General features: G+C 29.6%; 4 protein-coding genes across 9 annotated transcripts; 2 read left to right on the top strand and 2 right to left on the bottom strand.

The window, feature by feature from the left end:
- The first annotated feature begins 9,617 nt into the window (after window positions 1-9,617).
- LOC129291476 (transcription factor MYB1-like) lies at window positions 9,618-11,037 on the top strand. The gene is made up of 2 exons (XM_054928847.1): window positions 9,618-9,873; window positions 10,218-11,037. Exons 1-2 carry the CDS (start codon window positions 9,741-9,743, stop codon window positions 10,970-10,972), a joined length of 888 nt encoding a protein of 295 aa, XP_054784822.1. The 5' UTR covers window positions 9,618-9,740; the 3' UTR covers window positions 10,973-11,037.
- Window positions 11,038-26,903: 15,866 nt separating this feature from the next.
- On the top strand, window positions 26,904-30,012 carry LOC129291416 (uncharacterized). Of its 4 annotated transcripts, none has more exons than XM_054928741.1 (3): window positions 26,904-27,168; window positions 28,167-29,110; window positions 29,257-30,012. In XM_054928741.1, the coding sequence occupies exons 2-3, from the start codon at window positions 28,194-28,196 to the stop codon at window positions 29,783-29,785; spliced, it is 1,446 nt and encodes a 481-aa protein (XP_054784716.1). In that variant the 5' UTR covers window positions 26,904-27,168; window positions 28,167-28,193; the 3' UTR covers window positions 29,786-30,012. The 4 variants fall into 4 exon arrangements, with proteins under 4 accessions (XP_054784716.1, XP_054784715.1, XP_054784714.1 ...); XM_054928740.1 differs by having other exon boundaries at window positions 28,163-29,110; XM_054928739.1 differs by having other exon boundaries at window positions 26,904-29,110.
- Window positions 30,013-31,802: 1,790 nt separating this feature from the next.
- LOC129291302 (uncharacterized protein At4g00950-like) lies at window positions 31,803-33,554 on the bottom strand. The gene is made up of 2 exons (XM_054928588.1): window positions 32,759-33,554; window positions 31,803-32,286 (listed from the first exon to the last, which is right to left on the bottom strand). Exons 1-2 carry the CDS (start codon window positions 33,371-33,373, stop codon window positions 32,197-32,199), a joined length of 705 nt encoding a protein of 234 aa, XP_054784563.1. The 5' UTR covers window positions 33,374-33,554; the 3' UTR covers window positions 31,803-32,196.
- A 13,966-nt stretch (window positions 33,555-47,520) lies between these two features.
- On the bottom strand, window positions 47,521-52,865 carry LOC129291168 (auxin response factor 18-like). 3 transcript variants are annotated; one of them, XM_054928388.1, is made up of 15 exons: window positions 52,500-52,865; window positions 52,121-52,269; window positions 51,601-51,716; window positions 51,369-51,464; window positions 51,219-51,275; window positions 50,806-50,958; window positions 50,514-50,598; window positions 50,250-50,340; window positions 49,985-50,149; window positions 49,779-49,892; window positions 49,622-49,694; window positions 49,400-49,547; window positions 48,500-49,092; window positions 48,053-48,240; window positions 47,521-47,943 (listed from the first exon to the last, which is right to left on the bottom strand). In XM_054928388.1, exons 2-15 carry the CDS (start codon window positions 52,173-52,175, stop codon window positions 47,793-47,795), a joined length of 2,085 nt encoding a protein of 694 aa, XP_054784363.1. In that variant the 5' UTR covers window positions 52,176-52,269; window positions 52,500-52,865; the 3' UTR covers window positions 47,521-47,792. The 3 variants fall into 3 exon arrangements, with proteins under 3 accessions (XP_054784363.1, XP_054784364.1, XP_054784365.1); XM_054928389.1 differs by having other exon boundaries at window positions 52,121-52,266; XM_054928390.1 differs by having other exon boundaries at window positions 52,121-52,149; window positions 52,323-52,863.
- Window positions 52,866-72,089: the final 19,224 nt, after the last annotated feature.

The raw sequence follows: 72,089 nt of genomic DNA, 5'->3' as shown, positions 1-72,089 counted from the left end.
GAGAAAGAAAAAAGTTCTAATCCGTTTCGTTCCATTTATTTTATGATAACTCCCAAACATTAATTGTAAAACTATTCCTTCCCATCATAAAACTTTTAAACAATAAAATTTTTTTTATCCTGCTTTATTCTATTAATGATCATTTCTTTTCATTTAATCTCTCCTAATATAAGGAAAAAATTAATTTGTGGTTAAAATACTACTTAAAAAAAAAGTTGAATCAGCTTTAGGGATTAGGCCAAAAAAATCAGCTTTAGGAACTCAATTACAAATTATTACTTTTACAATTAGTAAATTACTATAGGCATTATGGAATGCAAAAATTTCTTATCTAACCATTAATTAATTAAAGTATATTATTATAAGTGATTTCATTGCTTGAGATACGAAAAGGTGCAGGTTGGCCAAAAGAAGATACGAAAAGGTGATTATCATAAAAAAGAAAAGAAAAGAAAAGAAGATACGAAAAATTATCAATAATCTTGTTTTTTATCATTTTTATTGAAGAATATATAAAAGATAGTCCTTATTCGTGATTTTTTTCCTTCCCTTTTTTATGTGCCGGATGGATCCATGTGCGTTTTGTATATAATAATAAATCAAAATAAATAATTTAAGAGTTCTGTTACTAATGAAATTTAGAAGTATAATTTATATAATTGACTTCTTATTTGTATATACTAACAAAATATTTTTGTAATTGGAGTTAGCTCATTTGGAAATGGTGAGTGAGCATGAGTAAATATTAATTTCAGAAGAGCTAGCCCAAAGAGGGAAGGGACGGGGATTTTTAATAAAATCTACTCAAAAAATAAATATAAATAGCTAGAATTATGAAATTTTAATGGATAGAATATATATATATGTACATAAGAAAATGGAAAAAAAATTAGATCAAAACTTTCAACCCCACCTTATGCTTTTTTTAAAAAATATAATCAAAACAATTAAGATTTTCCTCTGCTCCCTTGTCCCATTCCCCTCAAACCAATCAGTGGTTAAAAATTCAAATCCTTCTCATATTATGAAAGTTGTTACACTTTTAGTCATGATAGAGTTTTTCTTGTGGGTGCAAATGTGGAATAAGTGTTTTAGATGTTAAGGGAAAAAAAAAAAGAAAGGAAAAAAAGTAAGAGTTTCTTCGTAGAACCCTCTCGTATGGTACCTGAAAGCTAATAGCTTCAACTAATCTGAATCAAGCCAATTCAAAACCCGTTGGAGTAGAAGCTCTTCCACCAATCACTGCTCATGAGGATCTAATTAAGTTGTGTTAAAATTGACACTAACCTAATGTTAAATAGGCTCTTCTTGAATAACTTGGGAACAGAACTACAGAAGGCAAAATATTGCAACCCAGAAATTAAAGAAGAGATAAGCAAAATAATATTATCGAAAGCTACCTTGTATATATATACGTATGTATGTACCTATAAAAAAGTTTTCCAACACTACATATATACATATATATATATATGAAATCCGAACGTTGGCTTTTAAATGCAGCAACCATAAGATCTTAATTCTTAATAATAATCAGAGGTTACAAAGTCAATGGGCTTAAATACGTAGCTAGGTTACAAAAGTAAAAGATTTAAGGAGGAAGGTTACAATTTTGCTCAAAAAATTAGTAGGGAGGTTATAATGATTAATATTATTATTTAATGATAATTTCTTTTAGAATAATGATTAATTTTCAAAATACCTAAAATTTTCAATAGCTACTCTTGGATTCAATAAATGACTTAAGTTTACTCATTTAATAAGTAACTCAATTATCACTATTAGATTTCATTAATAATTAAAAATTATCAAAATAAATTTCTCTTCATAAATTCAAAACAATCATTACGATCAACAAAATCTATTCCCTCCAAAAAAGAAAGTTGAGATTTACTACTTCTTGAATATCACATGACAACATTATTTGATAAATATTCAATTAAATTGAATTATATACATGTTATTGTCCCACATAAGATATTTACTGAATGAATAAACTTAAGCCACTTCTGCAATCCAAATCCATAACTACTCTAGCCGATAGATCCAACTTTCCCAAATGAATTGTCTTATTATAGAAGTCAAATATCAAAATCCACGTACGTAGAGACAGATTTATAAAGGTGAGACCGTGAGAGTCGAAAGTTCATACTATACCAGTAGTCTTGATCTCAACAATCGAAGTGTAAGATATTTTCAAAACAAATCAGTTGCTTTACTGTCAAATTCAATTACTTTACACACTTACCTGCACAGATGCTTTTCCCACTTGATTCTATAACATCTCATACCCCCTTAAAATGGGAAGGTTGTAAACCCCAATAGTTTGGGAGAATATTATTAAGTGTGATTGTGCGTGTGCGTGTGCCCCCATAGGGAAAGGATAATTAGGATAGTAAGAAAAAAGAAAAGAAAAGGAAAAAAATGCTAGATAGATGCTTTATTACTTAAATTTGAGATAGTTGGCAAAAATGTGAGATATTCATGTTGTTTATAACTTCTATATACAATAACAATCACACAGCTTGTTATAAATTTAAGTTTCATATGATTAATTATTCTTTTTTAATTTATTTTTATCTGTAAAATAAACTTTCTGTGTACGTACCGTGCATTCATTTTCAAAATAAAATTAGTTTTTTTCATGGAAAAATATGCATTGTCAAGTCCGAGTTTAACAACTCAAAATTTAGCCATCTATATACATCATCTTGAGAATACATATCAAAATATCAAGGGTCTCAGATGTGATGTTTAAAAGATAATATTATACGTATAATTTTATTCAAAACTCAAAGTAAAAGTGATGTAATTTATGATAAGAAATAGCATGATATTCTGATCAAATGATCCATATTGGTTGCTACCAACCAAAAGAAAATTGAGAAAGAATGCCTAATTTGGTCTATGTCAATAATATATTACTATTCAATAATAACTTTTCCTGCCTTTGAATAACTTTGTATCTGAAGCTAAAAAGCAGTATCTTCTTTCCATTCAAGCATTGCGTCTGCATGTGACGTTGAAGCCAAAAACATCGCTTTTGTGTTATCAAAGGTGGAAAAAAACCATCGCTCTTGTCTGTCTTTTGAATAGTATCTGGATTATTTCATTCACAAAAATAAATATATACAAGAATCATAACAATAAAATATATAATAACTATAGAAATAAAATGTGAGTCATAATTCAAACGTATAATTATATTATTTTATATGAGAATTTTCAAATCTATGAGATATGCCTTATTTGATGTACAAAAATATCCCAATTTAATTAGGAATTAGATGCAATACAAATAGTCAAAGTTGGCGGTGAATGATGTTCTGTTTTCATTTTTATTTTTTTGACCAGGACGATGATGTTCAATTGTTCCTTAAAAGCATATAATAAAATGGGCAAAACCAGCGACTTTTAAGCCTTCCAAAGAATCTGGCTGAAAAATAAGTCATTCTGAAAAATCTAGTTCTTTTCAAATAATATAACATATGATTGAGGGCAGACTGTGGACTGTGGAGGCTTAATTAATGAAAAATATTAATTAAATTAGTTAATTAATTACTGGGCAAGACCTACAATAATTTTTATTTATGATCAAGTTTATAAATAAAATTAAAATATATAAAACATACTTTAGAGATTAAGCCACATGCCTTAAACTGAAGAATAAAAATATTGATTGGATATTTTTTTAAAAAAAAACTTAATAAGGAAATGTCGGCATTTGTTCTCAATTAAATGGCTAATGAAACATTTCGTTGAACTTGGTCAAAATTATAGGATCATTATTCTTGACCCTTCAACCATTTTATGTTTAAGCTAAAAAAGTTGCTCTGTGATTAGAGTTGAAAATAAAGGTTGCACCTAAAAGACCACCCGTTTAAGCTCATTTTTATAAGGGTTCAGGTTTAAAAAAATAATATTTTTTAAAAAATTAGGCTTTCAAGCCTAGCCCTAATAAGCCTTAAAAAAATAGGCTCAGGTTCGGGTGGCTCTTTAAGGCCCTTTTTGTTTTTTCCTTAAAAAATAAAATATTTTTAATTTTTAAATTGAATTTAAACTTTAAAATATATGTTTATACTTTAAAATTATAATTTTTATTATTTATTTTTAATTTTTAAACATTATAATTTATATTTTTAAAAAATATATGAAATATTAAAATTAAAAATTTTAAAAAATAAAATAATAATAATAATAATAATAATAATAAGAACTTACAAGCCTAATCCTGAGCCCTTTATAAAAGGGTCAACTTTAAAAAATGACGTATTTTAAGAAAATTGGGCTTAAGGGCTGGGCCTATAAGGGCCGAGCCTGCCCGTTTTCTAACTCTATCTGTGATGTAGTTCCACTTTTTAAATTTTAAATTATTTAAATTAAATTATTAAAATATAATATTTTTGAATTTTGATATTGTTTCTTTCGAATCATCATAGAACTTCGGGAAAAAAAAAAGGGCAAAAGCACTAATGATCAAAAATGTTATTCAATGATCAAAATACAACATGATAATTATGAAAATTAAAAATATTTAATTTCAAATTTTGACCTTAATTAATGTCTCGGCAATGGAAAAATATAGAATGAATATATATATATATATATATATAATTTAAGGACAAAATACATTAATTTTAAATAATGAAATTATTATAGCACGTGTTTTATTGATTTATCTACAAGCTGTTAAATATTTAATTGATAAATTAATGTAGACCTAAGCCATTTATAAATTTAAGAGTAAAATATATTGGCCTCCTTTCTAGTTTATTTTAATTACATATGCCTCTTTTCTATTTTTAAAATATATATGAACCACCCTTATAATTAATAGTTTTAAAACACAAGCCTCCTTTCTATTTTCAAAAATTCACTTTCATTCGCCCAACCATTAGTTGGCCATTAAGTCATATATATTAGAACAAAATGCCCCTTTGAAGTATTATATAAAAATAATTTAAAATATAAAAAAATGAATGCATATGTTTTTAAAATTTTATTCATATTTTAAAATTTTAATTAATTTTATTAGAAATTTTTATTTAATATTTTTAAAAAATTTAATACCAAAGTTTTCTAAAATAACATTTCAAACAAATAGTGATGTAATATATAAAAATATAAATTAGTCAATTAGTCAATATAATTTATATTTATTTTTTAAAAAATTTGTTTAACTTAAACACAATGTTTCTACATTATTTATTTAACTATTTTAATAATTATTTAAAGTTTCTTAAATTGAGGGGGAGAGAATATATAAAAAATTAGATTATAAGGGCAAATTAATAATTTTAATTTGTTTAGCATAATTAAAAATAAAAATTAAAATATTTTATAATATTTAACAAAATATTCTTAATGATGTTAGAAATTAAACTAAAGTATTGGTTTGAAAATAGAGGAAATGTCTCTATAATTTTAGCAAAACAGAGGAGAGGTGATTGTAAGTTACTGTAAACTTAATTGATTATTATTTGTGTGTGTCCGTGTGAGAAGGACTGAAGGAGGGAGTATCAAGTATGTAGCCTATATTATTGGTAGAACAAAACATTATAAAGATAATTGTGATCATAACACTCCGATATTATATTCAATGTAAGAAAGAATAGACTGAATATGAGAGTTTAAATTTAATAATTCCATTACGTATAACGTTATAAAAATATTAATTAATTTTTATCATTTTAAAAATAATAAAAGTCAATCTGTTCATAAACGATAATACAGCTTATTTTGAACTTGTACAGAATACAATGAAATCACTCTAATTATTAACCGTGCATTACAAGTAACAAGAAGATTTTTCTTTTTTCAATAACAACTTGTGATATTGATTTGTAGAAACATTCCCTGCTCACCAAGGAATGTTTATTGTCATGTTTTGTTTTTCCTTTTGTCATGTTGAAGGAAAATAAATAAAAATATATTACATATGACTACTGAGTCAATAAAGTTGATCATTTTTCCTAATTATACATTTATATGATTAATTAAAGATAAAAACCTTGGGCTGCGACTCAGTTAAATTGTCGAGCATCGTTGAGTGAGTATGAGGTAGTTTACTCAGTCACTGAGAAAGGTATGAATTAATTATTAGCTTGTATTAAAAAAAACTACGATTTATTGTCTAAATTTGAAAATTAGCTATATTTAACATTGCAGGCCATTCAACGCTCGGACCACAATTGTGTGTTTGACTTGATCGTGTTCACTCAAACACCTTCCGCGTAATTTACTTTTTTATTATTTCTCAGTTGGTTAATTTTTTGTAATTAATTTTTTTTACCAGTAAATTTTTGTAACTATTTTATGTTAATGTACATTGGAAGATCATATCTAAAGGTTCCCATTTTATAAATTTTAATTAAGTTAAGCAATCTTCAAATTAAGAAAGTTGTAAGCTACTAAGCTTAGGAACTTTTTTTTAATAACGACCTTCTGTAGATTATTTTGAGTAATAATTTAATTAAAATGAAGGAGTAATTCTTTAAATCAATTAATAATTTTTGCCTTTAAAATATATAAGCCATGTGGGTTTCATTTATTGCACTAAATAAGAAAAATGAGCAAACACAGTTTACGAATAGCAATATCCTCGACTTAAAATTTTTAAAATGAGAAGGGCCTCACTTACACCACACCATAGTTTAAAAATAAATAATATTTTTCACGACAGTTTATTTTATATTTTAATATCAATTAACTAATATTGATATTGAATCATTTGGATCCAGAAATATAATTTACCCCATATCGTCCCATTGAATTAAAATCCTAAGTCCGAATAACTGTGTTATTAGATACTTGGATATTATTGTGATGGGGAGAAAGCTTGTGTAGTGGGAAAAGAGTAGTGAGGGTGCGTAGTCAAATTACTGTTTAGTTCTAGTGTTACAGTAATAATAAAAGTGAAATCACTTAACTAAGATGCATTGATTTTTGTGAAAGAGAAACCTTAAATTTGAGTATGTGTAAATGTCAAAAGTATCTTTAAGAGAGTATATCATATCATTCATGCCAACTTAAGTTGATAAACATCCTAGTTATTTAATCTAATGTGTGACTTATTGGATTCTTATAGTTTTCATATTATATATATATATATATATATATATATTAATTTAATTCTTATACTTTATTTTCAATAAAAATGATTAATCATTTTGAAAAATTATATAAATTTGTATTCAATGAATTATTTTAAAACAGGTTTTTCTGAGTTTAAAATTTTGATTATTTTCAATTAGGAATGCTTGTAAATCATTGTCTAAGTCTTTCAACCTTCTTTGTAAATGGTTAGTGTGTTTGTGTGTGTGTGTGAATAATACAACTAATTTTTTGCCCAAAAACAAAAGTGCTTACACGAACACGTTTTTGTACAGAGACCTGTTCCAAACTCCAACTCGGTAAAGATATGCAAAGTGAATCCTTCCAAGCAGCAAGAAAATAATTAAAAAGATCAAACTATTTTTAAATTAATTTTCTGAAATATTCATAGTTAACTAGACCGACATAGTGAACTAAAACAAAACAGACCATGTCCAAGCATGTAATTAAATGCCTGGTAATAACTGGTTCAACGTACAAGGCAAAGTTTATTATCTGTCCTTAGTTGTTGGATTGTTATGTCAAATTTATGGCCTGAATCTGCAATTTAGGTATATAATTAATTAATTAATTATTTAATTGCATATAACTGTGGGGCATGATCTTAAAACTTAATAATAAAAAAATAACCTTTGACTAATTAGAACTTAGAAGTTAGACCGGAACCACCAACTTCCCTTTTCTCGTATTATTTTATTTGACATGTCAATTGACAAATGCAGATGTTTGGCCAAAAAAAAAATTGACAGAAGCGGAAATTATGATAAGATCAAACATTTTTAATGGCCCATTAATTAGCACTCCTACTGACTACGTCTTATGTTTTTGTACATGATTGAGTAAGTGTATTTAATTAGTCATAAAAAAGTTTGGCAAGGAGAGATATTTATTTTATTTGAAATCCAATAATTATCTTATTCTGTTTATATTATATAACTAGCTAGGTTTACTTTTGGATATTTACAGATATTTTATTTTGATTGAAAATTTCTACTTTGCTTCTCCTCCCTCTCTCATGCTTTGTAGCCCCCAAGGATACATTGCGGTGTAAAATTAAGGAATAATATAACTACTTATGTAGTCTCTGAATTATTTTTAATTATCAATTTAATTAGTTATCGAACTTTGACTCAATACAATTAATCTAATTCTTATAGTTTATTGAGTTGGGAAATTACAAAACTAAATTGTCTTGAATAAAAAAATTATAATCATTCCAAATCCATAAAACCATAAAAATTGAGTTGTTTTAATTTAAAGTTTAGGATTGAATCGATGGTTGAGAAAAAGTTCAGGGTCTAAAAGTTTATGTTTCCCATAATTAATGTTTATATTAAAACATAAACATATACATACATATATATATATATCAAAAAATTTATAGCAAATCGTGAATAATGTGACCATGTTTTCCTATTTAGCTCACAATATTAAATGAAAAGGGACCCATTTGGAAGTCAGTGCCTATGTATACGTACAAACATAAGCATGAGATAGCCAACAAGCCATATGCTGAAGAACAGATATAGAAGTTGGGCTACCGGATACGAATTGTAGAGAAACACCAATATAAAATATAACAACTCTAATGACAACCACAATATTATATTTAACTCAGAATTAATTTTGAAATTCCAATATAAATTTAAGGGCAAAGGAAAAAATTGACCTCCAAAATTCAAGAGTGTTTAAGATTCTAAACTGATTTTTAATATAATAATTATTTTTTATAATTTTTTATGTTTTTTTTATCATTTTCTAGTTAACTAATAGTTAAAGTTAACTTTTAATAACAGTATAGATTAAATAATATTTTTTTAAAAAGTAAAAAAAAAGAGCAAGCACTGTATAAAGAAATAAATTTAGGGTCCCAGATGTTTTTATAGACTTAGTTTTGAGGCTAATTTGTCATTTAACCCTAAAATTAAAATTAATTTTCAAATACCAGTATAAAATATAAAAACTCTAATGACAGCTACAATATTTAAATTTTATAGGTCGATAATACCGTAACATATTTTTAGATTCAGTCTAATACGTGGGACCCATATTTAGTTAATTAATATATCAATATAAAAAGTACAAAGAGTTATATTATCCGGCTCATCTTAGACTTTGTATAAATTTGTAGGTGGCACCACGCTCAATTTGAAACTATATGGCTTGTAAGAAGGACGATGTGTGTGAGATACAAAATATTAACATTTGACTAAATTAATAATAATGATAATAACAACAGTATAAATTATAAACTATATAGAATAATACCACAAAGTATATATAATATAATTAGGAATTAGGAATGCAGGTAGAGAAATGTTAAAAAAAAAAAAACAACAGAAGTTTGAAGGAATAAAGAATGGGTGAAAGAGAGAGGGCCTTCGAGTTCAACAACCAACAGTATTTGTCCAATTTCATGAAAAAGAAAAAAAAGGAAAAGGACAAGGAAAGGAAAGAGTCATGCGGGTTGAGGGATTTAAAAGGGCAAGAGACGTTGCGAGCGAGGATGTATCGTTTAGGTGCTCTTTGCTTCCTGAGAAGTGAGAACCACTAATCTCTCTCTCTCTCTCTCTCTCTAAGAATCATCAGATCAGTGATACATAGAAAACAAGGGAGAGAAAGGAACGATGGGGAGAGCTCCATGTTGTGAAAAAGTAGGGTTGCACAGAGGTCCATGGACTCCTAAAGAAGATGCATTGCTCACAAAGTATATTCAAGCTCATGGCGAGGGCTTGTGGAAATCTCTTCCTAAAAGAGCTGGTATTCTTCATTCATCTGCTTGTTTTTCCTTTTCTTTTTCAATCTCTCTCTTAGCTTTCTTTTCAATCCCTCACTTTATTAGGATCCATCTTACCTTTCATTTCACTTGTTTTCAACGTTTCTCCCCCCCCCCCAACCTTCTAATTCTACATCGCCCCGTACGTCAAGGAAAGTGTTGAATATGTAATAAATAGAATATGTTTGACTGAATTAGCTGGTTTGAATATATTTTACAGATCCATCATGTGGCTGCAGCTTTAAATTTCTAGCCAACTCAATCTTCTCTCTCCTCTCTATCAATTTTTTCTAATTTCAAAATTCTTTTGAATGGTTCATATATACAGGCCTTCTAAGATGTGGAAAAAGTTGCAGGCTGAGATGGATGAACTATCTGAGACCAGACATAAAGAGAGGCAACATAACCCCTGAAGAAGACGACCTCATCATTAGAATGCACTCGCTGCTCGGAAACCGATGGTCTCTCATCGCCGGAAGATTACCGGGACGAACAGATAACGAAATCAAGAACTACTGGAACACTCATCTCAGCAAAAGAGTCAAGGCACAACAACTAGGGCCTGATCACCAACCAACATCCAAACCCAGAAACAACACCAACAAGAAGAACAATAAGAAGAAGAAGAAGAAGCCCGCCACGAAAAATAATGTGGAGGGCGAAGCAGAAAAGGCCGAAGAACAAGAGAAGAAGACGCATATATATCTTCCAAAACCAATTAGAGTTAGGGCTTTACCTATAAGCATAAACGAAGAAGATTCCAAGATTTCTTCTTCAGCGAGTGGATCTTCAAGCCAAGATCCGTTAATATTACAGAAGGAAGATATGGATGTGATGAGCTATGAGCCTTGGGTTGAAAACGACGACGTGTTTGGGTTTTTCGTTGAAGGAGATCAGAATATTGACAGAGTCAACGCCTCAGTATCAGAAGAAAATAATAATATTAATAATAGTGATGATATGGAATACGAGTCACTGGAGAGGCTATACGAGGAGTATTTGCAGCTCTTGAAGGACGATAATGTTGTTGGTGATGAAAACCAAGGGGAATTGGATTCTTTTGCCCAATCTTTGTTTGTCTAAAGATTTGTTTATGTATTTAGAATACAAGATTAAGAATAAGAATTTGACCTAGCTTTGTGCATAAATATTGATCACGTCTCTCATTCGTCGTCCATCTATCGATTAACGCATTTTTAATAGGCTTAGGTGAAAACGACATGTGTTTTGGTCGCGCGCGTGTGTAGCTTTGTTTAGTGTCTCAAGCTTTCCTCCTGTTTCTCCAAGTACAAACTCCCACTGATCTTAAATTTAGAAACTAGCTAGTTGAAGAGTTTGCCTTGATTTAAATGTAAGGCCTCGATCTGGCCTTTTGGTTTTCCGCTGAGTAGTTTCCAATGTAAAAGACTAATACTATGGAGTTATTCTATGAAAATCAACATATATATTTAACAAAGAACCAATTTTCACTAATATTCTTAGTGTATATAATTTAATTATATAGCTCTTAATTATATTTAAGACCGGCAGAAGGAGTATTTCTTTTTCACTCGTCTACTTTGTAACATTTAAAACTTATTAGTACGTGGATTTACTTCTACTAGCTTCTATACACACAAACTTCATAGACAAAAAGAAGGGGCCGGGGAAATAAAAAGAGTATAAAAATAATGGTGATAAAGCTTAGGACTTGTTTGATTTTGTTCCAATTTCTTAATTTTAAAATTTGTTTATCCAAGTAAAACAAATTGGAAACTTGTTTGATTATGTTAATTTGAAAACAAAATTAAAGTTGAAATTGGCCAATATATAATAGTGGTTGCCAATAATTAATTGATAGCTTATGATAGTGATTGGTCATGAATGACAACGGTTGCTAGCCAATGGTGGCAACTAGATAATAGTACTGCTTGTTGCTAATAGTAATGGCCAGGGGTGATGGTGGTAGTCCATAGCAAGAGCTCGTGATAATTGATATTGGTTATTGGTAATATGATAGCTAACAATTGTTAACTATGGTGTCAATGATGGTTAAATAGTTGGTGATGGCAATGGTGGTTAGTTAACAATGATGGCAAATGGTAATGATAAATGGTGGTGGCTAATGATAGTCGATGAATACTAACAGCAATCGCCAATGGCAGTTGGCCAATGAAAGTTGATGTTGGTGTGCAATGACAAAGAATGGCAATTTAAGGTGGTTACAGTATGTAGTTTCCAATAGCTAAATATATTATGTTTTAAAAAGATAAAAAACAAAAACAAACCTTAGACATTTTAGTTTTTTCATTTTGAAAAATAAAAAGTGATAATAATTTTTTAAATTATATTTAAATTATTTTTTCATAAAAATTGAAAATGATTTTTATAGACAGAAACCAACATGCCCTTAATATTTCGCCACTCTCTATCTCGTTGGAAAGAAAGTCTGAATGTTTGAAGTACATAAATACTCGATCTGCGTCATTTCAAACTGGGCCATATTTATCAACTAAGCTTTATTAAGCTTATCTCTTCTTCTACTTTTTCATACTTTCAAACCCGGAGCAACACACAAGATTCTCGACTTAAATTGCTATTTAAGACAAGCCTATCTTAAAATTTAAGAAAGATACGCAAATAATTTGGTTAATTATAAACGAATATATTATACTCAATCCTCATTTATTAGATTATCAAAACAATTACTTGCGTATTATTATAAGTTTGGTTTATTTTTAAATTAAGTTTATTGTTATAGAAAATTTGATGTCAACGCTGATGAGGTATTACCCTACCTACCTTTCTTATACACACAAACGCAAGCGATTGAAAAGCCATTGTCATGAAGGCCAATGAAAAAAAAAAAAAAAAAGCGGTTGTCATAATTTCCCAATCACTCATAATTATATGTATCCAACTTGACATTTATAGAATAAAGTTAACATTTTCTAAAACATGCATAGCATAATTTTTTTAAAAAATTCTTACATATGATTCCATAAAATTAAATACCTTATATACCAAACAATTATAAATATCAACTTGGGTTCCGTAAAAAAAGAAATATTTATCTGGTATGACAGCCTGCTTTCATATAATTTTTTTTGGATGCACGTCGAACAGATGATATCATACTTAAAATTAAATAACAATATTATATACAATTACGAAGACATAAAAATTACAAATTGAGTTTCAATTAATTACCTGATCAACTATGATTGTGAATTGAAGAGGACATCAGCAGAATTGGGATCAAGATCATCAGTACAGTCTGCGATTTAGGATTAAAGTGTATAATATAGTTAATTATTAATCAGTAAAGAGATTAATAGTTTAGCTTTTACGTCGCAAAAAGATAATTAACATATATAGGTATGTGAGAACTTAATCATTCACTGGAATTTATCATTAAAATACGTTGCAATTTAATTTTTGTTAGAGTGATCGACTTACATTTTTAGCATTTTATTCCCCTCTATACGAAAGAAGGGGTAAAACAAGAAGAAATGAAAATGAAGGAGAAAGACAAGTGGAACGGGGAAAATAATTAAAAAAATCTCCACAATTATATAATTTTTATTGATTAAAGTTTTAAAAAAATATCTAAAAGTAAAGTAATATAATTTTGCAAAATTAGGGAAAGCCAATATCATTTTTCCTCTCTTTTTTTAAAATTGCGTAATAATCTTTAAAAATAAAAGAGATAACTACGTAATTTTATTACTATTTAAGTCAAACCTATATAATTTTATTTTTGTTAATCATTTTTTGTATAAATTTAAAATTTAAAGTACATGCTTAATCCCAACAAAACCATATTCGCGTCATTTATACAAATGATAATGATTGGAGGGTAGGTATGATAAGCAATACTGTATTATTGTCCAACATTAAAAATATGCAATAAGTGATAAGTTTTAGTGTTTTACATCACTTTTTATTTCTTTCACACTTCATCTAATTAATTGGTTGATTAATTTATTACTTAAGTACTTTGGCCTATCTTGTCAGTCTCAGTGGTACCAGGTTGAGTCTCAACCTTGTTAAGTAGAAAAGGTTAGATGATCAAACATAAGGAGGCTCTCCTCACACTATTTATTGCAAGAGAATAATTCCATATAGTACTGTGTAAAAGCCTTGTCTCCTGAGTCTCTTTTAGGAGGGGTCATCCCATGTGGGGCTCAGAGAAAGGTGTGTCCAGCACGGCAAAAATCTAGGAGGAAAAGCCCTTGGTGAGTTGGGGTTATTACATAAAAATGGTACCTTTCATGTAATAATTCTTACCCCACCTATTAAGGGTCTTTTAAATTGGAGCCTTAACCACTCGCATAACGAGCTCATCTTTCCCTAAGATAGTACTGAGTTATTCCTCACCTCACCAAATAGGTTTTTTAAAATCTTTTCAGACTCGAATCTCTAATCTCTATCACCTTAAGGATAAAAAGAAATGTAAAAGTGAGAGTGAGAGAGATTAATAAACAAAAAAAAAAGAAAGGGGGAGGGCGGATCTGTGCGTGCATATGTGTAGACACATATATAAATAAAAGAAGAGAAATGAAGGTAAAAAAAACTATGGGACCCACACTTTTTTTTTAATACCCCTCACCTCTCTTACCTTTTCTCATTTCTTTCCTCTAGCCTTTTCCTTTTCCTTGTGCGTGGGCAGAGACGAAAGAACGCAAGTCGCCAGCGAGAAGGGATCTAAATTTTAAAGGTTAGGGTTTCAAATGGAATATTTAGAGTGTAATTTTAAACTTTTTAATACTATTTAAGTATTTTAAAATTTTTTCTTAGCCATCCTTTCTCTTTGGTTTTTGATTTTATAGTGGTAGAAAATTTAGGATTTAAAAGAGGAATGAATTTATGTTGAATAAATGTGATTGTTGAGATTGTTAGTAGTATAATAAATATTCTAAAGTATAAATTTATTGATGAGCTTTGAATTTGAGACTTATGGATGAAACCCTAGACTAGATTTTTATTAAATCCAAAAATATATGTTAATTTATTAAAGTTTAAATGATTATTTGGGATGAGAAATGGATTATTATAATTATAGAATGATGATTCTAGACTTGAGAATCATTTTTAATTTTTGGGTATTTTTAGGTGCCAATTTATGAAATAAAAAGAAAAATTTTGATAATAGAAATTAGTTTAAATATTGATTTTAGCTTATTAATGTTTATTGATGACTAAAAGAGGAGTTAAAAATTTTACTTGATGGTACTAACTCTAGATTTCTATTAAGATTGAGATTAAAAATTATGTTATATCCTCTAATTCTATTATTAGAGTTATTTTATTAGTTTTAATAATTGAAACTAATATTTGTAAATAATATATTATTGTAGATTGTATTGTTGGTGAAGATTATGGTGGGAGAGAAATTATAAGGAATAATTTATTGAAAAAGCCACAAGGTAACCATGCTTTTAATTTTTGCTTAGAGTTGCTTCAAGTTAATTGGGTGATTATTAAGAAAATTATAAATTATTTTTGAAAAATTACCTTGTTATGTTTATGAAAAAATTGTGAAATTATGGATATGCATTTTGAAGTATTTTTGCTAAGTGAGATGTCATATTATAATATTATTAAAAATAAAAAAATTGTAAAGATTGTAATATTGTATAATTATACAATATTGTTATGAATTTATTTGATTATTGTGGGAGGTGTTGGAAGACTTATTGCTGTTGTTGTATTTATGTGCCACGTGATATGCCTTTATTGGAGCCCAATAGGTAGCTTATAAGGGTTCAAACTAATCTACTTTTGACCAAGTAGTTTAGCACCGAGTGAGGGTTACGGCTCAAGGTTAATAGAGAGAGATAATGATGATTGTTTGTTATACATTGTAATATTTCTTATATTTTTTGTTGGAATTATATGATTGTTGTTTTCCCACTTAGCAATCACACATTTAAATATTTATATACACTATCATAAATTGGCATTGGTTATTGAGACTTTTGAGTCTTATTATGTGATTAATAATTTTCAGGAGAAGAGCCATAAGTGACGCATGGAAGAGTCCTTAAGGCTTAGTGGTATAGATCCACTGTCTCTTTTGGGTATTTGATTTATGATTTTTTTAATGTGTTATATTGTCAATACTAGAGCTTTTTGTTTATTAATAATTATATGAATGTAATGATATAATCATGCCCTTCAAACTATTTCTATTTTTAATACACCTTGGATAACTGTAACCTTAATATTTGATTTACTTAAAATGGTTTGAAATGGCATGATTATGAGGCCAAATATTTGATTTGTTTTGGAAATTAATTAAGTTGTTTATTTTAGTGGTTGGTCTATGGTTTGCATTTGTTGGGAGTATATGGATGGAAAAATGTTATTTAAGCCTAATGGCATGTGGGAGGTAAAAATTTATTTGAAATGTTATATTGTGCAAGCTTAAGCCAATTATTAAATTTATTTTTATATTAAATTTATTGATATAAAATGTGTTAGGTGGCTGTAATCTAACTATGGTTATAGATGTACATTAATTGCATAAATTTTTTTTATTATTTGAAAAGGGTAATAGGTGGTTGTAAGATTTTAAAAATACATAACTACTATTTTTCTTTGTTCTATTATGTTCATCATATTCTCAATTCTAAAAGGAATCTTTTAAGCCTTTCACATTTATTTTATTTTTAATTGATTGGGATCTCAAATTTTAGAAATGACAATTTAAGGAGTTTAAATTTTACTTACCATAATTGTACTTATTTGTCTAGTTTAATCTTTTCTACCATGGTAGTTAATTTAAAAGTTGAAATATTTTATAAGTCTATATTTTATCATTTCTTACCATGATAGTGTTTTAAATTATAGAATTATTTTCAAAAAAAAAAGATAAGTTGACTTCTATTTATCATGATAGACACTTTTTTACCATGGTTGAGTTAACTTATTTTTTTTAAAAAAAATTAAGGTGTTACAATTCAGCTGCTCGTGTCTCATTGAGCCAGACGTTGTCATGTGGGCTTGAACAAAAAAGGGCCTAGCATGTAATACAAGTTGTTCCACTTGAGTAAAACGCAACTGGACCTTAGCCTCAGCTTAATATTATATATATAGAAAATTAATAAAACACAAGTTTTTGTAATTGTGTTTGGGCAAAATTTAAAGGGACTATATAAGACCACACTAAAAAAATAGCCCAACATTTATTATCTTTTGCATCATGATCGATTTATTATATTTGTCAATGATATACCATTATATATAAACTATAAATCCCTTATAATTTTTAAAATTTTTAATGATAAACTCCTTGTATATCAATAATAAATCTTTTGTATATTAATGTAAACTAACCGTACTTTTAAATTTTCAAAAATTTAGTCTATATTTGCTGGGTACAAGATTTTTTTTTTTCAGTGAATGAGCCAATTTAACCTAATTTAAATTACTCTATTTGGCCTGGAAGTTGTCAGAATTACAATGTTAGCCTAAGAAAGTTTTTGAAATTTTAATTTAGTCCAATAATTTCTAGAATTATTTTCTTAGTCCGAATCTCTTCCAGAACTATAACTTTGCCCCTAGACACTATTCAAAATTTCACTTAAGTCTTATATTTTTCTCATTAATTTCTAATAGACCACAAGGACTATTTAGTTTATCATGGAGGTCACAGAGATTATATTGTATTGATAAATAGACATATCTCATAGGTGTAACGTTAATATAATTTTTTTTAGGTTTTAGACTCTTGAGTATAGGCATACAAAACCTATAGTACATTAGATATTTGTTTTACAGAGTTTTATGTGAGCACTTATAAGTATGAAAATGTTTAATGCATTTTCAATATGGAGTTTTGTGTGAGCAAGTCTATATCATATGAGAGCCTTCTGGGTGCATAATTAATAATAATTACATGACTAAAATTTTCTTGTTGGGAATTCTATATTATAATTATTTATGTATAATTATTATTTCTCATTTTCTCTTTTACAATTTTAGTTTCTATTTTATAAACAACTGTCTTTTGTTAAGGCACTTTATGAGACTAATTATGATTATTTGTGAGAGTTCTTAAGTATGTATCTTACCATTTTGAGAATTATTTGGCTATGAGAGAACCTGAACTAGAGAATCTCTCTTTACAGTCTATTGCTTTTGACAAAGCCTATCATCAATATTTGCATAAGTCCAACCAAATATGTTTGACAGCGATTAAATTCACCATTGAGTAAAGGAATGAGGGGGTGATGTTTTTAACGATAATATTGCAATTGAATTGAAAGTTGTCAGTAATAGTATCTCAAGACTACTATTATTTGATGCTTGATAGCAATCAATTATGATGAGACATTAGATGTTATGGAGTATATCTAGAATTTGTATGGGGTTGACTTAAGAATATTTCCTGATCTATAAATTGCTACAACATAAGTATGAGTTAGTGACATCTTCTTACTTCTCATAAGAAAGGGGAGAAATTGATTTAACACCCCAAATTTTCACACTTATTTTTTGCAAATTAATGGTTTGATAAATTATTTTAATAATTTTGAACTCCTACAATAGTAAAAAAAGTTATTCTTATAATAAAAACATTTCATAAATAGTCCACCATGATAAAAAAGGTCTATCATGGTAGAAATATTTAAAATTAATAAATTTACTTGACCATGGTAATTAAAAAAAATAGTCATTAAATATTTCAAGTGTACACTCCTATTACAATTTTAAAAACATGATCTTGTGAGCAAATAGTCCACCATGATAAAAAGAGCCTATCATGGTAGAAAGATTTAAACATAATAAATTTAATTTACCATGATAATTAAAAAATAGTCATTAAATATTTCAAGTGTACACCCTTGTTTTAATTTCAAAAACATAGTCATGTGAGCAACACTTCACAAACCATACTTTTACTATAAATACCCTACTTAGGCCCAATTATACTTTTTCAAACATTGATTACCACCAAATAAAATTTTATACTTGATCAAAATTTTATTTCACAAATACCTAAGGCTATAAGGGACAGATAGAGTTCTCTTAGCATATAGAATAAAATAATTCATAAATAAAATAAAATAAGAAGGTTGAATTATAAAATGGTGTCCCATACATTGAATTACGTCTTAGGTATTTCTTCGGTCGAACTTTCTCTTGTAAAAGTTAATTACCATGAGGAATGAGACTTAAAAATCTCAATAACCAAATATTAATGTGTAATAATGCACATGAGGTAATTAATCATGATATTGCTAAATGGGCAAATTGGAAAAAAAAAACAATTATCCACTAACAATTTGAACAATTATTTAATTAGCATGATTGCATATTATATCCATGTTACACCATGCTCAAACACTAAGTCGCCCAATCAAAAGTGAGTTGGACTAAGCTACAAGCCGTACATTATTTTCAATGAGGGCTTACCACGTGGTAATTTAATCAAACAAAAATTTCTACCAAACAATTTCTATATACTCCGGCCAGTTATGCATTTATAATAACCAAAAAAATTATTTAAAATATTTTTATATCAATTAGACAATTTATCTCATGTTTTCTGCAGTATTAATATTCACAAAATTTTCATAATTATAAATTTAATCCACTTGAAAATTATTTTTGAATAAAAATATACATATATATTACTTCAACAAAAATAAAGATTTTTCAAATAACAAAACAAACACACAATTAATCACACAAACACATACACTACCACCCATTAATAATGATTATCTCATGTTTTGGATAACAAGTTTTTTTATACAGCACCTCTTTCACCACTCTCTTGGACAATACAATCTATACAACGATTTAATAATATATGTATAATATCAATTTCATATAAATATTAATTTTTACATTAAAATTAATAAATAATTCTAATTTAAAAAATTAGAAAGTTTAGGCCTAATTTTCACATTAACACTATTTCAAAGTTAGTGCCTTATTTAATTTTTTAAATTTCTTTCTAAAATTCTCACACTTTAATAGACTATACCTAAGTCTTAAATCAATCATAACATCAAAATTTTATCAATTTATTTTCTAAAAATAAATTTAAAATTTAAAAATTATCTTCAAGCCTCAAATCACCATTTCATATCCTTAGAAAATATTTATTCATACTTAAATGAATATCTAATAATAAAAAATTTATCACAACATCTCATATCTAACGTAAACTCAACCATATTGGTCTAGAGTCTAACTCAAAAATTTTTAAATTTGAGTTCCAACCTTAAAAAAAAGTTCTTCAGCACTTATTACACTCTTAACAACCTTGACATTTATTTTTAAATCATCATAACTTCATATTAACTATCCTATAGAAATATTTTAATAAAAAAATTTCTATTTATCAAAATAATGATACTGTTAAATAGATCTTGATAAGTGAAAAATATTTATGAAGGGAACTTAAAAAAATGGGAGTCATTATTAACACCTAAATAATCTGAAAAGTTAAAATCTTACCTAAATGTAATGAACAATGCTGCACAAAAGTTGAAATGAAAAGAAGAGGAAGAGGAGGAAGACTGTGTGAAAAAATGAGAAGGAAGATGTGATATTCATAATACGACGTGGATCGCTAGCCATTTATTTTATTATCATTATATATCATTATTATTTTTAAGGGAGTAAAAATCATAACCACCGAAAGTGGTTTTGACTTTTACCCTTTATTCCTTTTTTTAAATATATTTATTTTTAATTATATCATACTTTAAACTAATAAATATTTTTTATATGACTCTAAGCCTACATTTAATCCATATTTAAATATCTAAATATGTGATTAACTTCAAATAATTTTGAATATAAATTTATTTATTCTAAATCTCAAAATAATATGAATTCCTAATTTTGAATTCTCAACAAAAACTTAAATTTCACAATTTATTTATTAACTAAAGATGAGGATGTTACATTGATGGATTATATAATATTAATAGTAGCCTATAACAATAATAACCTCCAATCCGTAAGAACCTCCAATATGAGGGGTAAGGTATTTCAGGTTACAATTTTCTACAGCTCATTTAATTGGGAGTCGTTAGACTTAGAAAAATTACCTCTTATTGTCATCTCATTTGGTCTATTAGTTTCTTTGTTTTGTTTAATGGACATTAGAGAAGGAATGATATAAGGCCTTGGAAATATTGTCCTTTATGGGCTTATAAGCTTTGTCAATCTTAATATTTTGGGCATGTAAACCCTTTATATTGTAAGTCTTGTCTTGTGTATAATGTTCTATTATTAATAAGGGTATTTACAAATAAATTAGTAATATATTTCTAAGATTTAGATGTAATGATTGTGTGCTCGCCTATAGTGGATCAAATCATGACAGTATATTGCTTGGGATTATATTTGAAGATATTGTGTTAACAAAAAATTTTACCCTATAAGTATGTCATTGTTAATGTAAATTGTGTTTAAAATTTTGGAATTATTTGCAAACACTATTGGTTAAGGGTGCAACCTGTAAATAAGAGATTACTATTATTAGTAGTTGGTTGGGCATTCATTTTGACAAGTTTGCAAATAAAGGTTCTAATGTTTGGATGTTTCTTGTACCCATTAGATATGGTGACATTAAATACATTTTATTGTAACCCTTCTGATAAAGTCTTAATCCATATTAAACCAGGTGCCCAATAATCTGGTGTCCGAAACAATATAAAATAAATTATTTGTATTAGACGATAATCATAAGTGAGATTTTCAATTAAAAAAACTTAATCTTGAAACTTATTAAAGAATTCATCATTTTCTATTGCATAGAATCAAGAAGGTGCTGAGTTTATTACTCACTATCAAGTTAATCAAATTTAAATTTTACTTTCAAGTAAATAGTGAAAGTTATAGGCCTAGACTATTAGCCTACTGGTTAAGAACACCACCTTTATCTAAGCATGTTTGTTCATCAACTTTATTTTATGAGGATGACATTGTTAGGCATCCACTTATTAAAATAAAACAATCTATGAAATATACTAAGGAGTTAATTTTATTAAGATGTTCTCACAGAGTTTGTATACGTGTAATACCTTATTAGAAGTAATCATTCATGATTAATCGAGTGAATAAGGTATAAACCTTTCTTATTGAGAGTTACAAGGTATAAACCTTTCTTGTTGTACATGGTAAGGGCATTATCATACTACTCATGGATTTTATTATAATTTGCCATTAAATTATCTCATATGAATCGTGACTTGAGGGAAGGAAATTGGCATACCTTAATAAGGTAGTTTTGTATAATAGTTAAGAACATTCAATGTGCAATTATCTAAAATCATCTCTAGGAATGAGCAAGTCTTCAGGTAATGATATATGAAGTTTGATGGGACTATTAGCTCCTTTTAGTTTTATTTGAAATACTTTAGATTTGTGTATTTGTTAAATGTTTTGAGAAGAGCAATATTTTGCCTCTTATGCTTCATATTAATAACCAGTTACTAGCTGGTGATTAAGTGAATGGGATAAAATACTCATAGTAGTGCCACCTTGATGTAAAATATTTTGTTAGACATGTTTTATTTAAGGATTATTATCCATTTTAATAAGTCTATTAATCCTTGATTTATCTCAGGCAACCTATTTTAATTAAATGTTTAGAAATCAGGTGCACACTTTTAGTTTGGTACCTATTTAAGGAGTGCAAAGTTGCTTAAGTTTTAATGTTCTCAAAATAAATGTTAAGGAGAATCATTTTGCATATAAAGAATTCTGTACGCTTTCACTATGAATAATTCTAAGGATGTTAAAATATGCACTGATATTTGATCTAGATTAGCTTTGAGTACCCCTTCGTAAATGCTTACAAAATCCTTGCAAGAAATTACTAAATGATCATTTTGAAAAATTATTGTATACTAAAAGGTACACCATACTTAATAGTGGTTGTAAAAATTTAGTCCTCTTTTTTAGAATTGTGGTTATAAGGATTAAAAGATGCACCATATATATTCTATGATATAGAGAAGAACTATCTTGTAAAAGGAGTATACTATAGACACTTAGTAGCTACCTTAATATTGGTTGTATATCACTTATTGTTAAGCCTTTCATTAGACTATATAGTTGAGAAAAGTATCATTGGACATGCATTTTGTTGTTTTCTATGACTATTAATATGATATTTTTTTCTACCTTGAGATTTCTCTCAAGGATTTTATTAGAGAAGATTATAAACACTTATTCAATTCACATATGTGGTAAATACATGCTTATACATTTGTATGACTAAAGGCTTATATATGTGAGTTTTATTGATATTTTGTAATAACCTTGATTTAGTAAGAGTTGGAGTTGTGTCTTCTTAAGAGAATTTGATGATTTAAGGTCATTTTGCTATTATGCTTAGTTTTGTTTCAGAAACAATGAGATACTTTATATTATTTGTTTCCCTATAGGATTCAATGTAATTTTAATTTATGCATCTTATATCACTTGTTTTCTCTTGAAATTCAATGAATATTGTATTGTTTCTCCACTAAATTTTAGTTTTGGTTCAAAAATATTACAATACTTTATGTTATTTGTTTCCCTATAGGATTCACTTATTAGTATTAGTGCACCATGTATCACTTGTTTCCCTACAGGATTCACTGGCTTTGTGTTGTCTTTTATAGAGTTGTGGTCGAAAAACTTACTTTATGTTTAGTTTAGTTAAATACATCTATATCATTGTGTCCTCATAAAATTCAATGACTTTTTTATGGTACATGATATATTTCACTTATTTCTTCATAGGAATTAGAGATCATATGATAAAATTTTCATATGTAGTTCTATTAAAATTATGAGACATTACATTCATGTTTAATATTACTTGCTTCCCTATAAGATCCAGTGACTTGTGAAGTTTCATTTTTTTAAATTTTATCATTGGCTTAATATTATTTATTAATGCAATCTAAATGGGAGATTGTTGGAATATTTATAAAATATTTATATATTGTGGATTTGTATTAATTAGATATCGAGCCCAAAATAAATTAGTTTTTATAATCTTATGTAGACAATGATAGGTGTATCACATAAGTGAGCCTAATAAACAAATACCCAATCTATAACCTTATAGCAGTCAGTTATTCTATATCTCTTAACCGATCGAGTCAAAGATAATGAAAGATTAATTAATTAATTAATTATTAATGTGGTTACTGATATGATCTATATAATGCAATTCGTTAATAACCAACATACACAACTCTTTTCCAATCTTTTCACTATCTCTACACTCTCTAAAAAAACTATAAGGGCCTAGTAAGTTGTGTGTTTTCTTACACAAGAGGTAATCAAAAAGTCATAAGCCATGATTCTCTAAGCATGCATGCTAACTTCTTATCTTATTTAATTATATATATTGAGATCCTAATTATTTGATGTAATCAAGGAATCATAAGCCATGAATTTTTTTGGTATGCATGTTAACTTTTTATCTTATTTAAGTTATATATATTGAGATCCTAATTTCAACAAATCATGCCTGAAGATGATGATGATGATGATGATGATGATGATGATGATGATGATGATGATGATGATGAGATGTTAAAAAAATCTCTAAAAAATGATGGGAAAAATACTAAGAAAAACGTTGGACAAGTGAACTTTGTGGAAGAAATGATTACTTGTTCTCTCACTGTGGTCCCAAAATTCCTCACTTTCCTCACTCAAGGTCCTTACCTATCCTGATGTGAGTGTTAATGTCCTTCTTATTCATATATAATACTACATCCTATTTAAAATATAAGTATTTTCTTTTAGTTATTATTAGTTTAAAATATAAATAGCTTTGTATTTGTTAAAAAAATGCTATTTTATCCATTATATTTAGTAATCCAAATTCTTGTATTTGTAAATTTATGACTTTTCCCTCACTCATCATAAATTGAAACTAAGGATAAAAAAGAAAAATAATGTATATTTTTATGAGAATAAAGTTTTATTGATATGTGAATTATTTTTAAAAGTTGCTTATATTTTGGATCAAAAGAAGTAAATTATTTGAATGTTAATCTTCTCAAAATGAATATGAAATCTCACTCCATTCAAGCTTTGTCACTTGTCCAGCATAATTTCTCCAATTGCCATCCCCTCATGTGGAAACTATCAAAGAAAAATAGATATTGCCATGAAAGACTAGACTGTCATGTTTGAGTAGATGTTTAGAAAAACATATACATCAATCTACTAGTTCACTAGACATCTATTGACAACTTCAATCTCGTGATATTTAACTATCCTACAAAAGGTGTAAAATTTTTAAGAAAAATAATAATAAAATCTCTTTAAAATATATAAATAATAATTTAGTCTCTCGAAATATCATAATTTCCCTGAAGTCCTTAGAGATTTTTTTATCATTAATGAATTTATATAAATTACTAAATTACCCTTGTTAAAAATAAATTATTCATAACTTTTTTTCTTATATTCACAACTTTTCTTTTTAAATTCGCAACAATGCAATAGCAAATTACAACTTCGCATATTAAATTCTTTATTTATTGTTGCATTATTGTAAGTATATGAAGAAAAGTTGTGAATCATTTATTTTCAATAAGAATAATTTGATAATTTATATAAATTTATTAATGATAAAAAAGTCCTTAAAAACTTCAGAAAAATTATGACATTTTGAGCAACTAAATTGTTATTTATATATTTTAAACAAATTTTATTGTCATTTTTTTAAAATTTTATAGGTTCTGACATGATTTGATTTCTTATATTTTCTTATACAATTTTATGTGGCTTTTACTCAAAATATACTTCATCCAGTTCAAAATATAAACATCTATTAATAATAATATGTATATCAATAAAATCATTATTGCCATGAAAATATATGCATATATTTTTTTTACTCTTAGTTCTAATTTATAATGAGTGAAAAAAATGTCATAAATTCACACATGCAAGAATCTAAATTAATAAATATAAAAGGTAAAATAAGAAAAATATTTTCTCACAAATACTAGGCTGGAGGGACGAGGGAGTATTTATTATGATAAATTCATGCACTGATCCTTTTTATACTCTTGACATATAAATTAAAAGCGATAGAACAATCCATTGTCAAGGGGGCAAAAAAAAAAACTTAGTCCAGGTTAATGGAAAATCTAAAATGAAAATATTATTAATTAGTTTTAATTGATTTGAAGGAAAATCTAAAAGAATGGCCTGTGGATTTATTGCACCCACTGATTAATGGGAAATCCTGGAGCAACCATTAGTAGACCTCAGTTGGAGAACCCTCCGTAACTTTACTTGCTTCGACCAAAATCAAAAGTTTTAATTAATAATTATGAAATAAAATGCTTTAATTGCAAAATCATCTTGCTCACCAACCAAAACCATGAAAATCACCTCTTCAAGTCATTATGATTTGTGACTCACCAACATAAAAACCATGGGCACACCCTGATTATCAAACTTTTTGTTAACGTATTCACCAACTTTAACGTCTTCTATTGCTTTTTCGTTTCATATTATATAATATATTATGCTTCCATTAATAAATTTTTTACATACACTGTATAATCCTCTTCCTAGCATATGACTGTATGTTTATAAAAGATGTCATTCCGCTTTTATCGTTTGTCGACCTATCCCATTCATGCATAAATTCCATAAGTTAACTATTAAGAATGAGTTGCTGGTTTAAAAAAAGAAAAAGTATATATATATATATATATATTAATTTTATTAATAATAATAAAAAAATCTGGCTAGAATTAAAAAATCAGGGGCCCATCCGCTCTCGTATTTCCTATCCTAGGCGATGGCGTGTCCCTTGGATATTGGATTTTTTTTTTTTTTTTTTTTTGCTTTTGAAATGATAAAGTTCTTGTCTGTAGAGGACCAGTAGACAGCCATCGGATTTTCATGCAATTGCCACGTGTCACGTGCTAGTGATCTCATCAAACTTGTGAGTCATTCAGAACTTGCGCGACTTTCTTGACGGAGAGATGATCAGGATGAGATATAAACGGCGTCGTGTCGTTCATCAACTAGAGCTGGCTTGTCCCTTCAACGACGCAAAAGCAGAAAAAAGCCTCTCAAAACCGACACCAAAGAATGATAACGAATACACTCAGAAAAAAGCACGCAAATCTTGGCCTCTTCTGATGAGCGTCATGTTCGTCAGCTTCATCTTCTTCCTTTCCCTGTGATGATTCATTTGGATCCCTGTTCGATCCTCTTCCCTCTGCATCTATTAGTCTTCCCTAGTTCGCTCTTCCTTTACTTTCCTTCCACTATATCTGCAAATTGCTCTCTTGGTGCATCCTCTCGATCCTTCTCCGTGCTCCTCTGTTTTAGTCCGTTTTCTGTCTTTCTTTTCCTTCGAGGATAGGCTTGTTTCATACTTCCCATGCTTTTTAGAGTGCTTGTTTCGGGGCTTCTTTAATTGATTGCATATATCATATGAATATACTCTCTTTACTGCTTGTGTTCTTCCTCTTCCTCCTCCTCCTCTTCTTCTTTTTAATATGGGTGTTTATAGATTTGACGGTTGTTTTACTCTCATTTCGACTACATATATTCAATTTCTCGGTTATTTGTTCTCCGTCCCATTTCAAGTTTGCATGATAAGATTAAGGGAGGGTGTGAGAATCTAAAATCTGACTCCCTTATAACTATCATAAAAATTGAGGCTTTGTTCCGAAGTGGAATTTTACATTGCAGTTTCAGATGATCTTCCCTTCCATTCTCTGCTTTTTTAATTGTTGTCCACCAAATATTTGATAATAAACTCGAGGAAAGGTTTGTTATTATTATTTACCGGAGCAGATTTGGATGATTGTTTCTAGTAGTTGTTGTGGAAGCATTCGCCTTATCTTTCTTTCAAAAAAAGAAGCATTGTTCTTGTTGCTGCTGGAACACAATCATCCTTATATTATTGATCTGTTTTAAATTTGATGACAACAATAGTACAGAGCTATGTGCATGTGCTGAAATGCCGTCACTATTACTCGTTCTGTTTTATTTTGGGTATTATGCAAATAATATGACCCCCCACACCCCCAAACCCCAATATTGTGGTCTTACGCTATATTTGGTCTTTAAACACTCCTTCTAGCTGGTATTTAGAAGCTTTCTACTACTTAGGCTTATTGGCCATACATCTTGATACTTGTTACATTATATGTTATTTGTGTGTCGGTATATGACTATGTAATTGTGAACTAATTTCACCTGTTCCAAGTGATTTCATCATTTCATGGCTTATACGTTGCTTCACAGAATAACTCTGAACATTGTTTTCCATTTGAGGCAGTGATTATGAAGGAATCTTAGGTAAGTGATGGCAGCAGCAGAGGTGAGGGCTGTGTGGCAGAGAACTGCTAATCGTTGTTTTGTCCAAGAAGATGCGAAAAGAGCTCCCAAACTAGCATGTTGCCAACCTTCATGTGCAACACCAAAGTTGGATGATGCAGAACCAACCAATGCAGCATATGAATCAGTTAACGCTGCGGTTAATGTCATGCATTTTAACCGAAAATCTTCATTCGCCAATCTATCCCCTGACTCAAGGTGGTGGTTGCAAATGCAAACTGACTATGGGCATCAAAAGAGCACATTGCATCAACAATCACGTGCATTAGATGATGAACCAGAGATGCTGAAAGCTAGTGATGAAGATGAAGTATATGAAGATGTTACTTGCTTTGGCGATGAGGAGTATGATTCATTTTATCATTTGGACTATGATTTACAGGTTGATATGATGAAGCAAGCTAGTGAAGACAAAATGCTTGGGCGACCTAGTGAAAAATCTCAGGCATTTGCGCAACTGATGGATATGACAGGAAAACATGAGACAACGGAGATTGATAGTGTTGGTTGTTCAGTTTCCAAGCAAATGGATGAGTTCAACTTGGGCTTGGATTGTTCTTGGACTGACGTTGATAAGTCTGAGCCATGGTGGCAAACTACTGATAGAGATGAGTTAGCTTCCTTTGTTTTAATGAGATCACTCAACCATATTGAGAATTGTGATCTTCCTCCACCTCAGAGGAAGTATGTAAGAAGACATCCATGTTCTAGTATTGGTGATGAAAAAATAAGGACATCATGTGCTAATTGGGAGACGAAGTCCTGTGGCTTGTCCAACCTGACTACACATGCTCAAGGGAGTTTGGGTTCACAATTGATGCATGAAAAGCAACAGACATCAGCTAATGAAAAGGTCTCACATTGTGCTTCTGAAAATTCTTCCAGGTAAATGGAAAATAATATCAATCATCTAGTTGTAAATACTGAAATTTCACTTCCCAAATCTGTAAAAACAAACGCATTAACAAAATAGATGTTTACTTTCTAGTACAGGTTTTGTGTTAATAGGGTACAACTTAAGCATGTTCCAGGTTTTCATGGATGTTAATATTACCATATTTGGACTTGCAACTTCGTAACAGTCACACTACCATGCACAAGGATACCACACAGGAGCAGCAAGCTTTTGGGGGAGATCCGAGCAAAGCTCAACTAATGGAAGCACTGTGCCATTCTCAAACACGAGCGAGAGAAGCAGAAGCTGCAGCGAGACAAGCATATGCTGAGAAAGAGCAAGTTGTCAGGCTCATTTTTAAGCAAGCGTCACAACTTTTTGCATATAAGCAATGGTTTAGGTTGCTGCAGCTAGAAACTCTGCTAACTCAGATCAAGAATAAGGATCAGCCTCTCTCAACTCTATTGCCTATGGCGCTTCCATGGATGACTTGTGAAGGAAGAAATCTGAGGAGGAGAAGGCAGAAGTGGCCCAAAACCAGACGAGAAATGCCATCAAAGGAAAATATCACAACATATGCTGTTGCATTTGCTTTAGGACTGTCTATTGTTGGTGCTGGCTTGCTCTTAGGATGTTGTGTGGGTTGGATGTTACCTCATTTGTAGTTTTGCTCTTAAATGATTTGAAATATAGTCCCGCTTTTACATGTAGATTAGTAGAGGGGAATGGGTAAACAGAGAGAGGGGCTGCATTTGTTGTGTTGCATGTGTGTATTCACCCTTGTAGATTTTAGTTGTCCTTGTCAAATATCTTGAGTTGTCATCTAACTTGTGTGATGAATGTTACATTGAGATTTGAGATGTGAAGCAGAAGCAACTAGTTTTTGGTTCTATTTGTTCAGTTTTTATTGGCTTCCATTATCTATCCCCAGAAGCCGCAGATATGTCAGAGAATGTGGAGCACCTACATGTGGCCAAAGAATATTTTCTGAAGAACCAACAGTCATAAAAGTAACAGCTGAAATCTTAGAAATTAAAATCTGTCCGAGTTTACATAACAGAGTCAAGTTTTCACGAATTCCTTGCCATTACAAATATACTTTTATCTACAAAGTATAGGGTTCGTGTTACTTTTATTTTTTTATATTGATGATTGATGACAAGAAGTAGTTTCTGTCTGCTTCTAATTTAAACTACAACAAATAAATTTTGATGCTATAAATTTCTTATTTTATTGCTTACGGGAACAAGTTGAAGGCGGTTGCTGGTAATCTGGATTGATGTATTTGCGGGTTACATTTACTATCAGCTTAGTGTTTTACTTTAGGCGTCAAACTCTAAACCTCATAGGAATCGGCTTATGATGTGCTAGATTTGTGATATACTAGGAACTAAGTTTGTGTATTGGTGGATTACATTCTCCAGGGACCCAAGTTTACTTTAGGCATTAACACTCATAGGAACCAGCTAAGTTTGAGATACAATATCAGTTGGACCACTAGGGGGAAAATGGTCATTTGCTATAATTATAGTATTGACGATGGGCATACCATGATGGCATTGGTTCATCTCATGACATCACGGTCATATATAATTAGAGGGAGGCCGAAGCAAGGCATCTTCCAAGTTTGATTAGAAAAGACAGAAAGTACTACGTTTCTACGTCTTTTTTGCATTTAGCACCCTATCATGTCACGTGAGCGGATCCCACACCCTTCATTTTAGTGTCTATGCATCCTCATATTCCCTGTGACCCTAGAAATCAACAGTATTTATGTGCACGTTATCATTGGATAATAATATACTCCTCCAATTACTTTTATATATCATTTTTATCAACCTCTATATCAATACAAAAAAATATAAAAATTAAAAATATATATAATTATAAATATGTTTTTTATATAATAAATTTAAAAAGCAATGTCATATTCTTTTTTTCTTATAAAAGATAATTTTAAAAATATCTTTTAAATATTATTTAAAAAGCTGTATCATAACTTATAAATAAAATCAAATAAAGTTTTTAAAAATTAAATAAAGTTTTTAAAATGTGAGTTATAAGTGAGACCAAAGATAATATATATATATATATATATATATTGGCCGAAAGTCATTTCCTGTGAAGGTTTCTAGTCTCTACAAACAACACCCTCAACCTGATTCAAAGCGATGTGAGTGTTTAGTCCGGCTACAGCTCCGCACAAAAAATATTGAACTTTCAGTGGTTTTCACTTTTCAAGTGAATGCGAGTAGAATTTAACATCCCTGTCACCTCGGCTTCTCACTCTTCAGTGGGATCAAAGGGAACGATTTTGCCTACTCATTTTCGAGCTCGTGAATTCTGTCAGATTGGAATTAGCATTAATGGCCACTGCATTACACAGGCTCAGAGGATTTTGAAAGAGGGCTGTGGTTTGATTTTGTAACTTGTAAAATAGAGCTTAGCGTTCAACAATGAAAATTATATTCCAAAACTATATAATCGTTATAGAGATGGTTCTCAGCATTAACCCACACACATGATACACACACACACACTCAGTAGTGCAGAGATAACATTTATTTACTCTCTGTATTTTTCAACAATCAGAGAGTCAAGGGCGGTGGTCGGATATCTCGTGCAAAATATTCAAAAGGAATTATGAAAAGGACAAAAATATATACAATAAGGAACAAACTATTAGTAGAGAATTATTGATTTGCATTGCACCGTCATTCGAAAGAGGATATTTCGGGTTTGAGTTTCCTCTTAGCTGTACGAGCCATATAACACATATAACACAGATGGGATAGGTCGGAAAACCTGTACAACCAGGTCACATGGGAAAACCTACGGCTTCCACACTAACAAAAATCGAATCCTAAGCCTTACATTACAGCATTGTGTTTTTGTAACTGTGGATGAAACTGGTCCTCAATGCCACACCTCCAATAACTGAGCTGTCATCATCTTCCATAAAAGGATAACATTGTACAGCCGACAGTGGATAGTTTGACACAGCATTACAGAATTGATTTTGACCCGACCATGGTGCCACAGACATTAAAATAAAATTTAAAAAAAAAAAAAAAAGCTAGAGCTTAAGTTCATACCCACTACCACCTTTCCTCTGCTTCTTAATCCGCCATGGAACCACCTGCTTCAAGTTCTGTGAGATTGTCGTCTGCAAAATTGACAAGAGACCACATACCAAGTACCAACATTAATCAAGTGGAAGTCCTCATCTTTGCAATTTTATTTGCGGAAAAAAAAAGTCCACTACTTTTGAGAAAAGTTTCCAGCTTCATCCACCAAAATATATATATATATATACATAGGACCCATCTAAAGAAGTGAAAATCTAGATTTTACAGTATAATCAACCAAGTCCTCCAGAAACAACTGGCCTTTAATTGCTGTTTCTCTTAAAACTGACGTTTTGTTTTCAGTTTAGCTAGGAATTAGAAGAATTTGGCAAGAATGTCACTTCAAGTTAGAACTCTTTAGAACCTCATTCCTAATGAAATTGATTTTGTGTACAGCACATTGAAGTTAGTCTTTCAAATACGAATTGCTGCAAAGCCATAACTTTTTACAGGATCACACGAAAGCAGAATTCTAAAACAGGAACTATCACAGACAGAGTGAAAACTTACCCAGACGCAAGAATTGGCTTGGAATGCGCTAGGAAAGCTGCCAGATCGTTTCATCTTGTTTGTCCCTCCACAAATAACACCAGCATCATCATCACAGTCCCTATTATCAGCAGAAGATGGAAAGACATAACTGCCCCAAGACACTTCTCTTCTGACCCTCAAACCCTTCTTCCTCCAAGACCCAAACCACCCTCCTCCTTTATCTCTGAGCCCTCCTCTGTTGAGAACCAGAGCTCCAAGCCTACCCTTCTCATCACTGAAAGAACCCGCCGCTCTGAAAGAAGGAGGAGAGCGAAAGCTGTCGCTACTCCCAGAAGAGCCCTCCAAGACGGAAGTGGGTGAGAGTAGTTTGGTGAGTTTGGCTTCAAAGAGCAGTCTTGGAGGCAAATCCAAGGACTTTGAGGGGAGATCACAAGTGGGGTTGTTGTCGAAGGGGACGAGAGCAGTACAGGGCCTGGGCTTTCCAGGCTCTTCTTCCCATCGGAATGGGACTGAAGCTAAGGTATGGAGTGGAGGCGTGGCGGCGCCGGAGTGCTCCGGTGACGGCATGGATGGGACTGAGAGCAACAAGGGCAGTTTTGGTACAGTGTTATGCTCTTCTGCATCGGAATTCATATCTCAGTTTCTTCTTTCTTGCCTTCTTTCTCAGTACTGTATCTCTCTTTCCCCTTGTGCGTGTGTGCGTGAGAAGGAGAGAACAAGGGAGGAAAGGAGGGGATGAAGCTGAAGCCGTACCTTTCTCAGCAGGAAATGTTGATTCTTTGACTCTTTGCGTCACGTTTTAGCCTTTCTGTGGGGGAAAAAAAAAACTCCAAAAGAAGCGCCCTTTATCGTGAGTTTTTCTTTGTTGTGCATAGGACAACGTGTTCCTACAATCTACCATATTCATAAAATAAATTAATATAAAAAGAATTATTCCATCATGAAATTCTTTTAAAAAAATTGTATAACTATGTAAGTAAAGTTTTAAAAATTATATCAACCATTGAATCAAATTAATCACTGGCTCACGATTTATTGACTCAACCGTGATCAAATTAATTGATATTAAATTAATATATTCATAATTTATGTATTATAATTAAATAAAAAATATATACAAATATTTATATTTTTCAAAAAAATTAATAAATGCCTACTACCATGCAATATGTGTTTATCATTACTAAGCATATTACTATTCAATTAATATGATAAAAGGTGAGGATAATAAAATGTTAATTACATGTATACTAATCTAAGCATTATGCTTTTTTTTTTTTGGAAGTACAAGTGACAAGTTGAAACTAGCTTGATTGAATACGTGACCTCTCACATATGAAAGTGGGCCTACAAAATTATGCTTTGTTTAGTATGAAAGTGTATAATTCACTTGCAAAATTTAAAAAGTCCCCTTTAAACCAAGGCAAAATTATAGAAAAATTCTTTTAAAATATATAAATAATAATGAGATCCTATAAAATGTTATATTTATACTAAGTCCCTTGAAACTTTTATAACATTAATGTGTTTTGTGAAATGATTATAATACTCTCTATTTAAAATAAAAAGAAAAGCAAATACTAAATTAGAATTTATTATTTGTTATCCCATTTTAATTATTGTTAGAAAAAAAGTAGTCATTATTTAAATTAAAATAGTCACTGATATTTACAATACTTAAATTTTAATGATTAAAAATTTTGCAAATGAAAAGTTATAATTAATTGTCTCATTTTAATCCTTCCTAAAAAAAAAGCAATAATTACTTAAGCCAAAATAATCATTGATATTCACAAGACTTGAATTTTAGTGATTAAAAAATTTGTAAAGTGTAATTTGTCATTTGCTATATTGTTTTAGTCATTACTTAAATTAAAATAGTCACTAATATTTATAACACTTGGATTTTAATGGTTAAAAAATATGTATAGTGAAATTTGTTATTTGCCATCTCATTTTATTTATTGTCATAAAAAATAAGTATTACTTAAATCAAAGTAGCCATTACACATTTTTTTTAATTTTGAATTAGAGTTATTATAGTTATTTTATAAATGATATTAATGTCAGAAAAATCACAATAAAGCTATGCATAGTGCCTAAGTGCCCAGCTAGCTCGACCTACCTAAGGCATTCAGGCACTTTGGGTTGAGCTTTGGGCTAGGCATTGGAGAGGGGTCAAGCCTTGCCTTGCCCAGCCCAACCCCAACCCGAACATGAGCCATATTTTATTTTTTTTGTAAAGAATATTTATTTATAATATTATTTTTTGTTAAAAATTATCATGAACTATATTATTTTTATGATTTTTAGATATCTTTTATCATTACAAATTTTTAAATATCTTTTTAAATTTTAAAAACTTAATATTCTATAAAAGTAATTGAAAATTATTGATTATATGTACTTTTAAAAATATTAATTTTGACTCTAATACTAGGTTTGTGAAGAATATATAATTTAATATATTTTTCAAATAAAACATTTTATATATTCTTTAAAAAAATGTTTGTAAAACTCTTTAGGTCAATGAGGCCAAACTCAGCCCAAACACTTTTGCATCGAGCTGGCCTAAACCACACGTCGGATAGGGTATCGAGCAGGGGTAATGCCTTACCCCAACTTTGTCCATGTGTAGCCCTAAGTCTATTTTATAATTTTTTAAAGGGGCCAGGATGGATTAAGGGGGCCAAATTGAAAATGAAGTGTGAAGTGGGTGGCCAAAATCTATTTTATAATTTTTTATAAGTAAAAATTTTGATTTTTTTCCCCTAAAAGATGGTTGAAGGTGAGGGATCACCCGTTATTGTTGCAAGGTCAGCCCTTGAACTAAGCCCCTTTCAAAAAGTATTTTAACTTAGTAAACTTTATAATTAAGATCCTTAATTTTGATCACTTATAAAAGATAGGATTAAAAAGCAATTTCACCTTTAAATTATGGGTCTAGCCATCTAGGAGTATTTGGAATCCTAAATTAATCTTTGGTGCAATGTTTTTCTCAGTGATTTAAAAATTGGACTAAACTAGATTATTAAACTGTCGATCGATCAAGCTAACGATTCCTTCAAGTCAAAAAAATTGTTTGTGGAGTTGGGCTGAATTGGACCGTTTTGAACAGGATGTCAGATCGAGAATCAATTCCAGTTTTTAAAAATTAGATTTTCAAAAAATACCTGTTTTTTATTTTTTTTGTCAAATTTTCTTTTTGAAAATGATCAATTTTTTTAATCATTTAATGTTATATTGTATTATGTGGTTTATTAAGTTATGATAAATTTAAAATATTTAATTTTGTTTTTAAGTGAAGTAGCAATTTCATAGTTATTTTTTATATTTAAATTATTATATACATATATAATTTTTTAATTTAATTATTACGTTACAGGTTCAACCATTAGTCCAACTCGTTTTGACCATGCGAATCATGAACCGCTAACCTTTTCGGTTCAATAGCCAGTTTGGTTCTGAAAATATTGGTTTTCCTTCAACTTTCACAAATGCTGCAATGTTGCCTCTATTATTAACAAAAGTTAACTTTAATCATTAATTAATTAAAAAATTATAAAAAATGATCTCAAAAATTATACATAATGATAAAAAATACAAAAAAGAAGCAAGAAAATTTTTCTAGTCCTTATCTGTAATTGTCATTTAACCCTAAAAGATTCTTCTTCCAATCAATATTATAAAATACTTTTAATCAAATTATACTCCTAATGAGTTAATTAATTATTTTTAAAATTACACATTCTTTTCATACTTACTCTTATTTAATAAAATGTCTCAATTAAAAAAAATTTATTAATTACATCTCTATATAATTTAGGATATTTTTGGAAAACTTTATTAATTATACTTTAAAAGATTTAAAATGTTTTATATTTTTTAATATGATTCTTTGAAAAGATGTTTTCTAATATTAGACGGAGGGAGTGAGTTTTTTTTTTTTAAATATTTCCCTTTAGAGTTCAAAACTATTTTATATTCACCTTAAATTATTGTATATAAATTGCAACTATCTAGTTTAGTTTTATTTTTTCTTGGGTTCAAAAGCCCCTAATGTTTTAAAAAAAAAAATTCATTAGCATGTTTCCATTTTATTTTTTATGTTAATTTAATACAAGTGAAGCAACGGCACAAAATGAAGCCCAGGAAATATGAGCATGAAAACCAAAGACCGAAAATTTTTGTTGGGGGTGAACAAGACTTCTCCAAAGGAAAATTGTGGCTGTGATCAGCTGCCCCATGCACTCATTAATTGTACACCAAACACATTATTTCAAGGTCCTTCCCCCCACTTTGATCCACAAGCCGTGCAATCCGGTTTCTCTACGGCTTATTATACATTGCCTTTTTTTTTTTTTTGGTTGCGTACAAATTATATTATTCACAAATAAAAAGAAGCATGTATCAGTATTTTCAATTTTTTGTGGATGCCAAAAAAGTGATGGAAATGAATGAAGAGGGTACATGTGAACATGTTCCATCATGAGTCACACATATTGACACGAAGTGTCCTGCCAAACAGGTCATTCCTATTCGCCACCGAAAGGCCCCCATTACACTCCCTCCTCCAGATGCCAGGTTTCACCATCCAGCTTCCCACAACATCAAAAATGTCTTTATCTTTGAACCTCATAAATCAATGTTTGGTGTCCAACACTTCACTCATTTATCACTTGCCTTTTCTTCTTTCTATTAACCCTTTTCGTTCTGTATGAAGTGATATCTTCACACGACTCGTACAGCAAAAACAACAATAAAAACCTTATTTTATCAAGTGGGATTAACTATAGAGATCACACAATGCCATTATGTTTTGTCTGAAACTAATTATTTTAGTAAGCCATTAATCAAGAGATCCTAATTCATAACTCAATGTGCCTGTTTGGTGGGATGGAATTGAAATTGAATGAGTGAAAATGGAAGTGAAGCTAAATAAAAAAATAAAAAATTATTTGATACAATGCACTTCACTTCTCTAGAAAATCCAATTCTGTCAAAATTGGTAGAATTCATTCCCACTTTCATACCCATGAAACCTACTTTTTCCCTTACTTCCTTCATAAAAATGACACACTCTCATATATATACTAAACATGTTTTAAAACCTTATTTCCACATCACTTTCTCTTCTTCTACTTTCAGTTTGATTAAAAAAACAAAACACTTCCATTTCCAAACAGCCATAAATATCCTTCTTGATCCCCCTCTGTCTCTCTCCATAAAGTCCATCTATTCATCCCTCTTGATTGGTGCCTCCATTAGCCTTCTATTCACATGATTAAACCATTTTAAATTATTTTTTTACTATTTTTAATAGATTTCACAACAATTTTTTCTTATATGATTATTATGCATCTTAACAAAAATGTGAAGTGAAACACTACTGTTAATATGAATGTTTTAGAAAGAAAAAATATAATTTTTTGTCATCATCGTTTCATTAGATTTTACTTTTAATTTTTACAATTTTTTTAATCTTTTCAATCCCTATAATGTTAAAAAGATTGGATAATCTTTTTTTTCTAGATCTCTATAGTTTTTATTTTTTTAGTTATTTATTTTAATCCCTATAAGAATTAAAAATATTGAAAAAATTATAAGAATTAAAAGTAAAACTCGATGAATTTATAGAAATCAAAAATTATATTTTTTTTTTTTAAAAAACAATTTTTAGTCAATAATAGCAAGGATTTTAACTACAATTAACTAATACTCTAAAGATTAGTTTTTAATGGTAAAACTACATAGATCCAAAACTATGTTTTTCCCAGTATTTTATATCTGTGAGTCTTTTTATAGGCAACTTCTAAAATACGATATAGTGTTATGATTTGGACGAGTGGTTCTAGTTGAAGTAATCTAAATTGTTTAGCCATCAAGATTAATCTGAAGGGTTTGACTGTAGATTGTTGTTGATTAGCGTGTAATAAAGGGCTCATGATACGACACAAATGATCTTAATATATGCACTCCTCTCAAATTGGTTAGTTTATACTCTGATTTGATTAGGATTACCCCAAATCCAAAAGTCAACGGCGTTGAATAAAAGACAGAAGAATCATCTTTCACTCAGAGTCAAAAATAAGAAATATTATGCACCCACCTTCCACGCACACATGACACGCCCACGGAAGTTGCACCCACCTTACACCCACGCATGACACCCCCAACTCTGAACTCTCCCTCACTCACTCATCTTAAAACACACATAAATAATGAGAAATATTATGTATCAACAAAATGATGAGAAGTATTCTTTGTGACCCCATTTATAAATCATTCACAACGTGTTTAATGGAACTAAAAAAAATTAAAAATTTTTAATTCTATCAAAAAATTCATCAACTTTTTAAATTTATCTCCATTAAATATAGTGATTTAATAACAAATTTTCTCCCATCAATATTTACTGGAAGTAAAAAGAGAAACTTGTGATAAATATTTAATACTAAATTGAATTGAAAAAATTCTTCCCATTCTCTTATAAATAGGACCGGATTGATCATAAAAGGGAAAAGAAAAAAAACTTTAGTGACACAAAGTTACAGATTCATAGTAAATGGCAGCCGAATGACACAGATTCATAAAGCGCATCCCTCTTCAATCTGTACTTTTTTTAATTTTCAATTACTTTCTCTCTATTTTCGGGCATTTGAAAGAAAAAATGTCAGGCAAATAAAAAAAAAACAATAGCATTTGATATGGAAAATATATAAGCTTGGAGAATAACAGATAGGTCTTAAAGGGGATTAATTGATTCAAATTAAATTTCAAGTATTAAATTTTAGAAAAAGTTTGACTTTTAATTTTATAACTTTATTGTGATGAATTTATAACTTATATTTCAAATTTTATTATAGTTGAAAAATAAATAAATTTGTTTTTCTTGTTAAAATTTAGTACAAATTATAAATTTGTCATAATAAATTATGAAATTGAGAACTAAATTTATAAATTCATGAAGTTTGACGCTTAGGATTTAATTTAAATTAATTGATCATTCTCCCTCTAAGCTTCCTGTTTATGTTGGTTTTTTCCCCCTTTTGTTATTGAAATGCATTTCTAAAGCTCACTGTATTCATAGAAATTAGGGGTTAAATTATAAAAAAAAAAAAATTCTCTTTAACCGTAAGTTATCGACATGTAGTCTACTTGAACTTACAACATCTATGGCTCCAAGAATAACGTCTAGTATTATCCTAATTTCTTTGTTCAACATAGCATAGAATATCCTTCCGATATTGAAAAGGTTCATGGATAGACTTTTCATAATTAATTTTTCAATTATTAATTAACTCGATGTTTTGATGAAAAAAAAGAAGAAGAACATAACATATGCTGCAATCATTTATACATAACTTGAAATTTCGGACAGTTGTCCAATCTAAACTTTTTAAATGTTGCCTTCAAATATATTTTAAATTTAAATTTATGTCTCTACATCTTCTTTCATTTTTAAAAAATCATATTACCTAAGGGTTTCAATCTAGCCTGTCTTGGTAACAAAATTGCTTCTATTTCCCTTGAAAAAGGACTGAGATAAAGAGATCATCTTTCTCCCTATCTCTTTATATTGATTGCTGAAGTTTTATATTTGCTTATTACTAAAAACATTGACGTGGGGGATAAAATTAAGTACCAAATGCCCAAAACTCTCCCATAGTTTCTTCGTAGATGACACACTATTTTTCATGAATGCCAATAGAGGCAATTGTCTTAAATTGGATTAACTAATTCAGATCTATTGTGATGCATCGGGGCAAGCTGCCAACCTTGAGAAGTCAGGGGATTTATATTTCACATAACACTCCTGATCATGTCAAGAAGGAAGTAAGTGACATTCTTAAATTCCAATGATCCTAGCAGATGCTTGGGTGTTCCAAGCATGTGGGGGAAGACAAAACATCAAGCTCTGGCGTTTGTCAGAGAGAAAGTTTGTAAAAAAATCAATAGTTGGGGCCACAAACACTTATCTTATGTAGGTGGAGAGGTACCAATTAAATTAGCGATTAATGCAATTCCAACATTTTTTATGTCTTATTTTAAATTCCCTATTAAGTCGTGCAAGGAATTGGACAGCCTCATTTCTAATATTTGGTGGGATGAGATACAGGGAGCTAATAAAACCCATTGGGTTGCTTGGTCCAAATTAATGCATGCTAAGTTAGACAGAGGAATGGGTTTTAAGGAATTTGTAACTTTTAATGATGCTTGGCTAGCTAAAATGGCATGGAGACTTTTGCATAACCCTGATGCACTTTGGGCACAGGTGCTGAAAGGAATTTAGTTTCCTAATTCTGGTTTCTTGACGGCTACTAAAGGGTACAAATCATCTTGGTATTGGTCTAGTATCGTTGACGGTCACAGCTTCTTGGAAAAAGATCTATGCTGGCAAGTATGAAATGAAAATAGAGTCAAAATCTGAAAGGATAAATGGCTTGCCACAGTGAAGCCCCACATGCTCCCTAGGTGTGTAGATCCTGATATTGATGATGAATCACTCGTAGCAGGTTTGATTGATAATAGGCAATGGAACCTTTCTCTATTGACAGAATTAGTCAAGGAAGAATTTATACAAGCCATCAAGCAGATCCCTTTATTAAGTCAAGATAGAGAGGACTGTCTTATTTAGTTAACTGACTAAAAATGGATGTTATCCTATTAAGGCTAGTTATTGAATAGCCCAGCAACAAGCAAGACATAACTCTACCTCCACAAGTACTTCCATTGTCATCCCAACTGATCATTGGAAACAGATTTGGACAATTTGTACAATGCCACGCATTCAACACTTCATATGAAGGCATGGCATTGCACAAATTGTCCAAGCTGTGAGGTAGCTCCTGAAACTATAGTCTATCTAATGCTGTGGCAATTTCCACAAGTACTTCATTTCCACCCTCGGATATTTAAAGATAAACTATGACGAGATATATAATCTTAGAATTAACATCGCTGCTTTTGGCATTATATGTAGAAATGAAGGAGGTTTTATGTGGGCTTTCGTGGAAAAAGTTTAGTTTGTCTCGGCTTTTATGACTAAAACTTTGGCTTCAAAGAAAGCTTTGATATTGGTAGTTGATTTGGGAAATGACAGTGACTTTTTAGAGTGATTGGTTGATGCTTGCTAATGGGGGGCGCAATAAATGGTACGAATTATGTGAATGGTTTTGTAGAGGTGTTGTTCTGGATAGTATTAACTTCATGATTTCCATTGCTAGTTTCTCTCTCTCCTTTACTCATTGTAAAGGCAACAAGGTGGCTGATCTTTTGGCGGCCCAAACCTCGTAAGGAGGTATACCGAGTTGGATGGGTGATGGCACAAAACTTCCTTTGTCCAACTTGCTAGCAATGGATGTTATGGAAGCTTCTCTGACTAGAGCTTCTTCCTCTAATATAGAATTGTTTCGGCATTGGTTAACCTCTCTTTTGTTATTTTAAGTCTGTTTGTTTTCTTATGTTATCTCTTGTTGTTTATTGCCGGATGTTTCTATGTTGTTGTTGTTTCATTTTCTGCTGTCATGTTGTATTCCTGGAATTTTGTTGGCAAAGGAAGTCTCCCTTTGGCCCAAGAAAAGCTTGAATCTAAAAGTTTTAAACTATAATTAAAGTTCAAAACAGTAAAAAAAATCCATCAGTATAAATTAAAATTTTAATATAATATATATATATATATATATATATATTCCTACAAGTAAAGCATAAGCAACGAAACATGCATTTATTTTATGCATGGAGGCAGGATTTGGATTAATGAAAATGTGGGTCCTGTATCTGGATTGGCCCACAGAGATTTGTTATGATCACGGGATCCTTAAAGTTAACACCTAATCCAAATAAACACCAAAGCCCGAGTCTGATTGCCTTTCCTTTGATTTGCCTAATCCAAACAAATCCCATTAAGCAATTACTTAAATTAATTAATCAATCAATCATTGCTAATGAATATTCACTAAGTGGAAAAGGGCAATAATTAAAGCACTAAATTGTACCATTGTGGAACCGCGAATCATACGCAGTAGCATTAGCAAGATGACTTAATTAATAAACCGCCTCTTGACTTAGACATTTATATAACATACTCCCTTTTTAAAGAATAAAAGGCAATTTTTTAAGAATTTTTTTTTAGATTAGATGTTCAAAAATATAAAGTATTTATATTTTTTTAGAGTGTAATTAATGATTTTTTTAAATAAAGCATTTATATGTTCAAATGTAATCAAATTAGCCACTCCCTTTGTTTCATTTTATGTGTTATTTTAAGGATTATGCGCATAAATTAAGAGATATAAGTACTTTTTCTGTCTCAAATTATAAAATATTTTTGAAAGAGATTCGATATTCTAAAATATACTACATTTTGACAAAAATAAGATTTTATTAATGATGCTTTTTTAATATTACTCTCTCCTTATATTATCTCTTTTTAATATTTTTTATAAATAAAGTATTAAATAAAGAACAATTTTGAAAGTCTATTATTTTTTGAAGTATTAAATGAAGAATAATTTTGAAAGTCTATATTTTTATTTTTAAAAATAAAGCTATAAAGTATATCTAATGAGTTTTATTAATATGTGTAATTTTGTATAAAAATATCTTATAATTTTAGACAGAGAAAGTAATATATTAAAATGTATTTCAACCTTCTTAACATATCCTCATTAAATGTAGTCCATTTTGAAGAAATGAGTCATTTAGAGTGAGTGTTTGCTTTGCACCATCATTTTCTTTGTCCTCTGTTATCACTTTTGTTTCAATTGAAGCTTCAAAGTTATGTGTCAATTACTCCTTGCCCAAGAGTTAGTCTAGGCATTAGTTAATTTCATTTGCTGCTTTCTTTAGTGTTTTACGTCGTTTTTTTTTTTTTGGTCATTGTTTGCTGCTTCTGAATCTGTTTTCAGATGGTCACTTTCGAATTTCGTGTAACGAAATTTGAAGTATTTATGACAAAATAAAAATAAGCCCAATCAATGACAAGGAGACAATTGAGAAAAACAAAGGAGAATTCAAGTAGTATTGAACTCGCGAGTTCCTAGTTATAAAATATTCCCCACATGCACAAGTGTTTTTAACTAAATTTTATCTATTAATAAAAGTTTGTTATTTAATTAAAATCACATAAAATTATAATAATTTTTTAATTTTACTTTCAACAATGTTACAATTAATATCATGGTGATAGATAAAATATATAATTAATATCTTTTCAAGATAATAAAGACAAAATTATTCTATTACTAAAAATATTATAAACAAGCTTCTGCAAAATATTTTATATATAAGGATAAGAGAATAACTTTTTATGTCACTAAGTCACCAAGACATTAATTATTGAGTCTTTAATGCTTAGGCAAAGTCTTGCGATATTATATTTAATTTTTAATGCTGATATTATTGTTGATAAGCTTTGATGATTGCCTAAGAAGGGATGAAGAACATGAAGGATACATAATTTAGAGAAGCCTTGTATGCCCATTATCTTTGTTTTACAAGACAAATATTTAAAGCAGGCCAAAGTACTCAACTGTACCCAAGCATGGACTTCAAGCCAGCCCATCAATGCGCCCTTGATCAAATAACCAGCCCATGTTATTTAAATGGGACACATTTCAATAAATGTGAATCTCCCGAACATTCTTTTTTTTTTAGAAAAAATATGAACAAATATAAAATGTGGAAGGATCACAAGCACACATATAGTCATAGATTTATTTAAATATGAAAATGAAAATAAATAAATTTTTAAAATCTAGTTGATTCATGTCTCATTTGGATAATCTAAACTAAATCCGTATTTTTATAAATGCACAAAAGAGTTCACAGGATATCTGGACCTAGACACCAAAATCTTTATTATGATCTCATTGATAAATTATTCATATATTTTTATTTATGAATTACTTCTAATATATTTTAATAGAATCAAGAAAATCTTATAATTCATCAATTTCTCTCTATAAATTTAACAAGTTCTCAACTTTACTCTTATTAAATATATATATTTTAATATTTCATCTGTCCTTATATATAAGATATTTTTTATAAGTTTATTTTGTTTCTAAATATAAATATTGTTTTGATGTTTTTGAATATTTAGCCACTTTTGTCATTATCTTGAAAAATGGAGTAGACATTAATTATGTGTTGTATCACCACCATCATGGTATTAATTGCGATATTATTAGGGACTAAGTGAACAATCATTGTGATTTTATATTGTTTCAACTAAATAACAAACTTCTATTAATATGTAAAATTTAATTAAAAATACTATATATATAAAGATAAATCGAGTGACATATTTTCTCTCTCTTTAGTATTCAATGGAAAATAAAAATAAAAATTTATTATAAAAATTTAATAATATGATTTATAAGTAAAAAAAAAAATTCTGTCTCTATCCTTTAAATAAAATTAGAAAGAGTACAATGAAGCTGCCTCATACAATGTGAGACTGATCAATACAGTCCTTGATCCAACAATTCAAGAGCAAGACAACCACTTTGAAAAGAACTTTCACTCACTCGTCCCAACGGTAAAGCATTACGACTGAAATTAACGACTGCAATTAAGTATTATCTAGAAATTAAAAACACGTCGAAAACTTGTATTAGAAAAATTTTAAGGATAAAGTAAAATTGGTATGTCATGAGGTAAAAAAAAAAGACAAATTTTATTTTTGCATTTGGTTGGATAAAAATGAAAAAGATTAAATGACTATAGTATATTAAAATAATTTTAAGAGAAATGGGCATTTTATTTTTTTGCCTCAAATTCTTACCAACAATGCTAGAAATGGTAGGCTATTCCATTGATGGTATGATGGAATCACCATTCCCCTTGATGCTGGAATCGTCATTATTATGGGCGGAATGGAATGTCCAATTTCAATCAAACATCCACATAACATAAATGAAATCCTAATTCCATTCTTTTAAAATATTGTTTGCCTCTACCCAAACGAGCCAATAAAACTAACACTAAAATGCATGCCTTTCATACCAACAGCGACGACGACGACAGATTGTCCTTGAGCTATGTTAAGAGATAATGGAAAAAAAAAAAATCACAAGAAAAGTTTAAACTATAGAAGGAGAAGTAGATTTGAAAATTGGAGAAATTAAACAAAAATAAATGATAATTGATCCCAAAGAAAAATTTTAAAATAAAAAGTGGAAATGTGAGCATCGAGATGACAGTGACCCATAACCATGTGATAATCAAATCTTAGACATTCATTTCCTCTTTTGGTTCATGTCACCAACCATGTGTCCCATTTACTAGCACTACACCTCATGGAAAATCGTGTGGCCCCACTTTGATTTTGTACTACTTTCGCCATCCTTCTTTCTTCACATTTCTGTTCTTTTCCACATTCCAATCCCAACCTCAAATCGTCAAATTTAAAACCTTTTTTCATTTCCAACTTGGAACTTTTCTACATCTTCTTAATGGTTGAACTCTAAAAAACGAGTATTTAAATTAAAAATATATAAATAATAAATTTAGATCATTTCAATTTTTGGAATTGCAAACTATTTGCACGCCACTCTTCCTTTTTTTTGGGGGGGGGGTGTTGAAGATTCGGCTTTTATATATTCTGTTGCTTTGTCGTTTCTAGGAGAAAGTTGGTTCCATTACTAATTACTAATTAATGAATGAGAATGCCACCAAATGCCAACATCATATCTTTTCTTCCATTCACTTTTGATGCTCTAAAAAAGTTATGATAGGGAGGGAGACGAATGTCATGCATATAAATTACTTGGTGATTTTATGACTCAGATCAACACAGATTCCATATTCATTCATTCTTGTAATTAACACAAAGCAAGTCATGAACCCTATTTCCATCCCTTTTAGGACAGGCATTTCGCTACAACCCCCATACACTGTACAAGTCTGAAGCATGGTCAACCTTATTCATAATTTATGAATAATTCAATTTGCAATATATATAATTTTTATGAGATATTATAAATATCCTTCACCAATGCTGATGTTGAAAGTAAAGAAAAGATATCTTTCAACTAAATTTATTTTATAGTGTTACAAATCCAACATTGAAGAACGACAACCCAACAATCTAAGTTGAGATGTTATATGATGATGAATTGATGATGATGCCACAATATCAGCTCCCACTGGTTTTACTAAAACTGTTTTTGGCTGCACTATTTCTTTTTTTATTCCCTTTTTAAAAATTTGGTCTTCCCCCGTTCAATGCAGGGTTAAAATCTTGTCGTTAGTTAGGGCTTGTTTGACTTGACTCTCATCGCAATTTAAGTTTTAAAAAAGTTGACTGAGCTTTTTTTTTTTTTAATTGGCTTAATAAATTTTACTCTAGCAAAATGTTGGTATGAAGGTAGACGTAGCCCGATCACTTCTATCTCCAGCGGGGAAAATGTTTTTCTTTTACTTAATGTTCATTATATTATGATCATCACTCATCAATAATCATTTTTATGTTGATAAAAATATATATAAAAATTCTTATTTTTAATATAAAATTATTTTTTTCTTAATTTAATTTGTCTCGCACTCTACTTTTTTCTACATCCAATACAGCTCAACAAGAATGCTAAAAGAAGTTTCTTGCATGTACTATATCCCATTTTTTAAAATTATTTTCAAATGCATTTTCAATGAGAATAACTAGACATAAGTGAAAATAAATTAAAATAATTTTTTTTATATTTCTCAGCATACAATAAAAATTGTCGGCAAAAACAAGAGTAGAAAATAAAATATTAAAAAACAATCTAAATATGTTTAGCATAAGTTAAATTTTTATAGAGGCATTCTTGCATGTATGATGCTACTAACAAAGCAGCAACAAGAATTGCATGCAAACATGACACACTATTATTGAATTCTACTTAAAATGCTTAAGCACTACTTCACTGTTCTTGTGAGTTCCACAAATTTAAACAAACCCAAATTATCTTAAGACACCCTTCCCCAATCCCTTCCCTCACACAAACAACCCCCCCAAAAACAAAAAACAAAAAAAAAAAAGTTGAACAGTCAAAAGAGACTAAATTTACTGACTTTCATCCTTATTCTGCGAGTTCAGAGTGATCAGAGTTTCATCATCCTCTGATGAAGATGGAGGAACCGGGCACGTTGCATTCATCTTCTTCACTTCCTCGCTTGAATATATTATGATCCTCTTCACCATTTTGCAAAACTCACTGAAAATGCAGTTAAACAGATGATTACAATCAACTAACTTGTCATTAAGCAACCAATTTAGGAAGTGTAGCTAAGCCTAGACAACATGTAAATATTCAAGTCACTTACGGCCATGGATCATCGCCCACAAGCATCCTGTCATTCTCATCATCTCTAAAAGTAACAGCCCATTTGTTCTGTGTACGAAGCTCTCCTTTAATGTCGAACAACTTTTCCAGCTCTTCAATCAGATTGTCATAGCCATTCAACATAGTCAAGTCAACAGCACGACCAACAGCCACTCCTTGCATTTGTACCTTCTCATTCAAACAATATTCTCAAGTCATTCATCAAAATATGAAAGAATTTACACAAAAATCACTATGTTGTGATCAAGGATGTCCTTGGGTTTTGTCGGATCGCTCTTCAGTATTTCAAGACTGCACTACCCACCCATTGAACTATTACTTCAAGCTTCAAGGTGTCAGAAGTCAGATTCCACCTACTTTACCTTGTTTAACTTCATCCTAAACATAAGAGATGTCTTAGAATATTAGACGTGTTCTGATCATGTACCTTTGTCCGAGTCCTCGTGGCTGGTAAAGATGCCTGCCTGCTCTGTCTCTCATTTGGTGATGCATTAGATGCTTCTTGCTTCTGCTCCTTTTGGTACACTGAACAATTGGGATTCTGATTTGACTTAGCTTCACATGGAATAGATTCTTTGGAACCACTAGGGCTAGCAGTACAGCCTCTTGACTCTTTCTCTAGAGGAGCAACATTATTAGAGTTGTTAGTCAAATTCACTCCAAATAGCCGGCACCCCACAGCGTTCTCAGATTTCTTCCCATTCTCAATTTGATCATATGCTGGAGCATCATTTGGCCAAGAAGAGACAGGAGGATAACCAGGGACAGATGGATGAGCTGTAACAGATTTGTTGTTTTTCGGGTCAGGAAGACAGTTTGAAGAGATGTTCAAATGTGATGGAGGCCACGCTCCTTCAACACGGAATCTAGAGTTACAGGAACTAGTGTTGTTCATTGCGTTCCATAAAACCTGGATCTCATTGCTATGGGCTTCTGTTGCGCCACCTAATTGAGCAGGTTCATGGGACTGGGATGATCCGTGATACCAGAAAGCTGAAGCAGCTGAATTGGAAACCATTTCTGCAACCAGTCAACGAAGTATGTGATGCAGGAGGAGAAAGATAAATTATTGTTGATTTTGTCATATCACAGATTTAATCATTGTTCTGATTTGTGATTCTGTGATTAGATAATAACAGGAATCAACCCAAGGAACATTAGCCCATGGTAGTATTTTGTTAATTAAGGTTTTATTTCAGTTGCATACAAAGCTTCAAAGCAAATAAAACAGTTATTCCCTTTGGTTACTGATGAAATAATTTGATAGTTTTTCATACATTCGTTTCAAAGGAAGCCTCAGAGAAGTTAGGGCGAAGGTCTCTCCTACCGGAAGATGGTACATCAACAGGTCGAGGTCTTTTGCTCTTCACTGGCGGTTGAACGAGATTTACAGGTGCAGAAGCCACAAAAGGTTCTATCTCCCAGGGAGAAACTCTCTCTGGCCTTGAGATTGTTGCAGGTTCATCCCATTGGACCTAATGACAGAAAATTTCATTGCTCAAATGCAAAGACCACAATCAACATATAAAGAATTTCAAATGATGTTCACCTTCAATGACCTCCACTTTGAGTCTGGCCACTCTGGAGATAAATCGCCAACACCAACAATAGTTCCTGAAAACCTGCGCAAAGGATCATCAACAATAAATGACCCAACTTAAAGAACAGTAACACTCAGTGGAAGTGATGATAATGGACATAAATACCTTCTCTCAGGCGAATCATCTCCCTCAAATCTCATCTTGAAACGCATGCCAACCGCGAATTTATTGTTGATCGCCTCCAGAAACTTGTTTAAACCAATTATATATTGTCTGGTCCTGAATTAGATCCAGCATAAAGACAGCAAGGTAAGGCAGAGTTCCAGACTACTCAATGGCATCGCTAAATAAGATTAATCCAGATTTTAGACCTTGGTTTGTAGTAAACTACAAACATGGTACGAGTGGCAACAGCATGGGAAGCAGTGGCAAGCACTCCAAGATGCATGCTCTGGCTTGATATCACCGATGAAGGCATTGGACTCTGTTGCCGGGCAAGGCGCCGGACACCAACTCTCAGTTCCCCGTTCTCCCCCCTACAAAAATTTATTAGAGACCAAGCCACAGACAACCACAGGAGGAGATCTGGCAAAAATATTCAGCACAAAATAACAGAAGCTGTCAAAATTAAAGTACCTCAGGAACACAAATGCATCTCCAGCTACCAGTCTTTTGGAAGTGACAAATGTACTCCAGCCAGTCGTAAGCAAGTGCCTCCTTGGTTGACCTAATCAATACAAACGGAAAACACCATACTACTGTAAGAGAGCAGAACCAAGACAATGTTCCTATGAGTTCTCTTCTTATACAAGTATGATGTTTCATTTAGTAGAGACTTCAAGTATTAAATACCCTACTAAATCACCAATCCATGAAGCAAGGTTGTAGAATTCAAATTACCTCGGAATATATGCTTAAATTTCCACTCAAACCCATGAAGATCCTTTGCTGCCAACTCCTGAGTTGGGGTTGCTTGGGTCATGTCCTACAGAAAACAGACATGAAGTGTTAGACAAGAGTAGGCCTTGTGCATTTTACACAAAGCTTAAGATGAGTTACACTGTTCATGAACCATATGGCTCCCTATATCTTTTAATATTTATATTGATATTGAATATTAAATGAATATCGATGAAATTAATGTGATTAAAGGATAAAGCCTCAGAAAAGGAAAGCCGAAAGAGCTGGATACCAATTGAGGCAAGCACTCATTAGCATGCTTCCGCAGAACTGAAAACCCTCCATGCGTGCTAGTATCTGATGCCGTTAGTATTTTGCAAAATGAATGAAAAGCCTGAGTCCGAGTCTCAGGTGGACATGGATCGGAGCTCGTAGGCTCAGTTTGCTGCATAAACCACACCAAGAAAACCCCTTCGTCAATTTTATTAAAAATTAAAAATATATATAAGAATTTAAAGTTCAAAACCATTTCTTTCATTAGAGACGCCTTTTACTACCTAATGAATGGAATGAAGAATGAGAAACGTTTCATATGTTAGATAATTAGCAATTAGCAATATGGGAAATTCTGTTACTCCATGTTATAAGCAGCCAAACAGACAGAAAAGACTAAAGCAGAAAAGAATGCGAGGCAAATATTCTCACATCTGATTCTGGAAGCAAAGTAATGCGAGCATAAACTTCATCAGTGTCTGGTTCCGCCTACAAATTGAGAAAAAAATTAAATTCCATACATACACATTTACTTTTACTGAACGAACAAGAAAATTCACAAGGGAACCAAAACGGCAGTACCAATAGCTGAATGTGCATAACACGGCATAGAATCTTAGATGAAATATTGAAATGGGGAATCTGTTGGTTCAATTCCTGATTCGTTGATGCTTGCAACTGCACAAACGCAGAAGCCAAAAAGTTTTATATGTAAGTACAAGAATAAGGAAAACATGATTTCGAAAGAATTTGAAAGCAACAATAACCCTAAAATGGCAAAAGAAACAAGAGGAGCCTAAAAGAAAGAGCATACTTGTTCCATGTGACCCTGAGGGAAGTAAAAGACTCTCTCCCCAGCACGAGGAACATCCACCAGAGGCCCTGCGCACAACTTCCATAACTCTGTGTACAGATCGCCATCTTCCAAACCTATCAAAAATATATTACAAAAACATAACTAAGTGATTCAAAACTTTTAATCTCCCGTCTGTGGTCAAGAGTGCAAAGAGAGGAAACATTAGAGGAAGCCTATTAATCTGCATGGTTTCTGAGAAAGTGAAGGAGAAGTAAACAAAGTTTCTTCTAGATCAAAATCCTCCCTCAGCTGGGTCAGTCCCCTGCTTCTGCTTTAACCCGAATTCTTCGAACCAAACTTTCATAGTATCCCATTTCGTCCCCCCTTTACAGAAAAAAGGCATGAAACTCTCACTTTTACATCAAAAGATTGAAACAGCCCCATGAGTGCTTGCGCAAAACAAAGACGTTTGCATTTTCTCCACACAACTTTCTCAGCATCCAAACAGAGTAATCCCCCTAAAAGTATAGCCATTAACCTGTATCCGCTTGAGAAGTGGTCGGGCCCCTGAGATTACACCCGAGATGTGCCATTCAACAGCCAAAGACAGCACGTCGCAGCAGGGAACACACGAAGAAGAAATGGAAAACCCACAGAAACAAAAAGCCAAAAGCTCAGCAGCTCCTACTACACGCAGCCACAACAATAGATTACCCCATCAAGAGAGAGAAAGCACTAACCAGACAAAACAGTTATGCGAGCGAGTAATGATAATAATTAGCGAGTAGTTATATTTTCAGTAACGAATATGAATTGCCCTTTCTCTTTTTTATTTTCTTTTCGCCCTCTCACAAATATCGGCAGCTTCCAATTTCGGTTACAAAATAGGCACCGAAATCCCTCTTATTTTTTCTTGCCTTCGAAGTCTGAAGCTCCAAGAACAAAAACCCCTTTTCGAGCTTCAAAATTTTTCGAAAGCCCCAAAGGATGATGATGGGTCTTCTTTCCTTTTGCTGCTGTCGTTGTCGCTGATTATTGTTTCGCCTGCAAAGAACTGAATCAACGTGACCAAATATCCAAGGCTACTTTATCTGAGTCATAGTACAGCTGCTCTGTTTCTCTCTCTCTCTCTCTCCATCTCTGTGTCACTCACTCGCCTCTGGTTCTCTCTCCTCTTGCGCTCTTTCTTTCTCATTTCTCGATCTCTCCTTTCTTTGTGTTGAGAAGTCGAGAGCCTCAAACTTCTCTCTCTTACACTCTCTCTCTAGTCTTATGCAGAGACTGTGGCCCACTGGTCTACCCAAAAAGATTCAGCTACGTGCTACGCATCCTTCTATGGATTATTCCCCGTTACTCATTGGCCAACTAGAAACTGTACTCGTTTTTACTTTTTTCAATGCAATAAATCGCGTCCCGCAAACCATAATTAAGGACGTGTTTGGTTGTTTAATTGAAAACATTAATTATGACTACTAAAAAATGAGAACAAAAATTGTTTCGTTATCTATTTCTAATTGTAACTTAGTTAATTTAATTTGTTATTCTTTTTTAAATTATAAGAAACAGTAACAAGAAATATTAAAATTCATAAATTTTTTAAATATTTCACTTTATCGGAAATGTTAAAATATCACTCATAAATAATAAACTATTTAAACTCCAATATAGAATAATGATAACTAAACGGATAACGTTTTTGTTTTAAATATGCTCTAAATAAGCCAGCAATCATTCATAACATTATTACAACCAGCGTACTAAGTCCTACGTTGTACAAGACCTACAAAAATAAGTCATGGATTTGGAAAACAAAATTAAGGTGTACTCCTCCCATCATCTTCATAAATCATTTCTACTAATTTTATTAATATCAATATAAAAAATAAAAATATAAAAAATTTTAAATATATCTTTATATAATAAATTCAAAAAATTATATCATATTACCTTTTCTCTCTCATAAAAAATAATTTTAAAATATTTTTTAAATATTACTTAAAAAATCATACCTTAACTTATAAATAAAATATAATATATTTTTTAAAAGATGTCTTATAAATGAGATTAGAAGGAGTAATTGTTAGAAATTGTGTGAGCCCACTCAATGTTAAATCTAGTTGAGAGGTTTATGCTTTCATCCTAAATGTAAAATATCAATTTTCTTTGTCTCTTTTTTAATATTTTTCGTCTTACCCTGATTAATTTTATTGTTCTCTCACTTTTTTATCTATCACACTCAATACCCTCATAAAAAAATGGGTGCTTTATGAAAAATACACAATGACACATATTTTTATCTATTAATGGAAAATAATCAAATTAAATAGTTTTCTTACACGACAACATTATTACGACCAACATACTAACTAGGTCATGTATTTAGAATATGATGAAGTATATGAATTGTAGGAATTTTGTGCGTTATTGGCGAATTTAAAATATGTTAGTATAAGTTATAACTATTTCCTAGTCATGAAATGTATCTGATTTTTTAGATTATGCATTGTGTCATGATCTCTCTTCAACTGAATCCAGGTAATATTATCTAAAATATTTTTATTCATTCAATATCATTAAAAAAATCATAAACAGATGTTAAAGCTTTCAAATAAATCATGGAGATAAGTCTTAAGTATCCAAAGAAATTGAGTTCCGAACAAGTGAATCATGGTCAGCATATAAAAAAGGGGAAATTGGGATTAAGGATATATTGGAAATTATATTTATGAAATAGGACATTCATTATAGAACACGGAACAAAATAAGGAGAACATGGAAGATAAATGGCAGATTTTTCATCACGTCATTTTCCCCAAATATATTTGCCAATGGATCTTTGTCCCAATTCTCCCTACACAAAACTTGACCCCCTCTTAATAAATGTGAAGCATTTTCCTTTCACTATTTTTTTAAAAAAAACCACACTAAAATATTTTAGGTGACTTACAAAAAATCTTGTCTGTGAAGAAGTAAAGAAAGTATATATGAAAATTTTTTATGTCGGGAAAAATAGTTTCTCTTTATTTTTATTGGTAAAATTCCACATACAAGTTCAAAAACACATATTGATGGCCGACAAATAATTCGATTTAGGAAACCAGAATATATATTTTTATACATATTTATAATATGATTATTTACATGCATTATGGAAATTAAAAAAAATCATATTATTAATAACTTAACATCAACTAATAATATTTATAGATCTATAATAAATAAATAAAAATACTTGGGCTATATTTGGTAAAGTGGAATCATAAGCCTGAAAAAGGAATTAGGATTGGAATCATAAAACACTGCTGTTTGGTACATGTGAATTTGAATTCTCAAGAATCCTGATTCAAGAAAAAAATGTTGAATTTGATTCTTTGGTAGGAGCTATGAAATTGGAGCAATCTTATGTAATTGTATTTTTTGAAGACAATTTTATCTTTATATAAAAATTAAAAAGATGGCTATGCCCTTACTCCTTTGTGATTTATACTAGAAGAATAGAGCATGCAGACGGTTGCAATAGGCACAATTCAAAATGCACAGCTCTTGTTCTCTCAAATATATATAAATTATAATATAATATGTGTGTGTGTTTATATAATTTATATATTTATGATATTTCTTTTATAAAATATTTTACTTATTTTTAATATCTATCATCTCTATAATATTTTATTTGTATATTACATAGTAAATGAAAAACTAAATCACAGTTAAGCTTTTAATACATTTTAATTCTGATTTTAATTTTTAGGGATATTTTTATCTTTTAAATATAATCCTATTTTCATGTCTTACATACCAAATAAAAATAATACAATAATTTTATTTTTTTTTAACATACCAAACATATTTTTAAAATTTAATTCTATTTTAATTTTAATTTTAATTTTATCAAAAATTATTCAATCATACGGAGCTTTGGTAGAATGAACATGAGAGTCGAGTGGGGTGAGGTGCCAGTAGGCAGTAGCATGGGAATGTGAAGGACAGCAGTATATAGCGTCGATTAATAAAAGATTGATCTCGTATAAAAAATTTGTTTATGACCTTGGTTTAAATTTTGTTGTCAGGAATGAGAATCATAACAATATTTATCAGTATTTTTTATTAATTTTTTTAAAAAATAGCAATACTATTCCATTCATTAATATAAGATGAAATTTAAAAGGTTTTTTTTGTCTTAAATATAAAACGCAATTAATTAGAATAGTTAATGCTTTATTTTTAATTTTACCACTTGTATATTTGTTGTAATTTGAATTGGCAAGCAATAATTTTTTATACTCATTAATTATAAGAAAATGTAATTTAAAAAGTCATACTCTTTTTTTTATAACTTTAATTTTAATATTATAACTATAACTTAATATTAATAAGCACCCAAGTGATACGAGAAATGTAGAGAGAGAGAGAGAGAGAGATGTGAAGGAAGAGAGTACGGCATGAGGAAGGGAAAAGGGGTGAGGGGGCATGGAATTGAATGCGTATAATGATGGGATCCCATCAACTGGCCACTGACGGCGCCACGGGGAACGTGATCTTCAACCGTTCCCGTTCCGTTTCATTCGACGCCTCCTCTCTGTCGTCCTTCTCCCAGGCAACCCCCTTTCCCTTCACGCTCCACGCAGCGCGTGCTCGTCCTCCTCCCTCTATTTGAGGTGGTCCTTCTCATGATCGCAAGGGGAGGGGGAGGCGATCCACGTGGTGTGGTCGCTTTCCACCCCACGTGCTCTCCCCCAATCCCCTCTCCCTCTACATTTTCTAATTTATCCCCCTTTTTATTTCATTTTCAAGTACAAAACCGCATTTTAATTAAATCTATAGTATGTTTTTGTAGCTATGAACGAAGTGACTCGTATGTTTCATTATATTTTTTAAGCAAAATTATGTATGATTTTCCTATCGTGTTCCTCAAATTTCACTGAACTTCGCATATTTTTTTAAAATTTTTATTTACCTCATTTAAAAATATATGATATTTTTAATCAAATTATAATCTCAATAAATTAATTACTTGTCTTTAAAATGATGTCATATTTTCGTATTTATATTTAAATAATAGAATTTCTCACTCAAAAGTGAAGGGTTGAATAATTCACTTATAAGACATATTGTAAAAGATATATATAATTTTAAATATAAGATATTTAGTGAGGTATTAATTATATTTTTTAATATTATTTTTATTTAAACTTTTTAAGAGATAATGTAATACAAATTTTAAAAAAAATCATTTAAGCATGAAAAAAATAAAATTTTATTATATTTTTAAACAAAATTATAATGACTTGATTACTTATTTTTGGTGAGCAAGAAGGTTAGGGGCATCTTATAATGTAAATTTGATAAAGCATTTATTAAGAGCACTCCCTCTAATCTACTTTATTGGTCATTTTCTAGAAGAATGAAGTGATTCGCTTGATGAGTCATTTGATTGATAATGATGTTTTCTTTTAAATAAAATATTTAAATTATTCTTAAAAAATAAAAGAGAGGAATAGAAAAATAATGTTATATTAGTTTATTTACTTTTTAATGGTTATGTTTGTAATCTTACTAAATTTTATTTTTTAAACTTTTATTATATCGGTATTAATGAGATTGGTGAAAGTAACTTATAAATAGGATCGAAAGTAGTATTTTTTATAAATAATTAAGTATTAAAAACTAAAAATAATGCCTTATATCCTATCAAAAAAAATAATGCCTTATATTTTTAACATCTAGTCCTTCTATCTTATTTATAAATTATTTTCAATATTTTTATCAAAATCAAGGAAAACCTTAACCTTGATTAACCCTGCTTTAAAATTTAATAAGTTTTTAACTTTATCACTTTTAAATGCCTGTTTTAAAAATAAAATACTCTAATATTTAATGATCTAACATTGAATAGGAGTAAAAGAATAAAGATAAACATAATAATTATTGAAATGTCTTATAAATAGAATCAAAATAAATCTTCTCTCTCTACCTTATGAGGACTAGAGGAGTAATTTCAAAAAATAAATTATTATATTTTTTAAATAAGGGGAACAAGTTTTTGTATATATTTTATTATGATATAAGTGCTTTACTTAGCTTGAATGATGGAGGCAATTTTTCAAACGGAGAATTACAACCATACCTTACATAAAAAAATTAATTACTGTAAGGTTTATTTATAATTAATTGTATTGTCAATATAGTTTAGTTCAACTATTAATAAACATTGTGATAATTAATTTTTTTATATAAGATTTCAATATAATTCTTCCTTTTTCCAAATCTTTTAACAGTTTATTTCATTCCTGTACCGTATGGGAATAGAAATTAATTTCATTCATCTATGTAAGTCTTGTAAGTCTTGTTATTCAAAATTCATGAATGCACTAACAGGTAGTATCAGTTTGAGTGGAAGGAATCATGACCGGTCGAGCATAAAAAAAAAAAAAATCTTGTATTCAAATTTGCCTGAGTGTAGAAAATATTTATGAGATAGCTACCTCTAATTATATCTGGCAATTCTTAAATCTAACCATCAGCCACTTGCACACAAAAAATCCATTAATGCATTTTTGTTTTTTTGGAGCATTGTTGACAAGCTAAATTCGGTCCAAAACAAATCACAAAATGCGTAAACGGTACAAGTTATTTTGAAGTTTGTGTATCTGTTATTCTATCATTGTTATTCGTTGCTCAGTTTTTATTGCCTTCTTACTATTCTATCATTGTCACGGTTGCTACTTGCATGGAGGAAGTGGTTAATGTGACGGTCGGGCATAACGTCATTGCAATGAAATTTTTACTAATTGGATATTTTTCCTGATCTCATCAAAGATATTTTACTGAGGACTGCAACATTATTTCTGAGATTTGTTTACCGTAACACCGGCGTTGAATCCTTCATGTGCCAGGTAGCTGAGGCCGTATCTTGCCAGCTGACATATTCAGCCACACCGTTCGGATCAAGGCATGGCCATTATGTTACCCACTCAGCCCGGTCTAGTTTGTACGTACATTAAATTTTTTCACAAAAAAAAAAAATATATTCTTATTATAAATATTATATGATTATATGAGTAAATATTCATGACTCCTAGTGCTTCAGATTCTTCATCTCTCATAATCTTCCAATGAATAACTTAGAAGAGTTTCTCAATGTCAATGTCTTATAACCTCCAGATGTTATATATTACTTCTTCAATTTTAAATTATAAAATACTTTTAAATAAAATTTTATATATTAATAAATTTTATTAAATACACTTAACAATTTTATCTTTTCAAAATAAAAATATAAATTTTTAAAAATATTCATCATTTAATATATCGAAAAGAAAAGAGACATAAATTAATTATAGAGAGAGAAAATGTAATATTAAAATTGGTGCATTAATTGAACTTTAATTTACCCAAAGTATCTTGTATTTTAAGATGAAATTTTTTTAAAAAAGTATCATATAATTTGAGACTGATAAAGTATGTTATTATATCCTTCTTTATTCATTTGTAACATTAAGGTTACGATTAAATAGTTGAAGGCATATAAAAATAAGCCATGTACAAAGCATTAGGCAATTAGGTGAATGAAATATACTTTATTATTTAGCCTCTCAATTCTTCTTGCATTGTTACTATCTTCTCTTCCCTTCTCTCTTCTCATTTTTATAATACTTTTAATATTTTTAAAAATGATTAATTTTATGGGATGTCTCTTGTGTGTTTTTTTTATTGTCTTTGAGACTTTCTAATATTTCATTCCTTTAATTTTGTTTAAAATTTTAAATTCTTTTCTTAACTTAATATCAGCTAAGAATTACTTTGCAAATGAATGTGGTGGAAGTAAGTGGTTCCATTTTTTTTAATAAAAAATATTTTTATTTTCTTCATAACTTTTTCAAGCCTTTATGTATGTACTGACATGAACCCGGCCCGTTAGCGCTGCGGTTTCAGCAAGCCGTGCATTGGTCATTCTGAAAGTTTTGTCTTGGCGTTAATTTAAAAGATTTTAATAATAAAAATTTAGCCAATCATAATCTTTCTTTCCAAGTTCAAGGCACTGGAGTGAAACAGGGTTATTTATTTTATTTGCAGTAATCTGAGTATTTTAATTTTTTGGGACCATTTCTTGGGCAGAGAAGTGATAGAATGGAGAAAATGGAAATGATGCGAACATTCCAATTAGTGATTTAAATTCTGAATTGGACCACATGGGTATGACCAATAACTATTATGTGTCACCTTCCCATTTTTAAAAATAATTACACAGAAAGATTAAATATGCAAATGTGAACCTGACACTGAGGGAGATGCACAGTGAAATGATATTCATAGATCATACGTGCAACTATCCAAAAGATATCGTCGTGGATAAATCAATATGTATGACGATGGTACTAACTTTGCCATCTACCACTGCTACTTTTGAGCTACTTTGAGTATATTTTTCGAGTTATTGCTGCATGGAAATTTCTGCTGTTGCCTGTTATTTGATGTACAAAATAAAATAAAACATATTTTCATGGATACTTTTTTTTATTAATGTTATTTTTACTTTACATCAGGATAAAAATGTATTTTTATTTTGGTTAGTATAAGTAGATTAGGTGAAAGTTGACGCTGGGGCTTAAGCTTGTCGGGAAAATGACTTTTGGATCTCTCATAAGAAAAATATTACCAACACTTTGGTATTATTATAAAAAAGTCGTTGATACAGTGCATCATTATTGTAGGTAAGAGGGGGTGCAAATTGATATATTCCCTCCCGCCCTCATTACATGGTGTCTTTAAAAAAGAATTTTTGGTCTTTGATAAAAGACACATGAAGGGTCATTTATTATTATTTTTTAATTTAAATTTTACTGTAAATTTAATTTTATGACTCATGATTTATTATGTATTTTTTCTTTTTCTTATTTTTAGTAGGAGTAAAGTTAAAAAATATTTTATATTTGATGAGTTAATTATTATTTTTTAATTTTAGTGAAATAGCTAAAAGAATCTTATAATATGAAAAGTGTTAGAAATCAAACTTATGGTGAACCATGGTATGCTAGGGGACTGTTTGGATACACTTCAAAAATCAATTCTAGTCCCAAAAACATAATTTTAAAAATTTTTATTCAAACATCCTAATTTTTAAAAATTCCATTTGACTTCTCAAATTTTATATGGGAGAAGCTAAATTTTAGAGATTCGTTTAGAAATTCAAACCTTAATTTTATCAAAATTAATTTCTGAAAATTTATTCATTCAAATATCATCGTGTTTTGGTAATTAATTTTTTTCATAATCAATTTTATTTAATTGAAATCCAAATGTACCTTAAATTTTATAATCATGCAACGCACAGGAGAATTAAGACAGGATATTGAAAATTTAAAAAAGATGGATATTAAATAAATATTGAAGTTAATAATTATAGTATAAAAATAACATTTAGAAGGTATAAAAAATTGTATAAATAATTATAAATTTATAGCTATAACATAAAGGAATAAATTACTATGTTTTTTTATTATTTTTTTGTGCATTGAGGTAGAAAATGGAAGTAAATACTTTCTCCGTTAAAAAATATAAGACATTTTTAATCGAATCTTGCCTCCTAATAAAGTAGTTACCTACTTTCAAACTAACATTATCTTTTCATATTTATCTCTATTAAACATCTTATAATAAATATAAATTCATTCATCACTATAAGCACTTTAAAAAAACAATAATTACACCTTGAAATACTAAAAATATTTTATAATTTTTAACATTCAACTCCTCAAAAAATGTGTTATATTTTTAAATGGGGGTACCATTTTTTATATAAAAATAATTTGCTGACATCCCGAATGCACTGTAGAACAACAATGTTCCTATAGATCATTAAACAAAAATATCATGATAAAAATATATTTATATGCTTTTTACAAAATTGTATTATTAAAAAATATTTTAAAAAGTTATTATACTCCAAAGTTACCATAAAACATATTTTAATTTTGCTTCAAAATATACTTTCATAAAAAATTTTATGATAATTTTTTTTAAAAAGCTGGGGCATAGCACTATAGAACTACAGCACTGCACCCGGCACCTTTTACAAAGACCATGGAGAAGGTAATATCAAAAGTGAGAATTAATAACAATTAGGTCCCAAAAAATTTCATAAAAATGAGTGGTGAATATTGATATAAACAATTGCAAACTAAATATTATATTTTGAGTTTAAATGTTTTAATTATAACCAAGACTCTTAAACATGTAATCATTTTGAATTAATATTTGTAATTTATTTATCAAAAAATTTTAATAAGGACTTATCTGTAATTAATTTTGTCTTTTGAGACTTAACTGTAATTCTTCCTTAATGATATGGATAAGTAATTAATACGCACCGATTAGTGATTAGTTATTTGTTCAGAGGAGTAAATTCACGTACAAGCGTGTGACTAAATATTCCTTCAAATTTGACTAAAAGGAGAACGAGAGGTCAGTCACTATCAATGTTTGATTAATTTTTTCTTAAAGTTTGATTAAGAAGCTTAATGAGGATCTTGTCTCTGTGACCATCGAACGGATCTCAGCCTCAGAAAACAAAAGAAGATCAAAGATTCTATTATTATCATATAAAATTTGCAAGAGAGAAGCAGCAATGAGATGATACATATTAATATGTATGTTGTCGGTGGAGGAATATTATTAATACCGTCTGCGTGTATTAAGAAAAGCCCAGTTGCGGAGTGGGATCCTAGTTATGTTCTTAAACCAAGCTTAATTAAAGTCTTAATACGCCCCACTTTTCTGCTTATTTGTTCCGCTAAGTTTAGGCAAGGAAGTAAACTCTTCTAGCGTTAGCTTGATCAATGGCCCATTCTTGGACTTTTGTTGCCCAACCAATACTATTATTCACTCGTTTCTATTTTAGTAATTCGCGTCACATCAATTTTAATTTTTATGAACATGTTACTATACTTTTGTTTTGCTTAATCTATAAATAAATCATATCATTTTTTTAATTTTCTGCAAATAATCAACAATATACATTATCTCCCATGATCCGTGTAAAAATTTATTTCAATTCTCAATTTTTAATATTATATGAATTCAGATGTTAAGTATTAGTTAAAAGGATTAAAGTGTATATTTGCTTTGGAAGTATCCGAGAGGCGCCCATTTCTTAAACTAACCAAAAAAGGCCAATGCTGCCTTCCAAATATCTAAAATAGTATAATATTGTTCAATTTTAACTGTTTTAAATGATTGATTGTATGTCAGTTGACTTGGCTTTTCTTGCATGGCACGCTAGTGAACAATTGCTTCAAGAATTGGAGATTGGGGACATTGGTCGAATTGGCATAGATTTTCACCAAGCTTCTCAGTTTGGATGCCACATAGACACTGGCACCAAAGCAAAACTAAAAAAAAAAAAAAAGAGGTGATACCACGCGTTAAGCCATATAAGCATAATCAGGTTAATTAATAATCAACCATTTAAATCTGTTAAAATTGAATAACATTGCACTGTTTTAAATATTGGGAGGGCAACATTGTCCCTTTTGTTAGTTTTAGATATTTAGTGCCCCTCGTACAATACTTCTACGACAAAGATACACCTTAATCCTAATTAAAAATAAAAAAATGATAAAAATAAAAACAATTTTAAAGTTTATTGCAACAACAACAACAATCTATTCGTGGCCAGCGATGGTCAATGACAGTTGATAACAAACAGTAGTAGTGTGGCAATAATAAACAATTGTTGGCCGCTGGTGACTTTGGCTGTTGGTGATCAATAGTTGTTATGTAGAAAATGAGAACAAAAACGTTGTTTTTTTTTTTTTTCCATACAAAGGAAACATAAAAAAGCAAAAACTAAAACACAATTTAAGGAGATATCGGCTAGACCAAACAAAAGAGATCAGCAAGTGCAATAAAATGAAACCCAGGAGATAAAGACAGTGTCCTTTTAAAAAAATATTTTGTAAATTGTTTTTCAAAATTTATTTTTCAAAGCAAAACAAATGAAAATTTATTTAACTATGTTTACTTAAAAAGTAATTTTTCAAATATGACGTGCTTTAAAAATAAAAAACAGTTAAAAGATGTTTTTCAAAAAAAAAATCAGAATAGTTTTAAAATATTTAAATCCAAAACACTTGTTCAAATAAGAATTTTTATTTTTTTATTTTAAAAAATACAAAATAATTATGAAAACAGAAGGCCCTTAATTATTCTTGTTCTCTCCCTTAAAAAACAGGACAATATTTTGAGAAAAGGTTGAGAGGGGACATTAAACTTCTCAAGAAACATGGAAAATATGCAACTGTTTAAAATTATTTTTATTTTATTATTTTAAGAGTTGATGTTCTACAAAACATATAAAAATAAATATTTTTTTAATTCTCTCTTATTTTTTAAAATAATAATTACAAAACATTTAAAAGTTATTTTTATTTGTTTGTTCTCTAGAATGATATTTTATTTTTTTTCAAAATATTTTTTAAAAATATGTTACCAAACAAATTTTTTTATTCTATTATTTTAAAAAATAAAAAATTATTTTCAGAATATGTTTTCAAAAAGCCATATGTTTTGCTTAGTTTGTTAAAAGTTTTAATGTATATAAGAAACTTGTAGCTTAGTTGGCACGATCCACACCTCTTGATGCAAGGGGTGATCAAGTCTCCGCCTTTTCCTGTGAGAAAAGGTAAGATTAGATAGATTAAAAAAAGTATCAATGTCCCACAACGCTGAGACTCACATTTCCGTCATAGGCGTGAAAGTAATTCATGGAGCAATACTAATGTAAATTTCGCTGTTTCCCAAATATTTTGTCTTTCAAAATAAAAATTAACATATCCTTTTTTTAAAAAAAGTGCAAATTCTGAAAAAAAAAACCATCATTAGAAACTTATGATGTTAGTTTTAGATAATTTAAAAGATACTTTATAAAATTTTAAAAAAACAAACAAATCAAAACCTCATAAAAATTAAAGGATTTAAAGATGACTTTTTTATCAAATAATTTTTTTTTAACACTACAATGAAACATGCTCATAATGTTCAGCAATTACATTATGTGATCCATATTTAAATATGCCAATATATTATGCGATAATTTACGTTCAAAAAAATGAATTAACAATTTACAATTGCAAGGACATTTTTGCATTGCATTCGAACTAGTTTCTCCGAATAACTTTTGAAGGCCATACACCTTTTCACATTGACTTTTAAAATACAAAATGTTCACCCAATCATAAGATGATACGTTTCATATAAACCAATGTTTAATATAACACATGCCACAGACAAGTGGATGGATGGGATATAGCCTGTCCAGAAATTCTTACAAATAGATAACAAGAATTTGTCCCAAAAGCATCCGATTGATATAATTAAATGAGGTAAATGAATCATTATCAAATAAGAAATCCACCATGAATATGCATCTGGGGGTGAAAGATTTTAGATTTCCTGGATTCCCATTATGAGATAAAAAAACATGAAATTAAAAAAAAAGCAGAAGGCATATGTTTTAAGAACCAATCTTTAATTTATTAACAAGTTCCTTCTTAGAATCTTTAATATCTACAATAGGCAAACCTTTCCGACCCATTCTTCTGCCGCTTTAATTTTTTGTTAAAAGCAGTCACACACGCGTATCTTGATTCTTGAGTGTTCTTAAGTCTTATCCGTGAGTGACTGACAACATTAAAGTCCGTACATGTTAGAAAGTCCGTACAACTGATGGGTGGGGATTTAAAATTTTACCCACGAAGTTTGTCATGAAAATATAAAACTACCCCTATATATATTTATTGTAATGGAGGAATTACCTGTTATTAAAATTAAAATGAGATTTTTTTTTAAATAAAGACTTATTTACTAGATTACAATAATTTATTACCAAATTAATATTTTATAGTTGTTAATGAAAAAATTAATTGTTATTATAATGAAAATATGACTTTCTTTTAATGAGAATTTATTCACCAAATCACAACACTTATTTCTTTTTATCATTAAGTTAATTTTTTTTGAAACTGTTAATGAGAAAATTGATTGTTGTTAAAATAAAAATATAATTTATTTTTAAATGAAAACTTATTTACCAAATCATAATACTTATTTTTCTCAATTAGCAAGTTAATTTTTAAAAATTGTTAATAAATGAATTGATTATTGTTAAAATAAAAATGAGATTTTTTTTCCTGAATGGAGGGCTATTGTTGAAAGAGTATTGTTGTCCGAATAGGTGTACACATACAAACATACTACACACGCATACAAGGGATGGTTTTATCTTTTTACAATAAATTTTAATTATATTAGGTCATTTGGTTTTGTAGAGTACTATTAGAATTATTCGGTCTTATAGCGTAATTAATTATCTTTAATAGTCCTTGATTGTGATTTTCTCAAAAAATTATGTGCTATGTCACTTCATAATTTTTAATGTACTCGTCACTTACCTGGGAATATTTTTGAATAAAGATAAACTTTAACCCTTATTTATTTTAACCAATCAAAATTGAGTGGAAGAAATCATATAGAGCCTTAATTTGTCACTTCTCAAGCGGTGTGAGTGGGGGCTTCAAAGTCATTTTCTTTAATTCATATTTAGTAAAATGATTAGTAATTGATAGCAAATTAAACTTGCTTAGTTCATACTATTGTCACTTCTACAAATCCAAATTCTAAAATTCACCCGACTATTTCAGCACAAGATTAATGTCTAAACGTATTTGATTAACTTGTAACTCTTATTCTTTCAGAGACATATTTATTGGTCAATGCAATTGCAATGAAAATATCAATTTTACTAAATTGATAGTTGAAGCAAATTTAAAAAACTCAAAATTTCATTATTTTAAGTTAAAATAAGGTGCAATGTTCAAACTCAAAAATAATATAATACTTTATAATTTTAACATTTTATATTGATCTGGATTTTTGTTATTAAATTTACATTAACTTGATGCGAAGAAAACCAATAGAAACAAAAATCAAAACCAAGGGAAAAACAAATCAAATCAATTGTGGTAGACCAATAGAATATGTCAACAGTTGGATGGTTGGATTTGATTTTGATGAGAATAAAATCAACACAACCCTATAAACACGCATCGTTGTAGTTATAATAATGAAAAATACAAAGCAAAGGTGTGGTGGAGGGCTAAGGGCACAATTATATATGAAAGTGGGAGTTATTAGTAAGCTATTCCGGATTACCAATTAGTTGGACCCCACCATGATTAAGCAATTTATAATGGCCAACAACGCTTGCTCCAAATTTTCACCATTAACATTATATATGCATGAAAATTGAAATCACTCTTGCCTCCACTTAATTAAAGTCTAGCATGCATATTTTTTTAAAAAGTAATAATTAAGAAGTAAAAGAGCAATTGGCTTATCAGGTAAATCTGATAGGTTCCATTGAGATTAGGGATCAGATTCCTCCATTACTTCAAATAAAAATATACAAGAGATTATTAAATCACTTGGGAAAGAATATATATGAGCCTCCCTTTTTTTGCCTCATGACCCAAATGATTATACTCCTCACAATTTATTTATTTTTCCAATAAAGCATTGGTATCTTACCAGAATCTTCTCTATCAAGGACACATGAGAAAGATGAACTCCCTTTTCACATTGCTTGCCTTGGAAACCTACAATAATGTTACCGTCTTGTACCCTACTATTATATTTGGAAAATTAGTTTAGATTATGAAAAAATTACGAAAAATGAGCTGCATTGAACATAATATGTGAATACCATATTTTTTTGTTTATTTTTATTGTTAAATACATATATATATGTATGTATGTATGTAACTTAAAATTAAGAAAATTCATAATATAGTAAAACTATATTTTATGTCTAAAATCTGTTCAAAATGATATATTTCTTAATTTATCACAAATTTTTGATCATGTATACTTATATATTACGCATAACAAATTATATATTTTTTTAAAAAAAGGTCTATTAATTTCCCTTTTTCTGAGCAGTTCATGCTAATTTCCACTTGATTACTGAAACGCAAAAGCTGATATTATATATTGAAATTAAGAACGAGAATTAACTGCACGAGTGAATTTAGAAGATCTCTCACATTGAATACATAGCCGGAGTATATTATTTATTAAAAAACCTATTATTGGGTTGTAGAAAAATAAAAATAATTTATATGTGATATAAATTCAAAGACATGGATAAAAAGAATTGAAAAAGCCATGGAGAGAGAGGTGGGACTAGTGATGAAGAATGGGAAAAACCCCACGTGGAGACCAAATCAGTTTGTGTTTCTTGGCAGTCCTAAACTTCTGCTTTCTCAGCATTTCACAGCTTTTATTTTATTATTTTTAGTCAAAAACAAAAAAACAAAATATTCCTAAGAAGATAAGGTCCTCGTGAGTTAGGTTTTATAGGCTGATCAAAACCAGGGCAAAAACCGCAAAGTCAACAAATGCGTGAAGAGATATTATTTATAGAGTACCTACAAATACTAATAAGACTCTTACGCCTATTAATGAGGATTGCATAACACGAAAAAAGGATATATTAAACAAACAAGTTGTATTCTTACTTAGGCCTCGATTGGTATGATGGAAGAGTTTTTGATGAGTCGGAATTGAAATTGGAATTGGAATCGGAATTAGAATCGGAATAGAATTGAGTTATAAATGTATGTTTGGTATGAAAGGAATCTGAATATAATATTAATAAATATATGTATTTAAAATAGATAAAGACAAAATGCCCTTATAAAAAAAATAAAAAACTCAACCATCATGATGGAGTGTGTATGTGGGACACTTATGGCAATTCCATCATGATGAAGATGGAATTGAATTCTAGGTATTTTGGTTGAATTGGAATCCATAAGGAATTGGATTCATGCATACCAAACAAGCGAAAACATGATTCCAATTCCAATTCCATTTCTCTTGGACCCAATTCTAATGTACCAAACATGACCTTACAGAATCAATTTTTATGGACACATTCTAATCCCCACGTAGTCAATCTAGGTGTTAGTGCAAAGTGGCTTGGGTTTTGATAACGGATGGGCATGATTAGGCGTTATTAGTTAGTAATCAGTTGACATGTGCACATCCTTATCTATAAAATAAATAAATAAATAAATAAATAATGGAGGAAATATTATTTGGTGTTGGAAAACATGTGAAGACAATGATGGAGAATTCCATTATTACAAGCATGTCCTCCCCTCCACCCTGGGTGCATGGGATTGCATCTTCTCACTATTTTTAAGCTTTAACTTGCGGGTCTCCTTCTTCATTAACACACACACACACTTTTTTTTTTTTATTGACAAAAATTTACGTGAGTTAAATCTTGAAGATTCACCAATACCAACATATACCGCCTAACTCAAATTTAAGTGAGTTTTGCTCAATAAACCACATTTTTAAACACTTATAAATATTGGTGAAGCTATATAATAGTGAGGAGATTAATGCATCCCTTCACTTGAAAAATATTATAAATATAGAATGTAAATTTTGCAACTATGCTTTGCATCCTATAAACTAAATAAAAAATATTTGTATTTTAATAATTACATATGATATACAGAACATATTTATATAAAAAAATCATATCAATTTGTTCTATATAATTTTTTTAAAAAATGATAATCAATCTATTTATGTTACTATAATTTTAGTTTGATAGTATAATTATTATTTTTAAAAAATATTAAATTTTTATTAAATTATCCCACACCGCTTGACTTCGGGTTTTGGCTCTGTCATTGCTTATAAATGATAGTATAAATTATAAACTTTGCATCAGAGATTAGAGATATTCAATTTTTATTGTTTTTATTTTAACTAGAATCATCATATGTTTTTTGATGGGATAAATCATCATATTTATAAGATAATAGTTAACAATTGTATTTACTTTATAATTTAATTTCTTCTTACATAAAATATTGAGAAACATGACCAAAAATTAATTCATTTAAATTGAATTTCAACTATTTAAAGTGAGATAATGATTAATGACACAAACAGAAAAAATTGTAGTACAAGATTTATATATATATATATATATTATTATTTAATTGAAACAAATTCGAGCATTGCCAAATTCAATTGACAGTATATCTTTAAAAATATTTTTTACATTTACACAAGCTCAAACTCAATATGTCATGTTTTTATTTCCTTTTTATTTACTGGTTATTTTATAAATATTTTATAAATTACTAAATTAAAAGATCCAAGCTGATAACTGTACCTCTGTGGGTGACGGGCAGTTGTTTTGGGATTATATGTAATAAACAACCAAGTGTAGGCATATTTAAATATCTTCCTCTTTTGAATAAATACGTGAATGTTATTGTTGAAAAGATGTGAAGCTCGTGTTGACTTTTACGGGGAATCAGATGCCTGATGTTGGTTTACTTTTCAAATAAATAAAATGTACTTTTACATTTTTTTTTAAAATTTACCACTGTAAAATACAGCAACAAATATTTTGCATTGCAAGGTCGATTCTTCGACTAAATTATTTTCTTTTTTTTTTTAAAGAACAATATTCATTGTATATGACACTAGATTTCCATGCAGGGATCTTCTTGCATGAAATTTTCATAATATAATAATGGAATATATGTGCCTGCATGCGCTGGTAACAAAAAATGAAGCATTTTTTAAGGATTAACGATATTAAAAATTAAGAAAATCTAGCTTAGATCATTTTCTACTTATCAGCCTTTTCCCATTAAAAAAAAAAAGACTCAAAACTCTATTTTAAAAGGGTAAATGAATAAATTAGCCCTTAAAATATAGATCTAAAAGCATATGAGACTCTAAACTTATTTTTTATACAATATTTCCTTTCAACTTTTAAAAACAATATAATTTAACCTTTGCTATTAACAAAAAGTTAATTTTAAGTATTAATTGATTAAAAAATGACATAAAATAACCTCAAAACTTATAGAGAATGACAAAAATTTTCTTGGTATTTTCATGTAATTTTTTGGATCCTGGTCTATAAATTTTGGGTCATTTATTATAATTTTTATATCATTTTTTTATTAACTAACAGTCAAATTTAACTTTTATTAACGATGGGGGGTCAAATTATACTATATTTTTAAAAATTGAAGGGGAACATTGTACAAAAGATGAGTTCAAGGTCATTAGTGCTTTTGAATTTATAATTTAGGGGTCAATTTGCTCATTTATCTATTTTCAAATATAACATTAGAAATAGAATTGTTAACCAAAAGATGATTGATTCAATTGGTTGGAAGAGTTAAGTAAGCTTACCATGAGGTCTTGAATTCATTTCTTAAAATATGTAGCCTTGTTAAATAAAAATATATAGGACATCCTTGAAGTACTCGTGAAGTTGTTATTGGTAACAATAGTCCCACATAGCAAGAATTTCATCATCCTCTTAATTCAAACTTTTTATTGCTAGATCTTCCGAACTTGATGTGTTAAGAATCTCAAAGATAGGAATTACTTAAAAAGAAAAGAAAAATCTTAACTTTTAAGATATTTTTATAGTTTTTAGGGAAAGTTGCTAAAAAGATCTCTTAGGGAGGTCAATTGTTTTCAAGTGCCACTTAAAATTTATATTTAGAAAAAGATGGAATGATGGATCATAACGCCCTTATGTGCTAATTAATAAAATTAAAAAAATACACAAAATTTAGTCATTGGAGCTTTAGTCCCTTCACTAGTAAGTGATGGTGTGTCTGCCGAACCTCTAATCAATTAGTAAAAGTTTACCAATAAAAGTCAGCACCCTTAGATTTCATGATAACTATGAAGAATATCATGAAAAACTAACAACAAGATGATATGTTACATTAACTAAGTCTAACTTTCCATGATAATTATCAAATATTACATGAAAACTCAACAAACAAAAAAAAATGTAAATGTTAATGCCAAACCTTTCAAGATGTTTACGTGACAAGCCTATTCATCTACTTTGTAAAGAGGATAGTGATTCAAGATAAGGTGCACTAATTACATGAAACACTACTAAAAAAAATAAAAATTAGTTGAATATTTAGTATAACGGATCTTACAGGCATTAGTGATAGAAATTTTGTGATAGACTGAAATCTGTCACTAATTACATAAATTAGTGATGGATTAGTTAGAATGTAGGATGTCATCATATTTTGATCAAATTTTATAAATTTAGTGACTGATTTAAATTTCTAACAGAATCTTTATATTAGTGACAAATATTTTTAATTAAAAAATTAGTATAATGATCTCAAATATTTTATAAAAATAAATAGCTTATAATATACATAGAAAGGTTCACAAAAAAATATTTAAAATTACCAAATTGAATAATTACACAAAAAAATTTTTCTCTTACTATAAGTAAAATATAAAATATAAAATAATATAAAAATATAAATAATTTTCTTTTATTATGTAAATTTAAATATAAAATAAAAATTTACATCTAAAAATATATTAATTATAACATAGATAATATAAAATGATATATG

This window comes from Prosopis cineraria, unplaced genomic scaffold, assembly GCF_029017545.1.
Source record: "Prosopis cineraria cultivar Desert tree isolate PC_DT_omini unplaced genomic scaffold, ASM2901754v1 PC13, whole genome shotgun sequence".
Lineage (NCBI taxonomy): Eukaryota > Viridiplantae > Streptophyta > Magnoliopsida > Fabales > Fabaceae > Prosopis > Prosopis cineraria.
The sequence above is the reverse complement of the archived record's forward strand: the minus strand, read 5'-3'. Positions and strand labels throughout refer to the sequence as shown.

Bases quoted from the DNA above. Each gene is read 5' to 3' on its own strand.
- LOC129291302 (XM_054928588.1), bottom strand. From the start codon at position 33,373: ATGAATTCCGATGCAGAAGAGCATAACACTGTACCAAAACTGCCCTTG. The intron at 32,287-32,758 runs GTAAGTTTTCAC...TCAATTTTGCAG, and splicing joins AAGCCAATTCTTGCGTCTGG to ACGACAATCTCACAGAACTT.
- LOC129291476 (XM_054928847.1), top strand. From the start codon at position 9,741: ATGGGGAGAGCTCCATGTTGTGAAAAAGTAGGGTTGCACAGAGGTCCA. The intron at 9,874-10,217 runs GTATTCTTCATT...TCATATATACAG, and splicing joins ATCTCTTCCTAAAAGAGCTG to GCCTTCTAAGATGTGGAAAA.
- LOC129291416 (XM_054928741.1), top strand. From the start codon at position 28,194: ATGGCAGCAGCAGAGGTGAGGGCTGTGTGGCAGAGAACTGCTAATCGT. The intron at 29,111-29,256 runs GTAAATGGAAAA...AGCATGTTCCAG, and splicing joins GCTTCTGAAAATTCTTCCAG to GTTTTCATGGATGTTAATAT.
- LOC129291168 (XM_054928388.1), bottom strand. From the start codon at position 52,175: ATGGCACATCTCGGGTGTAATCTCAGGGGCCCGACCACTTCTCAAGCG. The intron at 51,465-51,600 runs GTATGCTCTTTC...GCGTTTGTGCAG, and splicing joins CTCAGGGTCACATGGAACAA to TTGCAAGCATCAACGAATCA. The intron at 49,695-49,778 runs GTATTTATGTCC...TCCTTTGCGCAG, and splicing joins GATGATTCGCCTGAGAGAAG to GTTTTCAGGAACTATTGTTG.